Raw genomic sequence first — 72,089 nt, 5'->3', positions numbered from 1 at the left:
TTTCTGTCTTTCAGCTGTAATTCATTTTTGCCAATAGATTATTGGCAGCCTTTTGGATCAGTCACAATACTGTATTGGTTTCAGCCTTCTCCTCTTCCCTCTAAACAGTTTATTCATTCAGTATTACTTCTATGAAATGGTATTGTACCATCTAATCCACTGTGATATATACTTTAATCTGTTTCAATCTGGTGTACAAAACCGAAAGTAAAAGACCATAAGACAGATCTACCGCTTCTTATGTTGCTTATGCCTGCAATCGACCCTACACACACAAACACATGTACGCAATCAGTCACACACAGAAGCATGCACGCACGCATTTAAATTTCAGTAAAGTTTCAGTTTTATAGCAGCATCTATGCCAGGGTTGCCCAATCATTTTCCTGAAGAGCTGTCACGATCGTCTAAAGGAGTAGACCAAGGCGCAGCATGCTTAGAGTTCCACATGTTTAATAAATATGAAAACTCACCAAAACAATACAGATGAAGACGAAGCGTGACGTTCTGGGCTGCTCACAGGCAGCTACACAAACACAAGATCACACAAAGCACAGGTGGGAAAAGGCTGCCTAAGTATGATTCCTAATAAGAGACAACGATAGACAGTTGCCTCTGATTAGGAACCCTACTCGGCCCAAAACAAAGAAATACAAAAATATAGAAAAAGGAACATAGAACGCCCACCCATGTAACACCCTGGCCTAACCAAAATAAAGAACAAAAAAACCCTCTCTATGGCCAGGGCGTTACAGTACCCCCCCCCCAAAGGTGCAGACTCCGGCTGCAAAACCTGACTCTGAAGGGGAGGGTACGGGACGTGGACCCCGCTCCACCCTTGGCTTCGGCCACTTAGGTGGCGCCCCTAGCTGCGCCGGAGGACTGGTGGGCGACCCTGGCTGCGCCCGACTGGCGGGCGATTCTGGCTGCGCCCGGCTGGCGGGCGACCGGGGCGGCTCCGGGCTGGCGGGCGGCTCTGGCGGCTCCGGGCTGGCGGGCGGATCTGGCGGCTCCGGGCTGGCGGGCGGCTCTGGCGGCTCTGGCCCAGGATTCACCAGGCTGGGGAGATATGAAGGAGGCCTGGCCCTGGGCGCAGGCACAGGACTCACCAGGCTGGGGAGACATGAAGGAGGCCTGGCCCTGGGCGCAGGCACAGGACTCACCAGGCTGGCGGGCGGCTCTGGCTGCTCCGGACAGGTGGGCGACTCTGGCGGCTCCGGACAGGCGGGCGGCTCTGGCGGCTCCGGACTGGCGGGCGGCTCTGGCGGCTCCGGACAGGCGGGCGGGTCTGGCGGCTCCGGACTGGCGGGTGGCTCTGGCCCAGGATTCACCAGGCTGGGGAGACATGCAGGAGGCCTGGCTCTGGGCGCAGGCACAGGACTCACCAGGCTGGGAAGACATGCAGGAGGCCTGGTTCTGGGCGCAGGCACAGGATTCCCCCGGCTGGGGAGACATGCAGGAGGCCTGGCTCTGGGCGCAGGCACAGGACTCACCAGGCTGGGGAGACATGCAGGAGGCCTGGCTCTGGGCGTAGGCACAGGACAGACCGGGTCCTGAAGATGCACTGGAGGTCTAGAGCGCATGGCCTGCACAACCCGTCCTGGCTCGATGCCCACTCTAGCATGGCACTTGCGGGGGGCTGGGATGTAGCGCACCGGGCTATGAGCACGCACTGGAGACACCGTGCGCTCCACCGCATAACACGGCGCCTGACCAGTACCACGCCGCTTCCGGTAAGCACGGGGAGTTGGCTCAGGTCTCCAACCTGGCTCTGCCACACTCCCCGTGTGCCTCTCGGGCTTCCTTGCCAGCCGTGTTCCCTCATACCGTTGCCGTTGGTCCTTCTTTCCTGCTGCCTCCGCTCTTCTGAGTGCCTCTACCTGTTCCCACGGGGGGCGATCCCTTCCCGACCAGGATCTCTTCCCAAGTGTAGGATCCCTTGCCGTCCAGGATGTCCTCCCATGTCCAGTCCTTTCTCTCCCTGGCCCAGGATCCTTGCTCCTCCTGGGCACGCTGCTTGGTCCTTCTTTGGTGGGATCTTCTGTAACGATCGTCTAAAGGAGTAGACCAAGGCGCAGCATGCTTAGAGTTCCACATGTTTAATAAATATGAAAACTCACCAAAACAATACAGATGAAGACGAAGCGTGACGTTCTGGGCTGCTCACAGGCAGCTACACAAACACAAGATCCCACAAAGCACAGGTGGGAAAAGGCTGCCTAAGTATGATTCCTAATCAGAGACAACGATAGACAGCTGCCTCTGATTAGGAACCCTACTCGGCCCAAAACAAAGAAATACAAAAACATAGAAAAAGGAACATAGGACGCCCACCCATGTAACACCCTGGCCTAACCAAAATAAAGAACAAAAAAAAACTCTCTATGGCCAGGGCGTTACAAGAACCTTCAAACTCAACTCGAAGCCAGTTCCACTGCAATTTTTCATTGTTCCCTTCTAATCAGGGACTGATGTAGACCTGGCACACCAGGTGGGTGCAATTAATTATCAGGTAGAAAATAAAACCATCAGACTCCGGACCTCGTAAGGGTAAGAGTTGAATACCCCTGCTGTGGAGCAGGGCTCTCCAACCCTAGTCCTGTAGAGCTACCATCCTGTAGGTTCTCACTCCAACCCTGTTCCTGAAGAGCTACTGTCCTGTAGGTTCTCACTCCAACCCTGTTCCTGGAGAGCTACTGTCCTATAGGTTCTCACTCCAACCCTGTTCCTGGAGAGCTACTGTCCTGTAGGTTCTCACTCCAATCCTGTTACTGGAGAGCTACTGTCCTGTAGGTTCTCACTCCAACCCTGTTCCTGAAGAGCTACTGTCCTGTAGGTTCTCACTCCAACCCTGTTCCTGGAGAGCTACTGTCCTGTAGGTTCTCACTCCAACCCTGTTCCTGGAGAGCTACTGTCCTGTAGGTTCTCACTCCAACCCTGTTCCTGGAGAGCTACTGTCATGTAGGTTCTTACTCCAACCTTGTTCCTGGAGAGCTACTGTCCTGTAGGTAATCACTCCAACCCTGTTCCTGGAGAGCTACTGTCCTGTAGGTTCTCACTCCAACCCTGTTCCTGGAGAGCTTACTGTCCTGTAGGTTCTTTCTCCAACCCTGTTCCTGAAGAGCTACTGTCCTGTAGGTTCTCACTCCAACCCTGTTCCTGGAGAGCTACTGTCTTGTAGGTTTTAGCTCCAATCCTAATAATGTAGAGCACCTGACTCCAATAATTAGCTGTTGAAAAGCTGAATCAGCTCAATTAAAACTGAGGTTGGAGCGGAGACCTGGTTGCGCTCCTAAAGGGGGTATCTCTCCAGGAATAGGGTTGGAGTTAAAACCTACAGAAGGGTAGGTCTCCAGGAACATGGTTGGTGTTAAAACTTACTGGAGGGTAGGTCTCCAGGAACATGGTTGGCGTTAAAACTTACTGGAGGGTATCTCTCCAGGAACTTTTTGTACATTTATTTACAAAATGTAGTTGTATGTTTTTTAACATTGAAAAAATTACTTAAAGAAATATACTTTGATTAAAAAGATGTATTTTTTAACATGTGAACTCAGTGAATTACCATTTAGGCTTTCAAACTTGTTGATCTGGTACTAAGCATACAGAAGGTAGGTCTAGTCACAGACACAATTACAGTACTTTACCCCCACATGGTCTGACTCATATCATCACTGTCACGTCCTGATCAGTAAAAGGGGTTGTTTGTTATTGTAGTTTGGTCAGAGCGTGGCAGGGGGTGTTTGTTTAGTGTGTTTTGGGGTTTTGTGGTTTATGTTCTATGTTAGTCTATTTCTATGTTCGCTCTAGGTTTTCTATTTCTATGTTTAGTTGATTGGGTTGACCTTCAATTGGAGGCAGCTGTTCCTTGTTGCCTCTAATTGAAGGTCCTATTTAGTAGGGGTGTTTTCCTTGGGTTTTCGTGGGTAGTTGTTCCGTGTTTAGCGTTGAGCCTGACAGGACTGTCTTCGTCGTCATTATTTGTTATTTTGTTTTGTGTTCACGTTCCTTCAATAAAAGAAGATGAGTTTACACATTCCCGCTGCGTTTTGGTCCACTTTGTATGACGAACGTTACAATCAATCTTAGCCTACCTTTACCAAGAGGTATATATAGTCACATCCAACTTTTGCTAAAATACTTTGAAAAAAATAAAACATCTAAATAAATAAAAATTGCAAGAAGATAAAAGGGTCAAAATGATTGTTTCCTCTGTTTAAAAATACTCCTGCACCCTCCCTCTGCGAGTATAACAACACTGAGACTAGTCTGTTTAAAAATACTCCAGCACCCTCCCTCTGTGAGGATAACAACACTGAGACTAGTCTATTTAAAAATACTCCAGCACTCTCCCTCTGCGAGGATAACAACACTGAGACTAGTCTATTTGCAATGTATAAGTACCCATTAGTTGTAAGTTAGTTCCACTCAAGATACACTTCATTTTACTTATCTAAATCCTGTGTTACACCTAGTAATTACATTGTACTTATGCAGATACTACATGTACTCTTGGTGTACTAGTGGGTTTATCATCCCACTTGGTTGTCACAATGGGTAACGTACACATTAGTTATAAACTACCGTAATTTCCGGACTATAAGCCGCAACTTTTTTCCCACGCTTTGAACCTCGCGGCTTAAACAATGACGCGGCTTAAACAATGACGCGGCTAATATATGGATTTTTCCCGCTTTCAATTTTTTCTTTGACATCTGTCTACAGCTGTATTTTGATTTAAATTGTTATGATTTATAAGTGCACATTTTGAGTATTCCTTATTTGTTAAGTAAATAACGGAGCCAAGAAAAGTGGAACCAACAACTTTCCTGAAAGTTGCATATCACGGGGGCTATTCGATGCTAATGCAGTATGCCACAGAATGTTTTTGTGCTGATCAAGGGCAGTCAAGTCTGGAGTGAACCAAGGACTATATATGTTCGTAGTTCTACATTTTTTGAATGGGGCATGCTTATTTAAGATGGTGAGGAAAGCACTTTTGAAGAACAACCAGGAGTCCTGGGCCATTCTTCCTCCCCTCTCTGTCTTTTCTCTCTTTCTGTCTCTCCTCCTCTCTCCCCCTCTCTCCCCCTCTCCTCCTTTCAGGGCGACTTGCATTCATCTTAATGATCTAACCCTTTTTTTCCAATTTTCGCCTAAAATGACATACCCAAATCTAACTGCCTGTAGCTCAGGACCTGAAGCAATGATATGCATATTCTTGGTATAATTTTAAAGGAAACACTTTGAAGATTGTGGAAATGTGAAATTAATGTAGGAGAATATAACATTAGATCTGGTAAAAGATAATACAACAGACAGAGATGTAGGATTCTAGATGTCATTTAGATGTTGTCCACCAGATGTCAGCAGTGTGTGTGCAAAGTTTCAGACTGATCCAGTGAAGAATTATATCACTACAAAATATTTAGAATCAAGTCTGCCAGGAGTTTTCCAAAATGTGCCGAATCGGTTTTCAAGTACATAACTATAGAGAACATACAAAAATGCTATGGTAATACAAAATGTAAGTTTGCACACTCCCGGGAATTTTATACATGATGGATCATTAGCTTCCCTACAGAAAAGACACTAACCTTCACACGTCTAGATGGCCGGGCAGGGTGGGTGTGGAGCCAGAGGTCAAACTGTAGAACCCAGTTCCTACATTTGAAAATAATATTTTTATATATCTTGTTTAAAGAAAACTGCACTACATTTTATCTCTGGGATCCTCAGGATGACAAATCAGAGCAAGATTAATGACTGTAAGTGCATGATTTACCTTCAGACATGAATGTACCAAACCAGTTGCTGTGATTAAAGTGTTTTGTTGATGTGTACTATCCTCAAACAATATTTGTTATCTGTAATAGCTACTGTAAATTGGACACTGCTGTTAGATTAACCCCTGTGCGGCCTCCGTCCCGTATGCGGGATGGACATCCAGCGAAAAATCCTATCGCCATTAGCATAACAAAATGTAATACTTTTTTTTTTCAATATTTTTTTCAAATTATATCGTTTTATAGATACACCTCTCCTGAATCGAACCACGTTGTCCGATTTCAAAAAGGCTTTACAGCAAAAGCAAAACATTAGATTATGTTAGAGGAGTATATCGTAAAAGTAGCCACATAGCCATTTTCCGACCAACCATATGCATCACAAATAACCAAAAAACAGCTAAATGCAGCACTAACCTTTGACAATCTTTATCAGATGACACACCTAGGACATCATGTTACACAATACATGCATTCTTTTGTTCGATAAAGTTCATATTTATATATAAAAACAGCATTTTACATCGGTGCATAACGTTGACTAACTATTTTCCCTCAAATGCATCCGATGAAACAGCGCTACAATTTACTAAATTACTATTCGAAAACATTTTAAAAATGTAATATTGTCATTCTAAGATTTATAGATGAATATCTCTTGAAAGCACCTGTAATGCCAGATTTAAAAATAACTTTACTGGGTAATCACACTTTGCGATAAAAGGGGATGCGATACTGTCATAGTCTGTGTATGTAGGTGGCAGGGAAGTCAGAGGCAGGAGAAAACAGAGTGGTTTAAAAATTGAATATTTATTTCCAAAACCAACGTAGAAAAGAATCCGGGTAAAACAATAACCCGTCGCACACCGATATAGAAACAACACGTACATAACAAACAAACAATCACCGACAGAGAAATGAGGGGAATCAGAGGGTTAAATACACAACATATAATTACTGGGATATGAAACAGGTGTGTAAAGAGACCAGACAAAACCAATGGAAAATGAAAAACTGATCAATGGTGGCTAGAAGGCCGGTGACGTCGACCGCGAACACCACCCGAACAAGGAGGGGCATCAACTTCAGTAGAAGTCGTGACAGATACTCAGAACAATAGGCTAGCAATACAGGTCAGCGCCATCTTGGAACAATCGCATATCAAATCTAGTCTTGTATACTATTGTCAATAATCCCTTACCTTTGATTATCTTCATCCTTAGGCACTTCCAGGAATCCCAGGTCCACAACAAATGTATTTTCGTTCGAAAAAGTTCATCCTTTATGTTCCATTAGCTTGTTGTTAGCGCGTTCTGAAGGCTGCACCAAAAGCTCCGACGTGCGCGGGGCTACTCTTTCAACAAAATGCATTTTTTTCTTATTTAGGTTCGTTCGAACATGTCAAACGTTGTATAACATAAATCTTTAGGGCCTTTTTCAACCAGAGCTCCAATAAGATTCAAGGGGGACGATTGCATTGTCTTTATAAACGTTTCGAAAGGGGAGGGTAGCCAGGGGCGCCGGCGTCATAATGGTGATGGCCCTCTCCGTGTGACCACGTTCCACAGCGTGTCATTCTGTCAGTTTTCACAGTAGGAGACTCCAATCACTTTGTAAAGACTGCGGACATCTAGTGGAAGCAATAGGAAGTGCTCAATGAACCATAGCTCACGGTGTGATTAATAGGCAACGTGATGAAGTTGAGTCCACAATTCAGAATTCCACTTCCTGTTTCGATCTGTCTCGGGGTTTTGACTGCCATATGAGTTCTGTTATACTCACAGACACTATTCAAACAGTTTTAGAAACTTTAGGGTGTTTTCTATCCACAAGTATTAATTATATGCATATCCTAGCTTCTGATTTTGAGTAGTAGGCCATTTAAAATGGGCACGAATTTTTTTCAAAATGCGCTGTGGCGCCCCCTATCCTAGGCGACCGTCAAGAGGTTAACAAGAAATTCAGCTTTCTGCCCATATAAGACATGTCTATGTCCCGGAAAGTTGGCTGTGTTAACAACACCATTCTAGTCACATATCGCATGTTGAGCAGCAACCGTCCCGTATAAGGGACACCAATCCCGAGAGCAGGGCTGCCCAACCCTCTTCCTGGAGATCTACTGTCCTGAAGGTTTTCAGTCCAACCCTAATTTAGCATTTCTGATTCAGCTAGTTAAGGTCTTGTTGAGCAGCTAATTAGTAGAATCAGGTGTGTTAAATTAAGGTTGGACTGAAAACCCACAGGATGGTAGATCTCCAGGAAGAGGGTTGGGCAGCCCTGACCTAAAGGTTAAGATAGCTAGGTGAGACAGCCACATATCACAGTCTATTATACAGGATAGAAACATTGCATTCACAAAACATCAAGAACACCTTCCTAGTATTGAGTTGCACAACCACAACTTTTTTTATTTTTCAGTTATCTTGGTAGCAATAAGTGAAAAGAGCAAATGGGAATCAAGCATTTCAAATACAGGTACAGCCTGTTCCTTTTGGGTCAAACTGAATTACGTACCATGTATTTGTTTGTTTGCCAACAAGGTTTTTGAAATGCAGTAATTGCCTCCAAGCAGCGTACAGGTCATGTTTTCTCTAAATAAGGAACAGGTCTATCCTTTACACACACAGTGACACACACACAGTGGCACACACACACACACACACACACACAGTGACACACACACAGTGGCACACACACACACACAGTGGTGCACACACACACACAGTCGCATACACACACATTGACACTCACACACAAACACACACACAGTGACACACACACACACACACACACACACACACACACACAGTGGCACACACACACACACAGTGACACACACACACACACACAGAGTGAGACACAGTGTGACACACACACACAGTGACACACACACACACACACAGTGACACACAGAGTGACACACAGAGTGACACACACACACACACAGTGACACACACAGTGACACACACACACACACACAGTGACACACACAGTGACACACAGAGTGACACATACACAGTGACACACAGAGTGACACATCCACACACACACACACACACACACACACACACACACACACACACACACACACACACACACACACACAGTGACACATACACACACATACACAGTGACACACACACACACAGTGACACACACACACAAACACAGTGACACACACAAACACAGTGACACACACACACACACACGTACACACACATACAAACACAGTGACACACACAAACACAGTGACACACACAAACACAGTGACACACACCCAGTGACACACACACACCAACACAGTGACACACACACACACACAGTGACACACACACACACACACACACACAGTGACACACACACACACACAGTGACACACAGTGACACAAAGTGACACACACAGACAGTGACACACACACAGCGACACACAGTGACACGCACACACACACACACACACAGTGACACACACAGACACAGTGACACACATACACAGACACAGTGACACACACTCACAGTGACACACACAGTGACACACACACACCAACACAGTGACACACACACACACACACACACAGTGACACACACACACAGTGACACACACACACACAGTGACACACAGTGACACAAAGTGACACACAGTGACACAAAGTGACACACACACACAGTGACACACACACACACAGTGACACAAAGTGACACACACACAGTGACACACATTGACACGAGCACACACACACACACACACACACACACACACACACACAGTGACACACACACAGTGACACACAGAAACACACACACACAGAAACACACACACACAGTGACACACACACAGTGACACACACACACACACACAATGACACACACACACACACACACACACACAGTGACACACACACACACACAGTGACACACACATACAGACACAGTGACACACACATACACAGTGACACACACACACACACAAACAGTGACACACACAGTGACACACACACAGACACAGTGACACACACACAGACACAGTAACACACACACAGTGGCACACACACACACACTGTGACACACACACACGGTGACACACACACGCACACACACGGTGACACACACACAGTGACACACACACACACGGTGACACACACACGGTGACACACACTTCCTCATTCTACCTCCATCATTTAATTATCTCTAATACACTTCTTCTCTCACTCTTACCCTTTCTATCAGTCCATCTATTCTGTCATTCTCTAAACCTTACCCTTTCTATCAGTCCATCTATTCTGTCATTCTCTAAACCTTACCCTTTCTATCAGTCCATCTGTTCTGTCATTCTCTAACCCTTACCCTTTCTATCAGTCCATCTATTCTGTCATTCTCTTAACCTTACCCTTTATATCAGTCCATCTATTCTGTCATTCTCTAACCCTTACCCTTTATATCAGTCCATCTATTCTGTCATTCTCTAAACCTTACCCTTTCTATCAGTCCATCTATTCTGTCATTCTCTAACCCTTACCCTTTCTATCAGTCCATCTATTCTGTCATTCTCTAACCCTTACCCTTTATATCAGTCCATCTATTCTGTCATTCTCTAAACCTTACCCTTTCTATCAGTCCATCTATTCTGTCATTCTCTAAACCTTACCCTTTATATCAGTCCATCTATTCTGTCATTCTCTAAACCTTACCCTTTATATCAGTCCATCTATTCTGTCATTCTCTAAACCTTACCCTTTCTATCAGTCCATCTATTCTGTCATTCTCTAAACCTTACCCTTTCTATCAGTCCATCTATTCTGTCATTCTCTAACCCTTACCCTTTCTATCAGTCCATCTATTCTGTCATTCTCTAAACCTTACCCTTTCTATCAGTCCATCTATTCTGTCATTCTCTAAACCTTACCCTTTCTATCAGTCCATCTATTCTGTCATTCTCTAACCCTTACCCTTTCTATCAGTCCATCTATTCTGTCATTCTCTAAACCTTACCCTTTCTATCAGTCCATCTATTCTGTCATTCTCTAACCCTTACCCTTTCTATCAGTCCATCTATTCTGTCATTCTCTAACCCTTACCCTTTCTATCAGTCCATCTATTCTGTCATTCTCTAACCCTTACCCTTTCTATCAGTCCATCTATTCTGTCATTCTCTAAACCTTACCCTTTCTATCAGTCCATCTATTCTGTCATTCTCTAAACCTTACCCTTTATATCAGTCCATCTATTCTGTCATTCTCTAAACCTTACCCTTTCTATCAGTCCATCTATTCTGTCATTCTCTAACCCTTACCCTTTATATCAGTCCATCTATTCTGTCATTCTCTAAACCTTACCCTTTATATCAGTCCATCTATTCTGTCATTCTCTAACCCTTACCCTTTCTATCAGTCCATCTATTCTGTCATTCTCTAAACCTTACCCTTTCTATCAGTCCATCTATTCTGTCATTCTCTAAACCTTACCCTTTCTATCAGTCCATCTATTCTGTCATTGTCTAAACCTTACCCTTTCTATCAGTCCATCTGTTCTGTCATTCTCTAACCCTTACCTTTTCTATCAGTCCATCTATTCTGTCATTCTCTAAACCTTACCCTTTCTATCAGTCCATCTATTCTGTCATTCTCTAAACCTTACCCTTTCTATCAGTCCATCTGTTCTGTCATTCTCTAACCCTTACCCTTTATATCAGTCCATCTATTCTGTCATTCTCTAAACCTTACCCTTTCTATCAGTCCATCTATTCTGTCATTCTCTAACCCTTACCCTTTCTATCAGTCCATCTATTCTGTCATTCTCTAACCCTTACCCTTTCTATCAGTCCATCTATTCTGTCATTCTCTAACCCTTACCCTTTCTATCAGTCCATCTATTCTGTCATTCTCTAACCCTTACCCTTTCTATCAGTCCAAGATTTTTGTTGAATGACTAAATGTATGACCATAAGCACATGGTTTGGAGGGCTCTATGATATCGGTCTTAATATAGTATATTTAAATACGAGGGACATGGAATCACCTCAACAGAAGAGAAGACCACTGTTGCAGCTTCAACAATACTAATGTATATTTTCCTAATGAGTTAGACATAAGTTAAATACAGTAACACAGTATAAAGGTATTATATGTGTGCAGTAACTGAGTATTACAATATTAACATTGTTGTTACGTAGGACTTGCATTGAGTTATTACATTAGTGAAATAAGGAACGGTCACTATTCCTTGTGTACAGTACTTACAAAAACTCAGCTCATTGCTATGCATTGAAAATGCAAGTATAAAAGTATTATGTAACATGCTAATAAAATGTTGCTCCAAAAGTAACTATGATTTCATTACACAGGCATAAGAACAGCTTAATGTTAAGTGTTACTGAGAATGCTAACAGTAACTAAATATCCCAAAACTGCTTTCTTGAATCAACTACAGCCAAGGTATGTGGAAAATCATGTTGTTGTTTTTTCTGAGTAAACTATCCCTTTAAAGAGGGTATAGTGTTTGAAACAAGAACACTTACCCTCAGATGGAAGGAGGTTCAAAGTTATTTTTGCCAAGCATCCAACTTGCTGTTTGCAATGTTTGCAAATGGCTTTGAATTACTCTGCAGTCTTTCCAGTGTATCATAAAATTAATTGCAGCTTTCAACTTTTTCAGTGACCTGTTGACAGAGTCATACAGTAGTTGAGCGTTCAACTTATTAATACTTATCTGTACAAAATATCATTGGTACATTTTTTTTTACTTCATTATGTTCACCTTGGGCAATGGACATTCAGGAGAATGGACATACACAGAATGTTCACATAGAAATGTATTGTGTAGCTCCAATATGACTGTCAGATAGATTGGAATAGTATAGGAGATTGTGTGTCCTCTATTCATTCTATTTCTATATTCAACATGTAGATACGGTCCAGCCATTAGTGGAAGGCAGCCAATAGTTTCAGAAAGGTAGTCACGTCCTGAGATCTGTGTGTAACATGAGGGATTTACACATAAATATACGTATAATTCCTGTAGACAAACTACACCACCTGTTTAGTACTTGAGGTGAGGTCCTCAGGGCTATTCTAAACATATCAGGTTCTTTACATCAAGGACTGGAGCGTGGGAATCAGACAACAGTATCGGGATGCAACCACAATCGCAATTTTCAGTGTCACAAGGCAGACACAGAATCTCCATAGGCCTACATCATTCCTATGCATCAGCTCTATAAGCTCTGTACAACTGTCCTAAAAGACAGACTTCAATATCGGAACTTAAATAAATTTCACAAGGTTTATCCTCCTGAGACTCAGCAATACATGTGTGTCCTCTCTAGTGGACATCAGTTCTTGGTCCGTGTCTCTGAGGCCGTACAAGCCACTGTATTAACTGGAATTGATGTCCTCACCCCCGCTGAAATCTAATTATCATAATCATTTTTTTAATCCTCAAAAAATGTGTCAGTTTAAACTCGAGTGAACAGATTTTTTTGCATTGGATGCGTCTCAATCCAACACATCCGCCGATGTTGCACTTCCGCATCTGCGGTGAAAGGTGAAAGAAAATGTATTTTTATTTATTTATTTCACCTTTATTTAACCAGGTAGACTAGTTGAGAACAAGTTCTCATTTCCAACTGCGACCTGGCCAAGATAAAGCATAGCAATTCGACACATACAACAACACAGAATTACACATGGAATAAACAAAACATACAGTCAATAATACAGTAGAACAAAAGAAAACAAAAAGTCTAGATACAGTGAGTGCAAATGAGGTAAGTTAAGGGAGTTAAGGCAATAAATAGGCCATGGTGGCGATGTAATTACAATATAGTAATTAAACACTGGAATGGTAGATGTGCAGAAGATGAATGTGCAAGTAGAGATACTGGGGTGCAAAGGAGCAAGATAAATAAATAAATAAATAAATACAGTATGGGGATGAGGTAAGTAGATAGATGGGCTGTTTACAGATGGGCTATGTACAGGTGCAGTGATCTGTGAGCTGCTCTGACAGCTGGTGCTTAAAGCTAGTGAGGGAGATATGAGTCTCCAGCTTCAGAGATTTTTGCAGTTGGTTCCAGTCATTGGCAGCAGAGACCTGGAAGGAGAGGCGGCCAAAAGAGGAATTGGCTTTGGGGGTGACCAGTGAGATATACCTGCTGGAGCGCATGCTACGAGTGGGTGCTGCTATGGTGACCAGTGAGCAAAGATAAGGCGGGGCTTTACCTAGCAGAGACTTGTAGATAACCTGTAGCCAGTGGGTTTGGCGATGAGTATGAAGCGAGGGCCAACCAACGAGAGCGTACAGGTCGCAATGGTGGGTAGTGTATGGGGCTTTGGTGACAAAACGGATGGCACTGTGATAGACTGCATCCAGTTTGTTGAGTAGAGTGTTGGAGGCTATTTTATAGATGACATCACCGAAGTCGAGGATCGGTAGGATGGTCAGTGTTACGAGGGTGTGTTTGGCAGCATGAATGAAGGATGCTTTGTTATTATTATATAGGTATAGATATAGGGATATTATATTATATAGGTATAGATATAGTTATTATTATATAGGTATAGATATAGGGATATTATATAGGTATAGATATAGTTATTATTATATAGGTATAGATATAGGGATATTATATTATATAGGTATAGATATAGTTATTATTATATATGTATAGATATAGGGATACTCTCCCCATGGACACCCCCCTTCCCGCGCTACTCTCCCATGGACACACCCCCTCCCTGCGCTATTCTTCCCATGGACACACCCTCCCCGCGCTATTCTCCCCCATGGACACCTCACCTCCCGTGCTACTCTCCCATGGACACACCCTCTCCGCGCTATTCTCCACATGGACATACCCCCTCCCGCGTTACTTCCCCCATTTTTGTGAGCATGATATTCATATTGTTTCTAGTAAGTGAATATCAGGAATAGTTAAATAAGTTGTCAGGATTTTTTCACGACCTGTTCAGTAAATTTGTTCATATTTCTGTTCCTAATAACCACTACAGAGGACAATTACAATATAAGATGGACATATAAAAAAACCTTGGCTGAATATAGAAGGAAAAAATATATATATATATAAAATGGGGGGTCTTAGGAAGTTTCATTCACATACTCAAAAGACAATGTGTCTTCAATTTGTTTTTTTATTGTATACAGGAGCTTGCTAACAACTTCAAAGTCTAAACGATTTCTTTGTCCTTTAGAAACAAATTGAAGGTGAACTTTGCTAGTAAAAACAAGACAGGAACACCCAGATTCTAATCTAATCTATTTAATTTAAACGATAGGAGCGCAACCATGTTTCACTTTGAACTATCCGCCGTCTGAAAAACAAGTAACTAGTAATAATAATCCATAGCATTTACAGCACAATAAAACATATCATTTAATTCACACAGTAATATTGATTTAGTCAATAAATGTTTATCAGTCTTCATACTTCCAACGATGTCAGTGCTCCCAGGGTACTGTAGGAACGTCCTGCCCCGGAGAAAGCTACAGATCAGCTGTGTTTGACCCCTGTGATAGTCCACAGATGGTCAGCCATCCAAACAATGTATTGAGTCATCACGCTGGGCCTCAGTGCCTACAAGTTGCAACCTTATCTCCTTCCACTACAGCTTTGAATTACTCTGCAGTATTTTCAGGCATCATAAAATTAATTGCCGCTTTTAACTTTTTTCAGTGGCATGTTGACAGGGTCATACAGTAGTTGACCATTCAACTTATTAATACTTATCTGTACAAAATATCATTGGTTAAATATCATTTAACTTAATTATGTACACTTGGGGCAAAGGACATTCAGGAGAATGGACAGACAGAATGTTGAAATAGAAATATATTGTGTAGATCCAACATTACTGTCAGATAGATTGGAATAGTATAGGAGGTTGTGTGTGATCTATTCATTCTATTTCTATCTTACACAACGTTCCAGATACAGCCCTGGCATTAGTTGAAGGCAGCCAATGAAATATATTTTTAAGTATTTGCTTTCTAAGATCTGTATTGAAAAGTTTTAAAAGTAATCACTTTGAAATCTGTATGTAACGTGAGGGATTTACACAAATATACACCGAGTGTACAAAATGTTATGAACACCTTCCTAATATTGAGTTGCACCCACTTTTGCCCTCAAAACAGCGTCAATTCGTCAGGGCATGAAATCTACAAGGTGGAAAAGGCATTCCACAGGAATGCTGGCCCATGTTGACTCCAACGCTTCCAACAGTTGTGTCATGTTGGCTGGATGTCCTTTGGGGGGGTGGACCATTCTTGATACACACGGGAAACTGTTGAGCATGAAAAACCCAGCAGCATTGCAGTTCTTGACACACTCAAACCAGTGTGCCTGGCACCTACTACCATACCCCGTTCAAAGGCACTTCAATCTTTTGTCTTGCCCGTTCACCCTCTGAATGGCACACATACACAATCCATGTCTCAATTGTCTCCAGGCTTAAAAATCCTTCTTTAACCTGTCTCCTCCCATTCATCTACACTGATCAATACAGGATCATACCTTTCACCTGGATTCACCTGGTCAGTCTGTTATGGAAAGAGCAGGTTTTTCCTAGTGTTTTGTATAATCAGTGTATAATTCCTATAGCCATACAACTTTTTAATACATGAGGTGAGGTCCTCAGGACTAATCTAAACATAACAGGTTCTTTACATCAAGGACTGGAGCATGGGATGCAGACAATATCAGGATGCAACAATAATTTATTTTAATTTTCAGTATTACAAGACAGACATCTCCATAGGCCTACATGGAACTCCGTACAACTGTCCTACAAGACAGCCTTCAACAGATGGCAATATAAGATTTCTCACAGACAAATATTACTAGGTTTCATTCACATACTCAGACAATGATGATCTGTTGTAACACACACGGAGAGCGTGCCCAGGGAGGAGAGCTAGGTGGAATATGGACGCCAATGCCTAAAAACACCACATTCACAATCATTCCTATTTCTCATACTTACTTCATTAAACCACCATCACCGCTCCCGTCCACCCAAGGCACGCCGACCAGCACATCGTAAGGGGATCCCCTGAATGACACAAACAGGAAGGCTTTTATACACAAACCCAAGCCCTTAATTAACAATCATATACACCTGGCACAGGCAGACCAACACGGATGTGTTCAAAATAGGTTGATGGTCCTCCCCGTTACAAGTATTCAAATAGTACTCATAAGTAGTACTTTTTGGGGATCTGTATTCAAATAGTTGCAGTCACTTCCAAAATAACCATTTCTTCCCACAGAAAAATAGATACTTTCCACAAAGCATAGTTCAAACTAGCTTTATCCCAGGGCTGGTTGACTGTAAAGTATTTTTCTCTGTAATAAATTTTTTGTTATGTGTCGGACCCCAGTAAGACTAGCTGTTGCTGTTGGCGTTGGCTACTGTGGCGATTTTAACATGTAAATCTTGGTGGGGTAAACTTTTTTTGATGCATGCCATCAAAGCCACTACACAACACAAAAAAATACATTAATTGCACAATAACATTGGCAAATGGTGCCCACAAACTGTTAGGGCTTACATAAAGCTGTCCCAACAGCTGAGTCCCAACACCTTACCACCGCTGCACCTGGCTATCAGCGAAGCCTTGTCTGGCAGCGAAAGAGCCTAATTTACTAACTAATTCCTAATTTACTGCCTTTTTAATAAAAGCCTGCTGATATGGCAGACTTTTTCAAACAAATGTGGTTTTCACTGACAATTGAGATGTTTTTTAGAAAACCCTTTACTCAGTACTTTGTTGAAGCACCTTTGGCAGCGATTACAGCCTCAAGTATTCTTGCGTATGACGCTACAAGCTGGGCACACCTGTATTGGGGAGTTTCTCCTATTCTTCTCTGTAGATCCTCTCAAGCTCTCTCAGGTTGGATGGGGAGCGTCGCTGCACAGCTATTTTCAGGTCTCTCCAGAGATGTTCGATCGGGTTCATGTCCAGGCTCTGGCTGGGCCACTCAAGGACATTCAGAGACTTGTCCCAAAGCCACTCCTGTGTTGTCTTGGCTGTGTGCTTAAGGTCGTTGTCCTGTTGAAAGGTGAACTTTCGCCCCAGTCGGAGATCCGGAGAAGGTTTTCATCAAGGATCTCCCTGTACTTTGCTCCGTTCATCTATCCCCTCGATCCTGACTATTCTCCCAGTCTGCCACTGAAAAACATCCCCACAACATGATGCTGCCACAACCATGCTTCACCTTGAGGATGGTGCCAGGTTTCCTCCAGACGTGAAGCTTGGCATCAGGCCAAAGAGTTCAATCTTGGTTTAATCAGACCAGGCAATCTTGTTTCTCATGGTCTGAGAGTCTTTAGGTGCCTTTTGGCAAACTCCAAGTGCCTTTTACTGAGGAGTGGCTTCCGTCTGGCCACTCTACCATAAAGGCCTGATTGGTGGAGTGTTGCAAAGACTGTTGTTCTTCTGGAAGGTTCTCCCATCTCCACAGAGGAACTGTCAGTGTGACCATCGGGTTCTTAGTCACCTCCCTGACCAAGGCCCTTCTCCCCTTGATTGCTCAGTTTGGCCGGCAGCCAGCTCTAGGTAGAGTCTTGGTGGTTCCAAACTCCTTCCATTTAAGAATGATGGAGGCCACTGTGTTCTTGAGGATCTTCAATGCTGCAGAAATGTTTTGGTACCCTTCCCCAGATCTTTGCCTCGACACAATCATATCTCAGAGCTCTGGGGTCTGAATACTTATGTAAATAAGATTTATTTTATATATATATAAATTAGCAAAATGTTCTAAACCTGTTCTAACTGTTTCATTATGGAGTATTGTGTGTAGATACAACTTTATTCTAAAATGTAAAAAAAGTAAGGTAACAAACTGTGGAAAAGTCTATCGGTCTGAATACTTTCCAAATGCACTGTAAATACATGATGGACATAGAATCACCTCAACGTAAGATTAGACCACTTTTGCAGCTTCAAGTTGACTGACATATTTTCATGAATGAGACAATTAACAGTAACACGACATAAAGTTATTATACATGTGTAGTAACTGAGTATTACAATAGGACTTTGGAAATGACTTTAGAATTGCATAAGTGAAATAAGGAACAGTCACTAGTCCTTGTGTACAGTACTTACAAAAACTCAGCTCATTGCTATGCATTTAAAATGCAAGTATCAAAATATTATGTAACATACTAATAAAATGTTGCGCCAAAACAATTTTTATTACACAGGCACAATAACCATTTAATGTTAAGTGTAACTGAGAATGCTAACAGTAACTAAACATCCCGAAATTGCTTTCTGGAATCAACTACAGCCATGGTAGATGGAAAATCATGTTAGTTTGTATTCTGAGTAAGCTAGATGGTATAGTGCATGTTTGAAACACTTACCCTCAGATGGACAGAGGTTCAAAGTCGTTTTTGCTAAGCATCCAACTTGCTGTTTGCAAATGGCTTTGAATTACACTGTCTTTCCAGGTATCATGAAATTAATTGCAGCTTTCAACTTTTTCAGGGTCACTTTTTCAGGGACATTCAGTAGTTGAGCATTCAACTTATTAATACTTATCTGTACAAAATATCATTGGTTAAATATCATTTGATTTAATTATGTACACCTGGGGCAATGGACATTCAGGAGATTGTAAATATACCGAATGTTCACATAGAAATGTATTGTGTAGCTCCAATGTGACTGTCAGATTGGAATAGTATAGGAGGTTGTGTGTGCTCTATTCATTCTATTTCTATCTTCAACATGTAGTTCCAGATACAGCCCTGCCGTTAGTTGAAACCAGCCAATCCAATAGTTTCAGAAAAGTAGTCACTTCCTGAGATCTGTATGTAACGTGAAGGATTTACACACATATCATTTCAGTAGCAGTACTACACCAACTTTACAATACGCGAGGTTACATCCTCAGGACTAATCTAAACATAAGATTATTTACACAAAGGACTGGAACATTGGAATCCGACAACAGTATCAGGATGCAACAATTTATTTTCATTTTCAGCATCACAAGACAGACATCTCCATAGGCCTACATCATTCCTATACATCTGTTCCAGAAGCTCTGTACAACTGTCCTACAAGACAGACTTCAACAGATGGCAATATCAGATTTCGCACAAACAAATATCACAAAGTTTATTCACGTTTCATTCACATACTCAGACAATAACAATGTGTTGTAACACTCATAGAGCGTGCCCAGGGAGAAGAAGAGCAGGTCAAGATGGAATATGGACGCCAACGCCTAAAAACACTACATTCACAATCATTCCTATTTCTCATACTTACTTCATTAAACCACCATCACCGCTCCCAAGGCACGCTGACCAGCACATCGTAAGGTGATCCCCCGAATGAAACAAACAGAAAGGCTTTAATACACAAGGCCACGTCAGGCCATCCTGATTAAATAAAAATCAATATGACCTTTTGTCTATATTCCCGGTTCTATGAAAAGGACAAAAAAAATGTGTTCCAATAAACATGGATCTGATCTGTTATTGGTCCTTATTTATTCATTCATGCAACAGTGGATCACCTCACTAAGGGAACATAGACATGCTCCCACAACCACAAACAGACAGAGGTTTACTAAACAGCCACCCACGGCCTTCCACTCTGTCTACCAAAAACACAACCTCTCTTTTTGCGTTTCAAGGGTACGCACTTCAAGAATCAATAGGTACATATGAAAATGGAAGTAGCAACCGCAGATTTTCCCTTCATCAGCTTTTCATGACATCACTCTGTATTCAGCTTCAAAGGAGAAGGTTTTGGTTCTATTCAACCAGTAAGTGACAAATACTGCAGAGAGAAAACCATGTTCTCTGTTTATTCATTGTCCTCATCCTTTACTGGTTGGGTTATTGTTAACATCTTTGTTTTTAGTGAGAGTTCTGTTAACTTATGAATACCTTTATTTCTTTATTTTATTTCACCTTTATTTTATCATGGAGTCAAACTGAGACCAATGTTTCTTTTACAGATGAGTCCTAAATGACAGAAACCAAAATATAAATACAAAATGCAAGCAGAAAGAAAAACACAGTCATAAAAAACAACCACATTCATCAGTATTCAGGTCCTCAATCAGCTTTCTGAATTGCCCTAGAGGCACCAACACATTAGAATTAAGAACATTTTGTAGACTGTTCGGATTGCTACTAAAAGATCTACATGTGGTAGGTGCTATAATGACCCATAGTTGGATCACTGGTTGTGTTATTTTAAACCCATTTGTTTATTGTGAGTACTGTCAACTTCCAACTACCTACACATGGTATTGTAGGTACTATAGTGGCAAATGGTTGGGTCACTGGTTGTGTTATTTTGAACCCATTTGTTTATTGTGAGTACCGTCAACTTCCGACAGGGATGCATCTTTATGGGGGTTCATGGTCAAAATGACCTAGCTGTACAGGTGAAGATTGGCACAGATCCAACTCCTTCTCCCCAACCCCTCCCATCCTCAGTCCCTTCTCCACACATCTGATTCATTCCTCCTGTGCACCTCCCCTTGGCTAGGTAAAGCATATAAATATTCAAAGCTCAGTTAGCTACCCAGGGAGCTCTTGGTTGCCTCGAGACGTGGAGAAAGAGGGAGAGAGACAGGTGTAGACGTGCAACAGGTGGAGTTTCTCAGGATAAGGAGGAAATAAATGATCTTCACAAAACCACTGGGATTGAGACAGCGGTGCAAGGATGGGGCTTGTAGTAAGTCTGCATTGGACTTTTGATTATCAGGATTTGAATTGACTTATTTTGTTTTGTTTTCATCTTAAAAAATATGTTATTTTACAGTTTATACTTAAATATTTAGCTCTATATTTCATGTTAATTCCTGCTTCTTAAGGGGATTTTATACATTTCTAAATTGAATTTCTATACCTGAATTGCAAAGAGGCACATTGATAGTTTACAGTTTCTCATCACTAACGTGTATTTTGACATACAGAAGGGGAAAGATGATTATAAACTGGCGGCGACCTCCGAGGACGATGGAAAGAAGAAGAGTGAAAAGCAGGTGAAGAAAGCGAAGGAAAAGACGGATATGGATGACCTGAAAAAGGAAGTTGACCTGGTGAGGAAAACTGATTATTTATTAATTTATTCATCTAATTTAGATGACATGGACAGTGCACATGAATCCATATGCAATTTGTTTAAAATATATACAATGACATAGCTTAAAAAATGTCTGTGTTTTCTATAAGAAAAGACAAAGGTACAGTACACTGTAACGAAAAAACGTTTTTTTCCCACATGAAAAAAGACAAGTTGACTATAGAATACTACAGTTCTAACTATAGAATTCTACAGTAAACTGTAGAATACTATACTATACACTGTAGTATCCCTCGATCACGTGTATTACTTACTGTAGAATGTTGTAATATACTGTAGAATGCTATAGTAAATATGACAGTATTATTGGGGGGTTTTAAACACTGTAGAAAATACTACAGTAATGTTCACAAAAACACAACAGTGTGCAAAAACACTACACTTATTTAACTTTATTAACTACAACAGTATTTTATTTGCATATACCCTGCCAATTCCATTCCCCCATATTGCATTGTGTGCCACCCATAAGTGAGAAATTATCCGTTCAGACTTCAATTCTACAAGTTAGGAAAATGCTTTCTTTTAGTATTTTTTTCAGTAGGTTTCCTGAAGGAGAAAACCTCCCCTTCTGTGTCAAAGATAATGAAACCAAAAAACTATAGTAAATAATATAGTAATGCAGTAATGTTATACGGTAATTTGGGCTGGGAAAGAATTGCTGTATTTCAAATGGTACTGTAATTCCATCGCACAGAATTCAGTACCATAGCATTTTTTTGGAGCTCCTAAAACCTTTTGACCACTAGTGGGTGCATGGTATTGTTGTTTCTGGCTCATTACCATATTTTGAGGCTTGCCTTGTGTAGTAACTTGACAAGGAATGCCCACACGCATTTCAATATTACTTTCCTTTACTTTCAACCCAATAACTAAAAGGTGTACAGCCAGGTACAAACGGTACAAAAATAGCAGAACTGTATAGCCCACTCAACCGCTGGTAGAATCACATTGCACAGATCTGACTCTTAGTGATGACATCATCAAAGGGGAAAGGTCACAGTCAATGCCAATAATAACCATGTAATTATTTATATAGTGTCCACACTATAACACCTTGTAAGAGGCTGTATTTGTTGCACCCGTTAGCGAGAATGTTGTACCAATTTAACTGGTGTGTGGTAGTACGGACGGAAGCCACTCCCCAACAATTTCAAATGTATAGTCTTAAACCTTTCATGGTTGACCATTTTGCGATGTCATTTTGGTCTGTTTTTCCCTGTAGTTGCTGACAGTTTGGAAGCCTTTGTTAAGGCCTCTAGAAGTGCAAATGATATGAAACACAAAATATTCATTGATATGCTGTAATGTGTAAGCACTACCTAACAGCTAACCTACTTGTACCAATCCCATGTCATGTAAAACACTGTGAAATACAAACCCCTTCTCCCCTCAATTAATTTCATTCATTCCAATTACAGTCAGTAGTGTTCACTTTTTTTAACACATTTCCAACTTTAACTGTATATATAACTGTAAAACAACACATTTCACTGAACCTGTCCAGTGTGTGACAATAAAATATTTTGTATTTTATTTTTAACAGTATAATAGAGTAAATTCTATGATATTTTACTGTCATTACACAGTACTTGCTTTGATACTTTATTCATATTACAGTAGGCAATATTAAATACAGTAACTTACCACTAGCTGCCTGTAAGTTACTGTAAAATCCACGGCAACCCCTTTACAGTGTAAACCTATTAATCTCTGTGGGCCGGAAAAGGTGCAGCACATAACCTATCAAGCCTGTATAAAGCTCTTTGGTTTCTAGATTTGCATTTGGGCACTCATTTGCATTTCCATTTACTTACTATTACTCTACAGTGAGTCTTGGGGGCAGTTCTAAAACCCCAATGTTTAAACTTGAGAGAAACAGTAACCTATCGTTGGAAACTGCTTTCTTACATGTAGCGAAATAGGAAACCGATATGTGCACTGTGCAGTACTTTTTCAGGGCAGAATGTAAAATTCCGTAATGGATTCAGTCATGAATCAGAGCGATTCCATCCATCATACAGAAACGAATGACTCTTCTATGGTTTAGATTCAAATCTATGCTGCATGACCTTGTCAAACATAGAATCAGTTCAAACTATTGGAGAAATGTGTTTCATCACTATATGTTCTGTTTAATTCTGCCAATGTGGAAAGATTAAAGAACAACCTAGTTCAACAAGCTCTCTCTCTCTGATTTAGGACGACCACAAGTTGACCTTGGATGAACTTAACAGGAAATACGGCACAGACTTAGCCAGGGTGAGTGAATATCTATGTGTGTTCATGTTTGTTCATGTGTGTTCATGTGTGCCTCTGTTTGTAACATTGACAACCAGTTGGATCAGTAGCTCCTAAGGATGAAAGCTGACTGTAATTTGGAAGAGCATTGAAGTCGTTGACGTTACGACACAATGTCGTAGCGTTGGTAGAACTTCCTCTGCCTTCTAAGTCACGATGACATCACTATCTAACACCGAATCGTAACATATGAAACATATCTATATCTTCCTAAAGTTTACACAGAGTTTGGAGTGAAATATATATTTTCAGATTGTGTGACATCCCTTTGCTTACTTTGTGCCTTGCTCTTTCCTCCTTCCCTCCCTCCTTTCCCTTCACTTTCCATTTTCCCTCTCTCCTTCTTCCCCCACCTAGGGTCTATCCTCAGTTCGGGCTAAGGAGATCCTTCTTCGCGATGGCCCAAACACCCTGACTCCTCCCCGCACTACCCCTGAGTGGGTGAAGTTCTGCAAGCAGCTCTTTGGCGGGTTCTGCATGCTGCTGTGGATCGGAGCTGTGCTCTGCTTCACAGCCCACATTATCCAGGTCACCTCAGAGGAAGAGCCGACCAATGCTAATGTGAGAATCATACAATCATAGAATTCAGAGATAATTTGAGAGGAAGCCTCCAGTGCCTGAAAGGCATTTCCTACTTAATGATAACGCAATATTCTCATAATCATTCTGCCTCTTCTTAACAGTTGTACCTGGGTCTTGTGCTCGCTGTTGTCGTCATTATCACCGGTTGTTTCTCCTACTACCAAGAGGCCAAGAGCTCAAAGATCATGGACTCCTTCAAAAACCTGGTCCCGCAGGTTAGACTTCTGCCTTTTCAAACACCTCTGAGAAGAACTCTATCATATAGTTACGTGTACGGATGTTAATCGTGTCATCTTCCTTGTAGCAAGCCCTGGTTGTCCGTGACGGTGAGAAGAAGAACATCAACACTGAAGAAGTGGTGGTTGGCGACATAGTGGAGGTGAAGGGAGGAGATAGGATACCAGCTGATTTGCGTATCATCTCTGCCAGCGGCTGCAAGGTGGATTCTTAAAAATACATTAAGTCATGTGTCACACTCGTAAATGTAATTCATTCGTTGTTGTATTGACACAATTCTCTTTCCCTACTCAGGTGGACAACTCCTCCCTCACTGGTGAATCTGAGCCCCAAACTCGTAGTCCCGATTTTAGCAATGACAACCCCCTGGAAACCAGGAACATCGCCTTCTTCTCTACCAACTGTGTTGAAGGTAAATACCTTCTGTAACTATCTGCAATTATTGAATAGTTCAAATTACTTGTATAAATGCGTTATTTTAGGAGGGGATTCAGACCGGAGTTAAAAGCGCGCATATTGAACTTTATTCATTTTTTATTCAGTGTTTATTTGTTTCTATTCTGTTTGTATTCTGCCATTGAACTTAAGCATGGGGGAAACGCCAGAAATGGAGGTGTGTCGGAGGTGTGTCTGACCTTGATTTAATACCCAAATAATTTCATCACCATTAATATGGTCGAGCAAACATGCCGGTTATAAATGGAAAAGCATCTATTTTATTTTTCCCCCGATAGAAGTAACAGCATTCTCCATGCACTGTAATTTATAAATTGATAAGAGCTAATTGATAAGAGCTAGGTAAATGAGTAATCCCCACAGTGAAGTATGAAATATGTGCCGTTATGCAGATTTTTTATTGTATGGCCTTATAACTTGCAGGGATTAAATTTGGAGACACACGCCAAATGGGATGACAAGGTAAAGAGTTGCGCCAAATGTAACCTTTGTGCCCTTTAGAATGCTCCAACGTTTCTTGTTTCTTTATTAGCCACTATCGTTTGGTGACTGTACATAATAACCACATATATTTAGTGTTCGTTCCCTTCACTACATTCGTATCATTCCATCACATCGTTTGATTTAGCCTATCTTTCTCTCGTTCATCTGTAAACGCTGTCACGTCTTTGTGTCTGTGGCTGAGGGTCAACTAATAGTTTATACTATTTCATGAAGGCCAAATACAAATTGTAGTAAAAATAAATCGGGGCCATATTGGCTTGTTAAATCATTATGGAGCTCAAACCGATACATTGATCTTGACGCACAGCGCAACACTTTGCACAGTTCCATGATCAGTGCGGGCAATTAGGGTATGTTTATGATATCATACTATTTTATACTATTCTCCATGTTATAATTATAAAACTATTATTGGCTAGACTACTTTCAATGTTACCATTGATTAACTGAATGTGGCAACATTCAAAATGAATCAAAACACCTTTATTTGTGCATAAAGGCTTTATTTCCCCATGAAGTAGGATTCATGATTATTCCCTAAACATAAATAAGGTGCAAAATCAGTGTTTTAAAATTTACCCATGGGTTCTTAAACAGCCTTGAAAACGCATATTGGTCTCTATCGTTCTATATTCTCAACACATTCTCTACAATCAAGTCTTGTTGCGATCAAATTTAAATTTAAGGTACACAGTATTTAAAGAGATTACTTTAGATAAATTAACAGAAAAACGAATTAAACAAAAACTTCTTGATTGAATTGGTAGGCCACCAAGTGGTGTGTTTTCTGAGGTTTAATTACATGTATTCAGTGCTCGCAAGGAAACCTTGTTAAGCACCTCCATAAAGTCTGAATACCAACTACTGAGAAGTGGGTAGGAAAGGGTGGCATAGGAAAAGTGTTAAATTGTCTGAATTGCCTCTTTGTGATTCTAAACAAGGAATCATCAAATCATCAATTTTTTTTCTTGAGCAGATGGTCAGGGGGCCGGAACATAATTGGCTGCAAGAAGCCCAAACAGATATCATATTTGACTAAAACATCGTAATTTCAAACCTTGCTTACATTTGTATATGATCACGTGTCCCTCTATTTTGTGTGGAAATACTTGTGAACATATTTCCCAAATTAAAATCACCTGGAGCTGATTTCCTGGAGTTTAAATTTTAGTTTTAAATCCAACAATGAAAATGCGCCCCCCCCCCCCAAAAAAAAATATTATTATAATGTATTTTTCTATATTATTTTAATAATTTTGTTACATATATTTTGTTTCTGCTCAGAAATCATGGGGAGACAAAATAAAACCACCCGCGTTCCAAATTCGGCGCACGGGCCGCTAGTTGGAGAACCCTGTTCTAAACCATATTCTCAATTTTTGCCCCTTCCAGGAACTGCCAGAGGTATCGTCATCAACACTGGGGACCACACTATCATGGGTCGTATCGCCGCCTTGGCTATGAGTCTGGAAAGTGGGCAGACGCCTCTCGGAATTGAAATTGACCACTTCATCGAAATCATCACCGGTGTGTCCGTCTTCTTCGGTGTGACTTTCTTAATCCTCTCCGTCATTCTGGGCTATGGTTGGCTGCCATCCATCATCTTCCTCATTGGAATCATTGTCGCTAATGTGCCAGAGGGTCTTCTGGCTACTGTAACTGTGAGTGCTGATGAAAAGTCATGTTTAACAAAAACGTTATAAAAAAATATATAAACAATTTGACAAAATATGTTTTTTGTTCTAACAACAAAACATATTTTGTCTAATTTTCAATTTTTTAACCCTCTGCTATGGATTTCCATCTAAGGTGTGTCTAACTCTGACTGCCAAGCGTATGGCCAAGAAGAACTGCCTGGTGAAGAATCTGGAAGCTGTGGAGACCCTGGGGTCCACCTCCACAATCTGCTCCGACAAGACTGGCACCCTGACCCAGAACAGAATGACTGTGGCTCACATGTGGTTCGACAACCAGATCCATGACGCTGACACCACAGAGAACCAGAGTGGTACCTCTTTCGACAAAAGCTCTGCCACCTGGGCTGCCCTGGCTAGAGTCGCTGGCCTGTGCAACCGAGCTGTCTTCCTGGCAGAACAGAACAACGTACCTATCCTCAAGAGAGATGTGAGTGGTGATGCCTCAGAGACTGCCCTGCTAAAGTGTATCGAGCTGTGCTGTGGGTCTGTCAAAGACATGAGAGAAAAGTACAGCAAAGTCGTTGAGATCCCCTTCAACTCCACCAACAAATACCAGGTAACCACGTGGGCTCTTTATACATAGTATCTGGTCAATCAAATCGAGCTTTATTTACACAGCAAATTTCAGACATGAAATGCAACACAATGTGCTTCACAGGAAAAAAACTATGGAAAAAAAACTATGGAAGTAAAAACTGAAATATTTACTACACAAATCCAACATAAGTGGATTAAAAAAAACATAATAACATCCAAAACTGAAAAACTGAACAAGTAAAATCCGTGGGTTGACAATGGGTTAAACTGAAATCTAAATGATGGTGTGATGGACTTAAAATCATGGATGGCTTTTCTCAATCAGCTTGTAACTGCCACTGGGTATCTACATCCAGTCAGCTTGTAACTCCTACTGGGTATCTACATCCAGTCAGCTTGTAACTCCTACTGGGTATCTACATCCAGTCAGCTTGTAACTCCTACTGGGTATCTACATCCAGTCAGCTTGTAACTCCTACTGGGTATCTACATCCAGTCAGCTTGTAACTCCTACTGGGTATCTACATCCAGTCAGCTTGTAACTCCTACTGGGTATCTACATCCAGTCAGTTTGTAACTCCTACTGGGTATCTACATCCAGTCAGCGTGTAACTGCCACTGGGTATCTACATCCAGTCAGCTTGTAACTGCCACTGGGTATCTACATCCAGTCAGTTTGTAACTGCTACTGGGTATCTACATCCAGTCAGTTTGTAACTGCCACTGGGTATCTACATCCAGTCAGCTTGTAACTGCCACTGGGTACCTACATCCAATAAGTAGCTGTAACTTTACTTTACCATGCTCACTGGTAACCTGCTAAGTTATTTAAAATAAAGTAAACCCTCTTCATTGTGTCATCTCATCTTCCACTAGCTCTCCATTCATGAGAACAACACGGCCGGCGAGTCCAATCATCTGCTGGTGATGAAGGGAGCCCCTGAGAGGATCCTGGACAGCTGCTCCACCATCTTGCTCCAAGGCAAAGAACATCCTCTGGATGACGAGATAAAGGAATCATTTCAGAAAGCCTACGAAGCGCTAGGAGGACTGGGAGAGAGAGTGCTGGGTAAGAGGGCACACCAACATGGAAACATATTCATTCAAAGGTTTGGGAGCTAATGTACAATCTTGAACATGCAGAATTTGTTCTAGGTTGTTTCTGCCTCTGCGTCCTTTCCAGGTTTCTGCCATTTCCAGCTCCCTGATGACCAGTTTCCAGAAGGCTTTGACTTTGACTGTGAAGATGTGAACTTTCCCACTGAGAATCTGTGCTTCGTTGGCCTCATGTCCATGATTGACCCTCCCCGTGCTGCTGTGCCTGATGCTGTGAGCAAGTGCAGGTGTGCTGGAATCAAGGTATGGCAATATCATAGTAAACTCAAGACTCTTCGGCCATCACACATAGCAGCCACTGTGAACAGGCCACTCAACTTCCCGTCCTACCCTTAGGTTATCATGGTCACTGGAGATCATCCCATCACTGCAAAGGCCATTGCCAAGGGTGTGGGCATCATCTCTGAGGGAAACGAGACTGTTGAGGAAATTGCTGCTCGTCTGAAAATCCCAGTTTCTGAGGTCAACCCAAGGTATGTTGAAGTTTGTTTGGGAACATTTCAGTGTATGTCATCACACTGTCTACACTTAAAGAGGAGTGACAGAAACCTATATTTTGCCGTTTTGTGAAAAATACAATCCAGTTATATTTAGCATATATTTTTACTTTCCGTCTTTGTGCCATGCAGAGATGCCAAGGCCCGTGTTGTCCACGGTGGAGAGCTGAAGGACATGACCGCCGAAGAGTTGGATGACATCCTGAAGTATCACACTGAGATTGTGTTTGCCAGAACTTCTCCTCAGCAGAAGCTGATTATTGTGGAGGGTTGCCAGCGTCAGGTACTATTTAGTTAATGAATCCATGCTTATGAGTCAGTCAGGATCATTGCATCCTTCGTTGCTAAGATCTTTAAGGAGAGTGCACAGTTATGAACTTGAAAGTTATTAATAAACCATTATTAGGTACATTTGGGCAGTCTTATACAACATTTTTAACAGAAATGCAATGGTTCATTGGATCAGTCTAAAATGTTACACATACACTGCTGCCATCTAGGCGCCAAAATCTAAATTGTGCCTGTGCTGGAATAATACATTATGGCCTTTCTCTTCCATTTAAAAGATGATGGTACAAAAAAATACAAAAGAACGCATGTTTTTTTTCTTTGTATTATCTTTTACCAGATCTAATGTGTTGTTTTCTCCTACATTCATTTCACATTTCCACATACTTCAAAGTGTTTCCTTTCAAATGGTATCAAGAATATGCATATCCTTGCTTCCGGTCCTGAGCTACAGGCAGTTAGATTGGGGTATGTCATTTGAGGTGAACATTTTAAAAAGGGTCTGATCCTACTAAACACCTCTCTTACTTATCCACAGGGGGCCATTGTGGCTGTGACAGGTGACGGTGTGAACGATTCCCCTGCTCTGAGGAAGGCTGACATCGGTGTTGCTATGGGTATCGCTGGATCTGACGTCTCCAAGCAGGCTGCAGACATGATCCTCCTGGATGACAACTTTGCCTCCATCGTGACTGGTGTTGAAGAGGGTATGAGGAGCTCTGCCGATGATTATCAATCTGCTGTGTCTTTCCATCCTTCTGTCATCACCCTGACTATCCCTTCCATCCTCTATTTCCCCCCAGGCCGTCTGATCTTTGACAACTTGAAAAAGTCCATCACCTACACCTTGTCAAGTAAAATTCCAGAGATGACCCCCTTCCTCTTCTTGCTCCTCGCCAACATTCCACTGGCCCTAGGGACCGTCACCATCCTCTGCATCGACCTGGGAACTGACATGGTGGGTCTTTCAGATGGGGATATTCCTCCTTAGTGAACAATCTGATCATGTGTTCTGGTGCATCACCACGAACAATGTCCGTGATCATTTCAGAGGTTTTTCAGAAGATATTTTTACAAACATCGAAGTGACCAACGATATGTTTCTAATTCGGGTGATCTTTTCCCATCGTTACCTTCAAGATCCCCGCTATCTCCCTGGCCTATGAACAAGCTGAGAACGACATCATGAAGAGACAGCCACGGAACCCCAAAACAGACCGACTGGTGAACGAGAGACTCATTAGTGTGGCCTATGGTCAATTTGGTAAGGCTTCTGTTTTGCCTTCCCTCATAGCAGGTCTTTTTGAGTTGTATGTTGACCAGTCTGTTTCATAGCACATTTACAATCTGATCAATGTCTCTTCACTGACAAAATACTTGGTCACACTTTATTAGGATAGTCCATCTGTATTATCAACAAAACATCATACTATCAACAGACTATCAGTTGATTAGCAACTGCTTGCCATGGTTAGGATAAGGTAAAGTTATGGTTAGGACTAGGGTTAGTAGATAGTTAGTTGAAATGTTACTGATGTTAGTCTGTAGATAGTCCATCTGTGGATGCTCTACAGACTATCCAAATAAAGTGTTATCAAATGCTCTCCTCCTTTTTCCTCTTCACAGGAGTGATGCTGGCCGCAGCCGGCTTCTTCACATACTTTGTAATCATGGCTGAGAACGGGTTCTATCCCATGGATCTGCTAGGAATCCGTTTGGACTGGGAAAACCAGTATATCAACGACTTGGAGGACAGCTACGGCCAGCAGTGGGTGAGTACACAAACGCTGCTCTGCCTTTTTGCTGTCACTTTACTAACGGATTCATAGAAATAGAATGAATAGAAAGGGCATCTCCATTCAAGTCAATGATGGCATAACGGATGGGCTGGCATGAGTTTACCAGTCAAATTGCCAGGTTTATAGCTCCTAGCCTGTTCTATTCATTATATTTCTATGAAGGGATTAGCATTGGCCTTGTTTTGAGTACCTTCTTGTGTGATGAGTTCTCCATTTTAACTTTTTCAGTCTCTCTCCCATTTTTTTTATTTTGTTCATTCCAGTAAGTTTATTCCATCAGGAAATTCAAGAAAACTAAATAAATCAATAAACGTGATATAGTATAACAAAAAGTTTGGAAGTCATGGCTGGGATTATGGATCAGGGTTGTTGCACAGTTTGCATTTCGGATAGTCAGTGGACGAATAGTCACTGCCAGAGAGACAGGTCTGTAGCCTCGGCACTGCACCTCACAACCCCCAACGTCCTCTCCGTGCTTTGGGCTTCGCAGACAGCTGGCTACTATTCCTCCATCTGTGCACTTGTGGATGCCACTGCTGTCGCTGGCTCACATTCTCACCACACATTTAGTAACATTGTAATTAACATGTTCCCCCTTCTCCCCTCTGTTTCCCTATCTACCCACATCTCTTCCCCTCTCTCTCGCTCTCTTGCTCTCTCTCTCTTGCTCGGTCTCTCTCTCTCTCTCCCTCTCTCTCTCTCTCTCTCTCACCTCTCTCTTTCTCCCCATCTCTCTCTCTCTCCCCTTATCCTTCAGACATATGAGAGCAGAAAGATTATTGAGTTCACCTGCCACACAGCGTACTTCGCCGCTGTCGTGATTGCTCAGTGGGCCGTTTTGATCGTCTGTAAGACCAGGAAGAACTCCTTCTTTCAGCAGGGACTAATGAAGTAAGTACACACATCGATCTCCGTGGTCTGGGTCCTAAGACACACACACGCACACGGTCATACAGCCCTGCGACTCACTTCAAAAATCAATATCCACCCTGTTGGTTTTAAATCCATGAAAATAAATTTTTCCTCCCACCTCAGGAACCGTGTTCTCATCTTCGGACTTTGTTCGGAATCCGCCCTGGCTCTCTTCCTGTCCTACTGTCCTGGAATGGACATTGCCATCAGAATGTATCCACTCAAGTGAGCAATAGACCCTTCAGATTATCTTATGCTCTTCTGTATACCAACTTGGAACAAAGGTCACCCTCTTTTTAAAAAGATGAGTGGTAAAATGGGTGGATATTATAAAGGGCGGAAACTACTGCGGTCTCACAGGATCAGTTAGGGCTCACTAGCTAGCTGAAGTGTAATGGGCTTTGCTGCCCAACCAAGAGAGAAAACACAGCACCAGTGTAATGGGGTTTACTGCCCAACCAAGAGAGAAAACACAGCTCCAGTGTAATGGGGTTTACTGCCCAACCAAGAGAGAAAACGCAGCTCCAGTGTAATGGGCTTTGCTGCCCAACCAAGAGAGAAAACACAGCTCCAGTGTAATGATGTTTACTACCTAACCAAGAGAGAAAACGCAGCTCCAGTGTAATGGGGTTTACTACCCAACCAAGAGAGAAAACGCAGCTCCAGTGTAATGGGGTTTACTACCCAACCAAGAGAGAAAATGCAGCTCCAGTGTAATGGGGTTTACTGCCCAACCAAGAGAGAAAACGCAGCTCCAGTGTAATGGGGTTTACTACCCAACCAAGAGAGAAAATGCAGCTCCAGTGTAATGGGGTTTACTACCCAACCAAGAGAGAAAACACAGCTCCAGTGTTTATTTTACTAGGCAAGTCAGTTAAGAACAAATTCTTATTTACAATGACAGCCTAGGAACAGTGGGTTGTTCAGGGGCAGAATGACAGATATTTACCTTATCAGCTCAGGGATTCGATTTAGCAACCTTTCGGTTACTGACCCAACGCTCTAACCACTAGGCTACCTGCCGCCCCAATGGGGTTTACTGCCCAATCAAGAGAGAAAATGCAGTTCCCAGATTTACGCTCAATTTATTCTTTTTTTTATTCTCCTTCCCTCTTTCCACTTGTCTTTCATTCACTTTTACCTCAAATCTTTTATTTTCTATTTCCTTGTCTTTTTCCTCAGGCCTTTCTGGTGGGTATGTGCATTTCCCTACACCCTGCTCATCTTCATCTATGATGAGGTTAGAAAATACATCATGCGACGGAGCCCAGGAGGTAAGTGCTCAGGGACTAGCCGACAACAAGTTTTTAAGTTAACGCCGACAATTGGCCGTCACTGTCAATTATTGTACAATAACATGACAATGACATGTAGGATTGGGAGTGCGGGATTATATAATTTGTCTCATGGAGATTTGCAGTGTGGCAAGATGAAATCGAACTAATTTGTTTCTTCTCTCGGGAATTGTCTCTTCTTTCAGGTTGGGTGTACCAAGAGACATACTATTGAGACAAAGAGGCTGTCCCAGAATCACTCAATGTCACTCTGCTGCAGTATTGCCTTATAATGTAATCGTTCATTTTTACAATGATATTAAACCCATTTGCCTTTGATAGACAATTCTCAGACCTTTCTTGATAGTTCATTCCTGTAGCTCTTTAAGAGTCTCGGTTGCACTTTACTATTCATCTTTATGGAGTCAGATTGCATAGTCTTATTACGGGGTATCATCAAACATGAAAGAGCAGCATCACACATCCAATACCCGATCACCCTAAAAAACTTTGGAGATCTCATTCCAGATCCAACATGGATCGATCTGAAATGAGCAGCAAAAACAACAGGTCACAATGTCAACAGTAGCCTATACCTGGGAAATGTGTTTAGGCCTACCTTTACTTGTAAATGAAGTCCATTCGTCTGTCCTTACATTAGAAAACGTTTCAATCAAATCATTCTGTATTTTGTTTGATGTAGGCCTATCCGAAGACACGGTGGAAGTGTCTGGGTTCATCATTACTCCTAAATGCTTACTCTTTTTTTCCTAAGCATGTCTTTCTTCAAAATGTCACTGATTTCCTTTAGGCTACCTAAACATGAGAATAACTGTTAATTAGCCTATACGAACTTGTAAAATGTAGTCAGTGTGTGTGAAACAAACGGTGAAAAAGAGTGTCACCATGTGGTGGTCTCTGATAAAGGTGCTGGTTTAGATTGTAGGTGCAACTGTCCCAGCGTCCCGGTTAGAGGACGGAAATGACCAGTAGTTTCACGTTTTTAATGTCACATGCACAAGTACATTAAAATGCCTTTCTTTCAAGCTCTAACCCCAGCAATGCAGTAATCAATAACAATGTAATACTAAAAATAACAAGGTAGAACAAAAACACACAAGATATAAAAAGAAGAAGAAAGAACACAAAGTAAGTAAGCATACTATATACAGGGTCAGTTCCAGTACCATATGCGTAGGGATACTGGATCAATAGAGACAGATACACAGTTCACACGTTTATTACTACACTAAAGACACACACACACACATCAGCCAGGAAGTGGACTAGTGAAAGTCTAAGTGATAGTTGTTTCAAGAACAGAGAGAGAAATACACAAATCAAATAAAAAAAAAAAATTTTATTTGTCACATGCTTTGTAAACAACAGGTGTAGACTAACAGTGAAACGCTTACTTAGGGGCCCTTCCAAACAATGCAGAGAGAAAAATAGAGAAATAATAGAAAAACAATACTACCAGAATAAATACACAATGAGTTGGGGGATATGAGGTAATTGAGGTAGATATGTACATATAGGTAGGGATAAAGTGACTAGGCAACAGGATAGATCATAAACAGTAACAGCAGCATATGTGATAAGTCAAAAGAGTTCAAAAGGCTCAATACAGAGAGTAGGACAGGATAGGGTATTACAATGTGTTATATAGCAGTAAGGCTATAGCAACACAGTGCTATGGTAGCAAATAGCAGGAATGTAGAAAATGGAAGGTAATGGCGTAAACATGTAGCACTAAGTAATTAGCAAAGGCCTAACAGGCTAAGCATAGTACAGTTTGTAAACACACTATGTACAGGGGGCTAGGCTAACCTAACACACAATAGGAACCAGGCAGACTAGCATAGGCATCAGCTGTTAGAATACTAGGCTAATATGTCAAAGGCTATGGGTTACTGTACACAGTACAGCTAATAGCATTGGTTAGTAGGGATAGCATAACATACAGCACAGTAGTGTAAACAATAGTATCTAGAAGTAGCATGCTAAGCTACCGATGCTAAGCTAGCATGTAAACAACAGTACGGCCATGGGGGCAGCCATCTTGGGTTGCATAACACAAACACGGCGGCCATCTTAAGGCCTTAGCAAACAATGGACCAAGGCTGTACTCCCTGGCTGAAGCACACAGGACTGGATAAATGGACTATGCAACATGATATACTACACCAGGACTTGACAAAAAGACATAAACATCGAAGGTGGATATAGAAATGTAGTTACATAGTTATACACACTGGGCATAAGTTCTAGCAGAAGATCCCTGACTCGGCAAAGTCCACAGTAAGGTTGAGCAAGGTTCATGAGGGAGAGGTCCACCGGTGACACCCTCTCTGTTGGTGCAGCCAGGAGGTTTGTCAACTTGCTTGCCCTCTCAGAAGGTGCCATCAGGCGTCCACCCTCTTAGCAACCGCCCCTAGTAACCAAACAGAGTGGTCAGGGGTGGTGGCGTGAACAGACAGTTTATAACCTGGGGTAACCTCTGATGGGGCTGGAGAGTCTCAAAGTGTGTGCCTCTATCTCCCAAGGTCAGAGAAAGCGTTTGCGAGAGAGTTTTGTACAATCTGTGCCCACATATCGTCTCCTGGCCTGTCCAAAAACTGGAAGAATTATAGTCTAAACAGAGGTGCTGTCCGTGTAGCACAACAGAGTTAAACTGCCCAGAGGCGCTGTCCATTCAGCAGTGCTGAATCCTGGCCTCGGCCTAAGCTACAGAATATATGGAGACTGTTTAGTACCAAAAATTAAATATATATAAATAATAATAATTATGTTTCCTGATCTTTCTTATCTCTCAGATATATAGCCCTACAATGGAGGTGTCATAATAACCCATTAAACCTAGCGGTCAAACAGGGAAATGGTTCCAAACTTTTTTTCCAAAAAGATTTGGCATGGATCCTCAGATCCTCAAAAGGTTCTACAGCTGCAACATCGAGAGCATCCTAACTGGTTGCATCACTGCCTGGTACGGCAATTGCTCAGCCTCCGACCGCAAGGCACTTCAGAGCGTAGTGCGTACGGCCCAGTACATCACTGGGGCAAAGCTGCCTGCCATCCAGGACCTCTACACCAGGCGGTGTCAGAGGAAGGCCCTAAAAATGGTCAAAGACCCCAGCCACCCTAGTCATAGACTGTTCTCTCTACTACCGCATGGCAAGCGGTACCAGAGTGCCAAGTCTAGGACAAAAGGCTTCGCAACAGTTTTTACCCCCAAGCCATAAGACTCTTGAACAGGTAATCAAATGGCTACCTGGTCTATTTGCATTGTGTGCCCCCCCCCCCCCCCCCCCCAAACCCTCTTTTTACGCTGCTGCTACTCTGTTTTTCATATATGCATAGTCACTTTAACTATACATTCATGTACATACTACCTCAATTGGCCCGACCAACCAGTGCCTCCGCACATTGGCTGACCGGGCTATCCGCATTGTGTCCCACCACCTACCACATGCCAACCCCTCTTTTACGCTACTGCTACTCTCTGTTCATCATATATGCATAGTCACTTTAACCATATCTACATTTACATACTACCTCAATCAGCCCGTCTAACCGGTGCCTGTATGTAGCCTCGCTACTGTTATAGCCTCGCTACTCTATATAGCATCGCTACTGTTATTTTTCACTTTCTGTTAACTGTTGTTTTTATTTCTTTACTTACCTATTGTTCACCTAATACTTTTTTTGTACTCTTAGTTAGAGCCTGTAAGTAAGCATTTCACTGTAAGGTCTACACCTGTTGTATTCGGCGCACGTGGCAAATAAACTTTGATTTGATTTGATGTGTCTGTATATTGTTTATTTTATGCCACTTATCGGTTGTAACTGTTGATCGCTAGGGTCATTGTCCTGCTGGAAGGTGAACCTCCATCCCAGTCTCAAATCTCTAGAAGACTGAAACAGGTATCGCTCAAGAATTTCCATGTATTTAGCGCCATCCATCATTCCTTCAAATTCTGACCAGTTTCCCAGTCCCTGCTAATGAAAAACATGATGGTGTTCTCTGGGTGATGAGAGGTGTTGGGTTTGCGCCAGACATAGCGTTTTCCTAAAAAAGCCAATCAGAGAAGGGGGTTCAGGTACCGTCCAGTAGCATTGCACTCCCTCCCTCCTGGCTAGCTCGCCAAATGTTGGTTCCATTTTTCTGTGTTCCTTATTTGTTAAGTAAATTAAACAGAGCAGAGAAAAACGGAATCAAAACTCATCAAGAATATATGAATTGAACCATATTGCAGTATTATATTGTGATTCACAGTAGCACCATTATGTATTGTGATTTACTGATATGTATGCATTGAATTATTCTACACTTTCTCTGTCCTTGTGTGGTAACTGCACATGACAGCTTGGTTGTAACCAGCAGTGCAACCTTGTAGCCTTGTCCATCTTCTTAAAGCAGGAAAAGAGAGAGCCGTAAAAGGACATCTTCTGCAACATCAACTGTATCAACCTACCATATTATTTCACACTAGGCTTTATTACTAAAAGCTACAGATTTAAAAGGATTAAAAAGATACCTGTTTAATATGGATTAAAGGAGAGCAATGAGACCTGAGATGTCTACACGGTGAGGGTATGACCTTTGACCCTCTGAAACATTATCACTCAGCATTAGTTCATTATCCGGATTATCCGTAATCATGGTAGCACCCACATGAATGTAGAAGTATTTAGAAACATATTTTATTCTTGTTTGCAATAAAAGTGACTCCAAAATGACACAATACGTTATTTACCATTAATTTCTAATGGGCACAGTCTAGTCTAAAACACAACCTAAACTAACTGAAAATGCATCCAACAAGTTCGTAGAGTCACAAGCTTGATGTAGTCATTGCATGCTAAGAATATGGTACCAAATACTATAAAGTAGTCAAAAATACTTTGGACTACTTTATTGATTAGAATCTTTAGGGGTGTCAATAATTTTGACCCTTACTTTTTTGAGAAAAAGAAACATTACTTGTTAAACAAAATATATATATATTTTGTTCACCTTTATCTAACCAGGTAGGCCAGTTGAGAACAAGTTCTCATTTACAACTGTGACCTGGCCAAGATAAAGCAAAGCAGTGTGACACAAACAACAACACAGAGTTACACATGGAATAAACAAACATACAGTTAATAACACAATAGAAAAGTATATATACAGTGTGTGCAAATGAAGTAAGGAGGTAAGGCAGTAAATAGGCCATAGTAGCGAAGTAATTACAATTTAGCAAATTAACACTGGAGTGATAGATGTGCAGATGATGATGTGCAAGTAGAAATACTGGTGTGCAAAAGAGCAAAAAAGTCAATAAAAACAATATGGGGATGAGGTAGGTAGTTGGATGGGCTATTTACAGATATCTTTCTCTGAGCAATTGTATTAGTATGAAATGATATAATTTTGCAATTTTCTGAGCATACATACAATATATTGCTCATCTTTATCAAGGCTGTCAGTATTTTTGGACCCCCACCGTAGTAACAGACAGAAGAGATGGTAGACCTGTCGACTATTTTGAAGGAGGTTTGTGCAGAAATAAGGCTCTAACAGTTCAAGTTGAGAAGATTGGCAGTGATGTCACTCAAGTATATTCTTCTTACTTGCTACAGATATTTGCATGCTTCGATTTAGTGCTTCTCAACAGTACCGAACCATCATTACATACAGTACACTGGATCAGGAGTTTACTGTATCACCAATCAAGTTACTTTATTATCTTTGACAGTCAGTCTTTGTTGTCGAGTTACATACAGTATGAACACAATATCAAATGCTTATATTTGGTTATTGATCTCCTATATGGGTCCCAAAAGATGATCCAAGATCTTTTCAGTGGTTCAACCAGCTGTCACTCAAAAACTCCTCGACCAATCAGATTCATTAAGAGAGACGAGAGCCCTGGTGGTGTCTGTCACCATTGCATCCTCACTGGTTAAGCCGACCCAACTCTCGATATCCACTTGGAGCAAGCGTGAAGTGTAAAATCTATTGTATGGACATTATAATGACCCATGTTTGTAGTCCTGGAGCTCCTGAACATGTTGATGTACAGAGTAAACAAATCTGCAGGAAGCTGAAAGGAAAGGGGGAGTGCAACAGGGTGAAGATAGCCCTGTGTTGCTATTGCATTGAATAAGCTCCTGGATAGATTCCCTTTATCTGGTTACTTTCAGGTTAAGGAAGTGATTAAGCAGACTGTCACGACTCCTGCCGAGGGTGACTCCTCTCCCGGTTCGGGTGGCGCTCGGCGGTCGTCGTCACCGGCCTACTAGCTGCCACCGATCCCTTTTTCCCTTTTCTGTTGGTTTTGTCTTTATTGGTTTCACCTGTGTTCCATTAGTGATTAGTTGGGTATTTAAGCCCGTTTCCCCACCTGTTCTGTGTGCGGGCTTATTTCTGTCTTTCACTGTGTTTTGTGTAAGTGGAACGTGTTTTTGGGTCCTTGAATTTTTGATTACACCCTGTTGTTATTTTTGGGTGTATACTCTCTTTGACAGCGCATTTATTAAAGCACGATAGCAAACGCTCTTGTTTCCTGCGCCTGACTCCACACCCACTACATCAAGCGTTACACAGACTTGTTCCACCTTTCTATTAAAGAAGAGCACATGGTGTGCTCTGGACACAAGCCGGATCAGGAAGAGGCTGCTGCTGGACTCCAAGCTGCCAACTGGAACGGTTGAGTTTTTAGTGAATTGTTGATAAGCATTTTGATAAACTAAGAGTAAAGTAAAGACTATTGTTGTTTGTTTCCTTGGTGTGACAGCTTGGAGGCCAACAAAGTAGAATGCACAAGCGGTTATTGAATTGTTTAGATGTATTATAATCTGTCTGTGCATTTGAAGGCGAAGGCTAATATTTGACCATTGAGCTTTACTTTCTGTAGTTATATTGTATTTGCCTGTGGGCCTGGTTCACTGTTTGCTGTGTTCAACTAAACTAACTGATGTGTGATATCTATCCACTGAATCTATCCATTGTGTACCTAACCTAAATAAAAACCTGCAACTAGGTGCATTAAAGGGATAGTTCACTCAAATTGCAAAATAACATATTGGTTTCCTTACCCTTTAAGCAGTCTATGGATAAGGTATGACAGCCATCCATGCTTTGGATCATTATCCCTGGCACTGTTTCCAAATGCTAATGTTTGACCATGACTTGAATGGGATTTGTGCCACAAATGCAAAAACGTTAGCAACTGGTTAGCAATTGGAAACCAAAGCATAGATTGCTGTCATACCTTGTCATAGACTGCTCACAGGGTAAGGAAACCAATGTGTAGTTTAGTCATTTGGGTGAAGAATCCCTTTAATTAAGCTCCTGAATTTAGGAGTTTGTATACAGCCTTTCATGCTTATCCACATGTGAGTCGATGCAACTTGTAATAACTATTTTATAGTCTTGTAATAAACGTGTAATATGTTTAACTCCGTGTCTGATCTGTTTCCACGACCATGTATCCATTTGACGTCTTCATTGACTGTCCTATCCAACAAGAATCTGTTTGTTAAAGGAGTTCTGGAAACGCCCTGAATTTGCTTGCGGCTGTTACGTATGATATTAATGTCAACAGCTAGCCTTTGTTTTCCATTTTCCCTCTATGGATCTTCCTGGTATGATAGTTCCCTGTCCATCGTCACAAACGGCTTACAGAGACAGTGGTAACCATGGAGATGTCTGGGGACATTGTTTATACCAATGAAGATGTTTTCGGGGAACCGTTTGGAGTTGACAACCATAACTATGTCTTTGAAGAGTCAATGTATGAAACTCCAGATATGTCTACTTACTACCAGACTGGGAATGAAGTGAACCCAAGAAGGACACCACAACCTGGTTACTCAGGTAAGGGGCGCGCGTACACACACACACACACACACACACGTACGTTCCATCCTTTTATCCCTTATGCTATATTCAGACAGTTCATATTACTGTAGTTAATAGAAAGTTCTCTGGTCAGGTTCTGATAGCTCATGGAAGAGACCCTTCCTTGTTGCTGCAGTGTCTCTGGGGCTGCTGTGTGTTCTCCTACTGGCTGGGATCATTGGCTTGTCAGTCTCCTGTAAGTTTGACAAGTACAATTATGCTTATCAATAATATTTCTAGGTAACAAGTATGAAATGGTTTAGAAAGCAACCATTGCTTTATCTGTTTTTAGACCACGTTCACATTTCCAACCTATAGACAGACAAAGACAATCTTAAGAATTTGCTTTTTGGTCAATGAGTTGATATTTATTTCTTTGTAGAATATTGATTAAATTCATTGTAATTTCACCGTGTAAATAATGTGTGTTTTTCTGTTCACCTTTTTGGCCTCTGGGTATGCTGCTAATATTCTCAACAACAGATCTGTTTGCTTTTTTTAAACAAAAAATGTCATATTGCCTTATGTAATAAACACCAATAAATAATATGGAGTGACTGCAGTTCTGTATTTTCTGGAACCCAACTTGATGTTGCTTAAAAAAAATGGAGATTTCTGCGCATGCGGGATCCACTAGTCTACCTGTGTGTGTTCAATTGCTGCTCGGTGACTCCACTGCCGCTTGTACACAACAGTTTGAACAAACGTAGGTCTTTGTCTGTTGGAACAGTAGGCCATTGCAAACATAAGTATGACACAAACAGTTTGTCTAGCAATTTCATTTTTTCAGGAGGGGAATAATATGAAGCTATTTAGGCAAGCTATGTGTAGTTTACCGAGCATATCAAACATGCAAGAAACAGACAGGCAGTCAATAGCGATTTTAATATTATTTTTTCATCATCATCATTGCAAGCATTGGCTAAACAGAAGGCAGACTGCTGGCCAACCAACCTGCGCTTGTCTTCTATGCCATTGTGTTGTTATTGTTAACGCTATTGTCCATTGTACGTATGTTTATTTCTTTTACTGATTTCCATTTCAAATACAGCCCCATCCCCCCACCGTTGGTTATTTTTGCTACTGATTGTCATTGATGTTAATATTGATAATGAATCATTCCATTTCCAATGTATGCTTTGACAGTATGTACATTGTTTTGTCATGCCAATAAAGCAATTAAAAATGTTGTAAGAGATGGAGAGAGAGAGAGAGAGCAACAGACAGTGATACAGAGAGAGAGAAAGCGGGAGGGAAGGTGTGAGAGATGCATATGATCAATCTTCATTAAATGCTATTATTTTATGTTTTACATACACTACCGTTCAAAGGTTTGGGGTCACTTAGAAATGTCCTTGTTTTTTTTTGTCCATTAAAATATCAAATTGATCAGAAATACAGTATAGACATTGTTAATTGGAAATTACTATTGTAGCTGGAAACTGACAATTTTTTATGGAATATCTACATAGGCGTACAAAGGCCCATTATCAGCAACCATCACTCCTGTGTTCCAATGGCACGTTGTGTTAGCTAATCCAAGTTTATCATTTTAAAATGCTAAATGATCATTAGAAACCCCTTTTGCAATTATGTCAGCACAGCTGAAAACTGGTCCTGATTAAAGAAGCAATAAAACTGGCCTTCTTTAGAATAGTTGAGTATCTGGAGCATCAGCATTTGTGGGTTCAATTACAGGCTCAAAATGGTCAGAAACAAAGAACTTTCTTCTGAAACTCGTCAGTCTATTCTTGTTCTGAGAAATTAACGCTATTCCATGTGAGAAATTGGTAAGATACTGAAGATCTCGTACAACGATGTGTACTACTCCCTTCACAGAACAGCGCAAACTGTCTCTAACCAGAATAGAAAGAGGAGTGGGAGGCCCCGGTGCACAACTGAGCAAGAGGACAAGCACAGTGGCTTGCGAAAGTATTCACCCCCTTGGCATTTTTCCTATTTTGTTGCCTTACAACCTGGAATTAAAATTGATTTTTGGGGGGTTTGTATCATTTAATTTACATGACATGCCTACCACTTTCAAGATGCAAAATATTTTTTATTGTGAAACAAACAAGAAATAAGACATAAAAACAGAAAACTTGGGCATGCATAACCATTCAACAACATTTTTCAGCTGTGCTAACATAATTGCAAAATGGTTTTCTAATGATCAGTTAGCCTTTTAAAATTATTAACTTGGATTAGCTAGCCCAACGTGCCATTGGGACACAGGAGTGATGGTTGCTGATAATGGGCCTCTGTATGCCTATGTAGATATTCCATAAACAATCTGCCGTTTCCTGGTACGATAGTCATTTACAACATTAACAATGTCTACACTGTATTTCTGATCAATTTGATGTTATTTTAATGGACAAAAAATGTGCTTTTCTTTCAAAAACAAGGACATTTCTAAGTGACCCCAAACTTTTGAACAGTAGTGTATATATTTTATATTTGAGATTCTTGCCAACAGTGTGCAAAGCTGTCATCAAGGCAAAGGGTGGCTACTTTTTAACACTTTTTTTGGTTAGTACATGATTCCATGTGTTATTTCATAGTTTTGATGTATTCACTATTATTCTATAATGTAGAAAATAGTAAACGTAAAGAATAAACCCTTGAATGAGTACGTGCCCAAACTTTTGACTGGTGTTATATATCTTTCTCAACAAAGGTATTTCTCACTAGATTTGATCGATGGATCTGGATCGGTCTGACAGAGAGACACAGGGAACCTGGAAATGGGTGGACGGCACACCACTGACCAAAGCGTAATATATATAACTACTCTTATAAAAATGCTCTGAACAATTAAAGTTGAAAACATCAATATTTTTCAGGATTATGTTTTTACCACAGAGTCTAACTGTATGACTGGTGTTTACCCTGTAGGTTCTGGTGGTGGTCAGAACCTGATTCTGCCGCTGGAGAGAAGGACTGTGCTATGATGTATGGAGGTGTACAAAATATTCCTCTACACGCATGGAATTACTTTAGGTGTGACTTGAAATTGGAATGGATTTGTGAGGTGTTTTTTTCTTAACAATACCATAACAACATTGTGTACTCTCAAACATACACACACACACACACACACACACACACCTTAAACTTGTCACGCCATATTATGCTTGTGATACAGTCACAATAAAGTTTTATCAGATTTATAGCAGCTTCTAGCGGTCAATATGAGTAATGGTTATTCTCCTGTATTTATCTATGCCAGGGCTGGCCAACCCTGTTCCTGGAGAGCTATTCCTTCCTGTAAGTTTTTGTTTCAACCCCAGTTGTAACTACACTGATTCAGTTTATCAACCAGCTAATTAATAGAATCACGTGTACTACATTAGGGTTGGAGTGAAAACCTACAGGACAGCTAGCCAGCCAGTTTTAGAGGAATGATTCCATACATTTTTCAAATGAACTGCCAAAATACCAACATTCCATTCAAACAATACAGTCAATCCACAGCAAGACGCTGGCTGAAATCAGTTGATGATAGGACTTAGACAAGTTGTAAATGCAACAAGTACTGATATTGTATCATATAACAACACTCACAGCTTTCCAAGAAAACTAAATCTTATACATTTATGGTCTGTTTACATATATTTGGGAGGCTATAAATTCAGAAAATTGGTATTAAACCTGTATTAAATGTATTTATAATTATATTGCAATATTTTAGATTGACTATAATTCCATTACACAACTTCTGATATGCCTTACTTTTATTTTCTTGCTAAAGTAAAAGCAGAAAAAGCATCACCTACTCTATGCCTCCACTGCCATTAATTTCAATTCGACTGGTTTTGGATTTCTCCCTGACCAAGATGGCTGCCATTTGGCCCCAGTATGGAACTTTGCAGTATAATGACAGATCCCATCTAGTAATTTCATAGGATATCTATATATACAGTCAAGTAGAAATCTTAGGTCCCGTTTCACAGCTAAGGCGAGGCGACACAACAACCAATGGTTGCGTGCCACGTCATCGAATGTGTCGTCGACTGACAAATTGCTGTAACATACCGTATGATGTGGTTAGTTGATACTTCAAATACCTTTCCAGGCGTTTTAAGATCTGTCAATCATCAGCAGCATCTAAACTCTTGAACACGTACATTATTTTTCCAAGAGATATACATTACACTGTACATTTCTCATCACAACTAAAAACGTATTAACAATGTTATATTTACCAGTAGTAATAAAAGAGATTACCTTTAACGTAATACTGTGGACACAAACCACACAATCAGCATTGTCCAGGAGAGGTCTGTTTGCAGGACCAGAGGTAGTAGTCTCTTTAAATGCCTGTTTATAAAGTTTTTATGAGTCCAAAATGGTGCCCTATCTATCACCTATATAGTGCACTACTTTTGACCAGAGCCCTATGGGCCCTGGTCAGTGAAATAGCACCCTATCCCCTACTTTTGACCAGAAAAGTAGAATACCAGTATACCACTACACCACTATACCAGGGAAGAATATATTCCCGACACAGTACTGAATCAAATAAATGACAGAAATCAGACACAAAATAACACGCTTGACTGCTTTAATTTGGATTTCAAACCACAAACAAATCCTAAGCCTATATCTAGTTTAGTCAAAAACTATTTCTTCCGTCACCCCATTTACTTATAAAATAAAACTATCGTATCCATCCCTTGTATGTTATAGTTCCAATGCGAACAGTGCACAGCTATGATTTTGATTTCACAATACAACCATGCTGTATGTTCTCATACAAATCTTTGTTCATAAAGATGTATTTTGTTTTTAATCCACTTAGTTCAATCTACTGTGCCGCGCCCAAACAGCATACAAAAACAATCTCCATTCACAAGCAATATTGACCTTATTCACTCAGCAGCCATTGTTCATTGACCAAGGTAAAATGTTTTATGTTACATTTTATAGGGTATACATATTCGATTACATGTTGTATAGGCCTACATTTGATTTGGGACACTCACAAGAACATGGATAGAGCATTGTCATGTGCTCAGATTTTAAAAGACAAGCGTTTATTAGCTACCACACTATCCATCTATGGTAGAACATTCATCTGAGAACTAGGTCTAGAGAAACTTCAATTCACTTATAGAAATGTAAATGACTATACATTATTATAAAAACTGTAGACAACACCATGGGGGAACACACAGCTTATCTATCCTACATCATGTCTAACTTCATACCAACAGTATTGATATAAAGGAATAACAAACTATATACTATTTATGCAATAAAATGGGTCAAATTAACAACCAACACCCCTGGCACACACTCCTCCCCACACCCACTCCTCCCCACCCATACACTCCGCCCCACACCCACATTCCTTCCCACACACACACTCCTTCGCCCCACACCCACATTCCTTCCCACACCCACACACTCCTCCCCGCCCACACCCACATTCCTTCCCACACCCACACACTCCTCCCCGCCCACACCCACATTCCTTCCCACACCCACACACTCCTCCCCGCCCACACCCACATTCCTTCCCACACCCACACACTCCTCCCCGCCCACATCATATATCGTTCTCCATGTGAATCCTCTGGTGCCTCTTAAGGTTGCACTTCTGTGTGAAGCGTTTGCCGCAGTCCGAGCAGCTGTAAGGTCTCTCCCCAGTGTGAACGCGCCGGTGGGCCTTCAGGTTGCTTAACTTAGTGAAGCTCCGGCCACACAGGGCGCAGATGAACGGCCTCTCCCCCGTGTGGGTCTGCTGGTGGGCCTTAAGGCTACTGGGATGGGGGAAGACCTTACCACACACTGGGCAGCGGAGGGCCAGCCTCCCAGGGTGGTGATGCTGGTGGTTCCCTTGTTGTTGGGTTGGGGTTTGGGAGGAGGTGAGCCCTCCCTGGGCAGTCCCCCTGTTGTACATCGGGTAGCCGCCCCGCTTGGCAGCATCCCTGTATACTCTCATGCGCGGCAGGGTTTGAGCGCTGGGCTTATATTTGGAAGGAATCCTGTAGTTTAGAGAGCTGAAGACATGACAGCCTGATGATGAGGAGGAGACAGAGGCCCCCGCTGTGCTGGGATTGGTTGGGGGAGCGAAATCTCTAGCTAGCTGCTTCGCCTCTGCCGATTCAGAGGACAACAGAGGCTCTCTTACCAGTCGTAGGTTCGACTGAGCTTGTCTGTGAACGTCAGTATCCGTGTCTAATATTCTACGGCCTATCCACACCGGTGAGGCTGTACTCCTCGTTCTGTCACCGTCATTGCTGGGTCCTCTGCTCTGGTTCTGAGATGGCCCTGCTAGTCTGGGTGTCTGGGTGACCTGTTGGGCCTCTGGGGCCACAGAGGGAAACCCAATAGAGTCTCCTGTACTCTGAACGAGTGAGTGTGAGTCCCGCTGCTCCTCTGTGTAGGTGTGAGCTGCAGACGGCTGTATGGCCACCTTGATTCTCCATGGTTCTATGTCCTCCTCCCCTTCCTCCTCCTTAACACTGCCTACCAGCGAAGGACTGGGAGCTGGAGGAGTGGGAGGAGTTGGATTAGCTGGTACCTGTGATGACTCCACTGTTTCCTGTCCACAGCTTCTCCACCTGACCTCTGGCTCCTCCTCCAGCTTCAGGTCACACCCGCTCAGTAGAAGCACACCTGGGGAGACAGGTGAGACAGGTGCAAAACGTTTTGCTACGGTGTGCAACTCATGAAAGCACTACTAATGAGACAACAACATACACCCCCTGAACTCAAAGTATGTCTCAAAAGGTATAGGCTAATCGGTTATATTGTGGTTGTGGGAGCCAACCTTAGGCTGGGAAAGAACAGTGGTAGATGAGCATAGCTATTTATAAACTGTCATAGGGAGAAGCAACCAATTTTGGAAACAGCTGCAATACCTACACATTCACCATTTAACCCTTGGTTATACCTAAAAGTATTTTGTGACTCAAAGGAAGCCCCCACTTACTGTCCTGTATTCCTGGAGGTCTGTCGTTTGTTTCCTCGTTGTAGACATCTGTCCTGCCACAGTCTCCACACCTGGTCCTCTGACTGACATCCTTCAGCTGACTCTCTGCCCGCTGCAGCAAGGTCCGCAGAGACTCCACTTCCTGGTGGCTCCGTGTCACTTCCTGTTGACCACGTCTTACTTCCTCCAGGAAGCCATCCTCCACCAGTCTGGTGATCTCATACATGGCTGACTTTAGGACCGTCTCCATGACTCCCGAAAGCTGGGTCTGAAAGGTGAGGACTAGGTTCTCTGACATACTGCTTGTGTGTGTGTGTCTTTTTCACAGATCAATTCACAGTGGGATCTGTCCCAAACATCTGTACTTGTGGGAGCAAGTCAGGACTGTGTGTGTGTGATCCTAAAGTGAATCTCTTCAGATAGCCCTATTATTCATAATAAGTGGGTAGAAATATGCCATGTCTATCACGTATGTTTCTCTAACCAATAAGAGTGACAGCTCCTCCAGCTAGCTAGCAACCAAGTGGCGAAGACCGTCCAGCGCAGAAGAGTGCAACATAGGTTCAATAAAACGGTCACATCGTAAAATTCGACTTGGTAACAAACAAGGTATCAGACAAAAATGGGGTCGTATCAGGCTTGGTAAAAAAAGAAAAGCTAGCTAGCTAACATGACACTGGTACTAGCCTTGTTACAAGTCAATAATGGGATATTTTGCAACATACAGTACTATTGATTAAAAACGTTATTCCAAAAGGCTGACATCACTTCATGAACATGGGGTAGTTGTCTCCAGATCTTTGTTTTAATTGAAGAAATCGAAAAAAACATGCTAATCGACGATGGATTCCGGAAATTCGATTGTTTTCAATCGCACGTCACCCTTCTGCTGTACGGTGGCCCTGCGTGATCAACGTGCTCATGGTAAGGAAACGTTTTAAGAAACGCGTTAATAGAACAAGTGAAACCTTTTGTTTGCGCCAAATTATACATATGTGTGGGGTAGAGAATTACTTCTCTAATTACTTTACTTCGTCTATCTATGGTGAAAATATAGTTCACTATATTTGTAAGCTATAAACTATACAAATAGTTAAACATATTTACCAATAGAATTAAAGGGATTATCTGGTACTTTTGTACACTTTAGCAAGAAGTTCTGAAAGTTGCCCTCACGAGCCAAAAGTGGTTCCGATAATTGCGTACTACATCACATATGTGCAGATATGTCACCATGTCATTGATCTCTCGCTTTGCTGTGTGTGCATCTTGCTAGCTGTCACTCAAATGACAGGGGGACTGAAGCTCATTGGCTAAACTGTAATTACTATGTGGCTAATGCATGTGTGGAGAATGTTAGGGAAAATGGCCCAGCACAGCTTCCAGAAAAACAGTCACTTTCAAACTAAGGATTCCGTGGCTAATTGAGGTTAGACAGTAATTCCGATCATAGATTTTGCATGTATGAACTACAGATTGACACATCCAGCCCAAAGCGGGAGGTTTAAAAAATACTTAGTAGTCGCCAAAGGTCAGAAGCATGTCTTTAAGGAATGATATATTCACCGACTACATGGGGAGCAAAATATTTAATGTACATACAAGACAATTACGGCAATTCAGGTTCAATTCATTCAGTTAACAAAGTATTATGTACAGGAAGAAAATGCATGGTTACAGTATGGTTAGTGACTGGGGTAGAAAACAAGCTTGATGAACAGAAAATATGAGGCATATGCTGCATTCGTGACATGTCGGAACTAAGAAACTCAGAAATGTACAACTTGAAACTCGTTGTAGGAAGATGATACCCAAGTTTCCCACTTGGAAAGTATCCAAATCAACAAATAGGAAGCTCTATGCAAATAACTTAATTTTAACTCAGTTTCCGACTTGCAGTGGTGGAAAAAGTACTCAAAAGTCATACTGTAGCAAAAGTAAAGATACCTTAATAGAAAATGACTCAAGTAAAACTGAAAGTCACCCAGTAAAATACTACTTGAGTAAAAGTATTTGGTTTTAAATATACTTATGTTTTTACAAGTAAATGGAATTAAGTATCAAAAGTATAAGTATTAATAATTTTAAATTCCTTGTATTTGCAAACCAGACAGCACAATTTTTTTCTTTTTTTTTAACAGATAGCCAGGGGCACACTACAACACTCTGCCATTAATTTACAAACAAAGCATTTGTGTTTAGTGAGTCTGTCAGATCAGAGGCAGTAGGGATGACCAGGGATGTTCTCTTGATAAGTGTGTGAATTGGACCATTTTTCTGTCAAAATGTAACAAGTACTTTTGGGTGTCAGGGAAAATGTATGGAGTAAAAAGTACATTATTTTCTTTAAGAATGTAGTGAAGTAAAAGTAAAAGTTGTAAAAAACATAAATAGTAAAGCACAGATACACCAAAAAACTACTTAAGTAGTACTTTAAAGTATTTTTCCTTAAGTACTTTACACCACTGCACACTTTGTCATGAAAGCAGTATTATTCTAATGTTTGGTAGGTTGGCATGGTCATTATGACAGACAATCTATCATTTAAGGCATACATTCTTATTCAACACATGGTTAGATTTCCAACAGCTCATATTTTCAATGTCCATATTAATAAACAAATGATCTCAATGTCAAATAAAATAATAACGAACCAACCTATCCTAAGATGAATGCATTAAAGTAAGTCGCTTTGGATAAAAGCATATGCTAAAGAACAAAAATCAAAGTTTTTTGTTTTCAGTTCAGGAGTTCCGGCCTGTGTTTGCGCTGGTGCAACTTCAGATGGTCCAGTCGTTTGAAGCGGAGTCCACACACAGCGCAGCAGTACGGTCTCTCCCCGGTGTGGATGCGCAGGTGCACTTTCAAAATGTCTGCGCGTGTGAAGCTCTTGTCGCACATAGTGCAGCGGTGGGGTTTCTCCTGTGTGTGTATGCGCTGATGCAGCTTGAGGTTCCAGAGCCGACTGAATTTGTTCCCACAGATGGAGCAGCAGTAGGGCTTGTCTGTCGTCTGGCTGCACTTGTGCCTCTTCAGGTCGGAGAAGGAGGTGAAGCCCTTGCCGCAGTGGCTGCAGAGGTGGAGTCCCTCTGCCTGGTGGACCCGCTGGTGGACCTTGAGGTTGCAGGCCTGGGTGAAGGTCTTACCGCACTGGGTGCAGGAGTATGGAGGCCCAGATCCTGACTCTCTACCAATTTTGTGTGTCTGCTTGTGGGCCTTGAGGGAACCAAAGTCTGGGAAGGTCATGGTACATTGATTGCAGGCATGACGCCTCCCCCCTCCTCCTGTTACCTGCTCTTGTGAACGATCTCTGAGGTTTAGAGAGTGTCCAAAGTCGTCAGCGGCATCATACAGGCTCTCTGTGTTGTTGTTGTGGGCTGAGCTTCCAGAGTGGATGGAGGTTAGCCCCCTGTGGCCGGCTCTGCTACCTGACTCTGGGACACCGTGTTCAGGGTACAAGACACTGGAGTCCTGTAGGTACCCCTCCTCGTTTATCAACAGGCAGTTCCGGTCTCCCACCTCCGGGTGGGGGGATGGCGTTGGCGACCCCACCTGCTCTCTCCGGCTCTGATGGGGGCGAGGCATGTGGGAGCGATGGTGATGGTCTCCCCCCTCAGACCCCCCCAGGTTCACCTGGTAGTGACCCACAGCTCCATAGCTCAGCGCCCCCAGACGAGACGGAGAACCAGGAAGCCTATCCAGCCCTTCCATGTCTAGAAGATGGTCGCTACCACCATCACCGCTGTAACCAGACTTCTCAAAGGCGCCCCCAAGGTCCTCCATGCTGTAACGAGGGCGGTAGAGAGGGTCGGTGGGGTCCTCTTGCTCTCCCTCGGGGCCCAGTGGTTCAGGCCCCTGGTTTAGACCGGACCCCCAGTCATCCTGGCACCGCTGTAGATCCTGCTGAATAAAACTCTTACTGGGCCCCGAGACGTCTGAACCATCAGCCTCTGAAGAACACAGGGTACATGAGGCATTAGAAGCATTAATATTTAAGACATTAGAGATAGTAGAAATGGTAGTAGAGTAACTGTAATGTTAAATGTCTACTTACAGTTTCAAGTTGACTTTCCATGTATAATAATGAATACATTTGAAATGACACAGCATACTATAAAAGTTACTCTTGTTATCATTCTCATCATCATAAAAGGTAGACAATTGTCTGTGTTATATTTGTGGTAAACTCCTGACTCACCATCCAGGCAGAACTCCCATCTCTCCTGTAGCTCAGTGTTGTGGAGAGGCTCCTCTTTCAGCAGACTGTCCAGCTTCTGACCTCCAACCTCTGTGGACTGGAAGAGCAAATGATTCTGACTAAATGATGGATAAACTGACAGTGACTGAATAGAGCTGACATGATGGTTTTCTATTCAGAACTCTCCTCTGGGACCCCCAGACATCTCACAACTTTGTCGTAGCCCTGAACTAGCATACTTGATTCAAGTAGTGAAGGGCTTGAGGATTCGTTGACAAGTTGAATCAAGTATTTAAGTTCTGGAACAGTTCAAATATGAGGAGAGGTTTGAAAAAGGCTGCCCAATTCTTCCTCACAATTCTAATATGTTCTTTAAAATATATTTCTAACTGAGCATTTTGTAACACTGCACCCTCCACTCTTCCAAGGTGTTTAGTCCCCTAGATACAAGAGGTTCTCCTAGGGCTGGTGGCCTCAGCCTCCATGTGTTTAGTCAGTCCCCTACCTACCTCAGAGGTTCTCCTAGGGGTGGTGGCCTCAGCCTCCTCCAGATCATTGAAGGTTGTTTCCCCAGCCACGCCCCCACAACTGCTCCACTCCTCCCCTGGTACCTTCTCCTGCTTCAAGCCACGCCCCCTCTCCACACCTGGCCACAGGTAAACAAAGAGAAATACATCAGAACACAATAATGTTGAAGTAAAGACCCCTGTCACAAGTAATAAACACATATTTCGTTTTGGAGAAATGATTTGGCTTCTGTAAGTTTAAGAAACTTTGCCTTGTAATTCCGTAACCAAAACCCAACATATGTTTAAGATATTTTCTCATTTCTCTCCCTCATGAGGGAGGATAATGAAAGTTTACAGAAGTTACAAGTAATGGTATACCTACCAATTAGTTAGTGTTTTTACTGATATCAATTTGTTTCTGAATTATTAAGTGATTAAAACTCGTTATTCTGTTACCAAATCAGTATCAGAATGACTGATACTCCAACTGAATTGGCTACATTGGGAAATCATAGTCTGTCCTCCCTTCTACTGGCATACTTATGTTCAGCTCATAACGGTTTTCTTTCTTTCTGTCGTCTGGTGGTCAAAGCAAGAGTGTGTAAACAGTCTGGCCAACCCCTCCCTCTCAGTCACTGCCTCTTCTCTCTCCAGTTTCTGTTACCTCTCTTGCTCTTACTGACACCTACCCATGAGCCCCCTCTCTTTCCATTTACTGTAACCAACATCCTCACCCACTGAACACCGATCGACACCGGACGTCCATGGATTTTGAAAAGTAGTTGAAATTTGGTCAGTCCACCCTGGCCTTGATTTTAACGTCCACACACGTCGTTTTGGGTGCTGGTCCGGCCATGATTTCAACATCTACAGCCTTGATTTGGCCCAAACATAGACGCCCATGATTGGTGGCTATTATTCTAATGACGAAATCTACAACCAATCATAGACGTTTATGTTTCACAAGTTTGGACAGTACAGTAAAGAGCATAGTTCAGTACAGTACATTTCACTACAGTAGAGCAGACTAGAGTAGTATAATGTACTATACTGTACAATTAAAAAGTAACAATCGCTAGCTAACAACCTCCTTTTCCACATGGAAAAGACGGAGAGAGACTTGCTAGCTACGTTAGCTAGCTAGCTGGGATTTTCTACAAGGAATCTGCCTCCCGAAAAAAGCTTCTCCCAAGTGGGTGTGACACTTACTCTCATTGCCCGCTGTGCTGCTGCTTGGATTCCACCTGGCGATCTGTTCACCGTCTGCCCTGCCCTGTCTCCCAGTCTGGTATAGGTACCCCCGCCACACTCCCCCCTCTCTCCAGAGCTTTCGCTCGCCTCCAGCACACATGCACTGTGAGGCGAGTGACTCTGAACTTACAATAGCTAGCCCCAAGTTGTTATATTTATCACCTGTGCTTTGTGCTATTTGCCTCATGACTCCTGCGTGCTTTGTTGACTATGAACTTGCTTGTTTACCCAACCGTGGGACAGTGTGTTTGTTCCCACACTCGGGACTCTGACTCTCTATTGGTTACACGGACTCTTGGCCTCCCATCCTATTCTAACTTACTGTACTAAATTTACTGTACTATTCTAACCACCTCTCGCCAGCTTTGTATTCATGTTACCTGATGAAATTGCTGTACAATATGATCTTGTTGCTATCTAATGCACATTCAAATGTTATGAAATCAACACTGAAGAGCTCTCCCTGTCCTCTGCCGTGCCCTGATTGTATTATTGCTGATTATATCTGGAAATGTGCACGTACTGTACATCCTGACCCATCTACTGTTGCTAGCCCCAATTCTGATATCTGCCTCATCGATTTCTGCTCTCGTAAAAGCCTGGGTTTTCTGCACGTTAACACTAGAAGCTTATTACCTAAAATTGATCAATTGAAAGTGTGGGTTCACAGCTCCAATCCAGATGTGTTGGTCATTACTGAGACGTGGTTAAGAAAGAATGTTTTGAACACTGATGTTAACCTTTCTGGTTATAACCTTTTTCAGCAAGACAGATCTTCCAAAGGTGGTGGAGTGGCAATCTTTACCAAGGATCACCTTCAGTGCTCAGTTGTCTCCACCAAGTCTGTCCACAAACAATTTGATTTGCTGGTTTTACGCATTAAAAACATTCAAATAGCTCTTTGTTGACTGTTGCTGGGTGTTATCGTCCACCATCAGCACCGGCCTGTGCCCTAAATGCCCTAAGCTCTCTCCTTGCCCCTTACACTAAGTCTGAATTTGTCCTGCTAGGTGACCTAAACTGGGACATGCTTAAACCACCTGACCAAGTCCTAAAGCAATGGGACTCCCTAAATATTTCTCAGATTATTACCAATCCCACAAGTTATGACTCCAAACACCCAGAAAACATACTCTCCTTGATGTTATCCTTACAAATAATCCTGATCTGTTTTTTTTCTGTAATGACCTTAGTGGTCACTGTTTTACAGCCTGTGTTCGTAATGGCTGCTCAGTGAAGCGACCTGTCCTGACTTGTCATAGACGCTTGCTAAAAAACTTTAATGAGCAAGCCTTCCTTCATGATCTGGCCTCTAATTTGGTGTAGAATCAGCATGATCCCCTCTGTCGAAGACGTTTGGACCTTCTTTTTTGATATTTTCCAGTGGTACCGTTAACAAATACGTGCCCATAAAGAATATAAGAATTAAAAACAGGTTCAGTCCCTGGTCTGACCGTGATCTGGCAGAGTTACTCCACCTCAAGAATTCCATTTGGTAAATCGCTCAGCACATGCATACTCAGGCTGACTGGCTCCCGTTCAGGCAAATTAGAAATAAGTGCACTCAGGCTATCAGGAAGGAAGCAGTTCTCTCTCTGTGGGTCTAACCCCAATAAATTCTGGCAAATTAAGACCTGGATAATAAACCCCCCTCCTCACAGCTGCCCATGTCCCTTAATGTTGATGATGTGGTTGTTACTGACAAGGAACACATGGCTGAGCTCTTTAATCCCCACTTCATTAAGTCAGGATTCCTATTTGACTCTGCCATGCCTCCTTGCCCGTCCAACATTTCCTCATCTCCCACCCCTTCTAATGTGACTATCCCTGATGCTCCTCCATGATTTTCCCCTGCCCCGCTACAAAGTTTCTCCCTGCAGGCTGACCGCGGTGCTAAAGGATCTCCTTAAACTTGACCCCAGAAAAACTGAATCTGGTTCAGATGGTTTAGACCCTTTCTTCTTTAAGGTCGATGCCCCTATCATCGCCAAGAATATCTCTGACCTTTTTAACCTCACTCTCCTCTCTGGGTAGGTTCCCATTGCTTGGATGGCAGCCACAGTGCGTACTTTAAAGGGGGAGATCTAGCTGATCCTAACTGTTATAGGCCAATTTCTATTTTGCCCTGTTTATCAAAAATGTTGGGGAAAACTTGTCAATAATCAACTGACTGGCTTCCTTGATGTCTATAGTATTCTATATGCTCAGGTTATGGATGTGTCACTGCAACCTTAAAGGTTGTAAATGATGTCACCAGTGCCCTTGATTCTAAGCAATGTTGTGCTGCCATTTTTATTGACTTGGCCAAAGCTTTTAATACAGTAGACCATTCCATTACTTTGGGCTGGCTATGGAGTATTGGTGTCTCGGAGGGGTCTTTGTCCTGGTGCGCCAACTACCCCTCTCAAACAGTGCAGTGTATAAAGTCAGAACATTTGCGGTCTCAGCCACTGTCACCAAGGGAGTACCCCAAAGCCCAACACTCTTCTCAATTTACATCAACAACATAGCTCAAGCAGTAGGAAGCTCTCTCATCCATTTATATGCAGATGGTACAGTCTTATACTTAGCTGGCCCCTCCCTGGATTTTGTGTTAAATGCTCTACAACAAGCTTTCTTAGTGTCCAACAAGCTTTCTCTGCCCTTAACCTTGTTCGGAACACTTCCAAAACAAAGGTCATGTGGTTTGGCAAGAAGAATGCCCCTCTTCCCACAGGTGTTACTACTACCTCTGAGGGTTTAGAGCTTGAGGTAGTCACCTCATACAAGTACTTGGGAGTATGGCTAGACAGTACACTGTCCTTCTCTCAGCACATATCAAACCTGCAGGCAAAGGTTAAATCTAGACTTGGATTCCTCTATCATAACCGCTCCTCTTTCATCACAGCTGCCAAACTAACCCTGATTCAGATGACCACCCTACCCATGGTAGATTACGGAGACGTAATTTATAGATCGGCAGGTAAGGGTTCTCTCGAGTGGCTAGATGTTCTTTACAATTCGGCCATCAGATTTGCCACCAATGCTCCTTATAGGACACATCACTGCGCCTATCTATTCCATTAAAAAAATCAGCCGTTTCCAGCTACAGTAGTCATTTACAACATTACCAATGTCCATACTGTATTTCTGATCAATTTGATGTTATTTTAATGGACTAAAAACTTGCTTTTCTTTCAAAAACAAGGACATTTCTAAGTGACCCCGAACATTTGAACGGTAGTGTACATGCAATGGATGATATTACATATTTCTACCTTTGTGTACCTATTCAGGATACATCACCATGAAGAGAATGACATTCAAATCCATAATTATGCATTTCTGTGTAGTACACATCAGTGACCGATTATGTATTTCCATTACCGTAAATCTGTTATCGGGTGTAAATCCATTTAACTTACTGTATTTCAATAACCAATATATTACTGTATACAGTGCCTTCAGAAAGTATTCACACCCCTTGACTTTTTCCACATTTTGTTGTGTTGCAGCATACATTTAAAATTGATTAAATATAGATTTTCTTTTGTCAATAACCCATCATGTCAAAATGAAATTGTTTTTCTAAATGTTTACAAATTAATACAAAATGTAAAGCTGAAATGTCTTGAGTCAATAAGCATTCAACCCCTTTGTTATGGCAAGCCTAAATAAGTTCTGGAGTAAAAATGTGCTTAAGTCACATAATAAGTTGCATGGACTCACTCTGTGTGCAATAACAGTGTTAACAGTCTTTTTTTAATGGCTACCTCCTCTCTGTACCCAACACATAAAATAATCTGTTTGGTCCCTCAGTCGAACAGTGAATTTCAAACACAAATTGAACCCCAAAGACCAGGGAGGTTTTCCAATGCCTCGCAAAGAAAAGCACCTATTGATAGATGGGTAAAATAAACAAAGCAGACATTGAATATCCCTTTCAGCATGGTGAAGTAATTAATTAAACTTTGGATGGTGTAACAATACACCTGTAGTGGAATTTTACTGTTTCTTTCTGCTTACAGTCTCTCACACTTATTATACATGTTTTACCTGCTGCATACTTAGAAATGCGCCCGCCATCGACAGACAGGGTATTTGAAGTTTGCTCTTATAAGAATATTTTGAAGATAAATACACAATGCAGGGAATGAGAGGACGAGAGGACTAGACTTAATTGTCAATAGGGAATTGTCAATGGAAATAGTTGGTTTTCAGTTCAACAGCTGTTTAGAATCTGTTGAATATCTGTCCTGAACTCAGAGCTACGTGTGCCATGTTTTCATTGGTCTGTACATTGAGTCTGGAGCAGGATACTTGTTATTTGGCCATTGGCCCAGTTGTACTGCAAGGACTTCTGATTGGTCAACCCCAGGCTAGGGTGGAGGGTTATAAGTGGCGTCCTGATTCTTTGTTCTGTGGAGAAAAGTTGAGGACAGGGGAGACTGAACATCTACCTCCCAGCATAACATCTATGATTTGTCCTTCTCAAAAAAATCTATTTTTCTCCCCGATTTGCTTTGAAGTTAGTGTTACTGAAGAATAACATCAATTGCTAACACTCTCACAAGGTCAGCTCAGCGGGAGTGGAATTATTGGCTGAATACCCAGACTCTGTGGTTGCTAGGTGTTTTCTTCCTGAGCAGCCGGTCTCTGGGAGAAAACACTTTGCTGAGAAACGATGTACTTGGCTATCTTTGTGTAACAAGTAGTGATAGTATAAATATGCTGAGGGGGAAATACCTCATCAGAGCTTCTGACTAACTTCCACACAAAGTGCTGTTTGTCTGTAATCTCTCCGCTGACGTGAATAAACATAAATTCATTTAAGTTTGACTTTGGGGTCCTTAGTGGTAATTTCCACAACACACCCAAAGATACAGGCGTCCTTCCTAACTCATTTGCCTGAGAGGAAGGAAACCGCTCAGGGAATTCACCATGAGGCCAATGGTGACTTTAAAACAGTTACAGAGTTCAATGGCTGTGATAGGAGAAAACTGAGGATGGACCAAGAACATTGGAGTTACTCCACAATACTAACCTCATTGACAGAGTGAAAAGGAAGCAAACCTGTACAGAATAAAAATATTCCACAACATGCATCCTGTTTGCAACAAGGCACTGTACAGAACAAAAATATTCCAAAACATGCATCCTGTTTGCAACAAGGCACTAAAGTAATACTTCCAAAAAATTGGCAAAGCAATTCACTTTTTGTCCTGAATACAAAGGGTTATGTTTTGGGCAAATCCAACACAACACATTACTGAGTACCACTCTCCATATTTTCAAGGATAGTGGCATCATGCTATGGGTATACTTGTAATTGTTCAGGACTGGGGAGTTTTTCAGGATAAAAACTAAATGGAGCTAAGCACAGGCATAATCCTAGAGGAAAACGTGGTTCAGTCTGCTTTCCACCAGACACTGGAAGATGAATTCACTTTTTATTAGGACAATAACCTAAAACACGGCCAAATCAACAATGGAGTTGTTTATCAAGACAGTGAATGTCTCTGTGGACAAGTTACAGTTTTGACTTAAATCTACTTGAAAATCTATGGCAACACCTGAAAATGGTTGTCTAGCAATGATCAACAACCAATTTGACAGAGCTTGAAGAACTTTTTAAAATAATAATGGGCAAATGTTGCACAATCCAGGTGTGGAAAGCTCTTAGAAGTGTACCCACAAAGACTCACAGCTGTAAATGCTGCCAAAGGTGCTTCTACAAAGCACCGTGACTGCGTACGTAAATTGGATATTTCTGTATTTGCAACCATTTTTTAAAAACATGTTTTCACTTTGTCATGATGGAGTATTGTGTGTAGATGGGTGAGAAAAATATGAACGTAATCCATTAATTCAGGATGTAACACAGCAAAATGTGGAATAAATCAAGGGGTATGAATATTTTCTGAAAGGACTGTATACTGTCTTCAGATTTCTCTCGCTCTTCACCTGTCTGTGAGGTTCCAGAGCTTCTCTCCTCGGCTTCTTCGTCAGCTCTCCCACAGTCCGCACACTTTCCCGTACGGCCTACCTCTCTGTCCCTATCCCTGCGTCTGTTCTCCGACCACTGCAGCCGCTTCTTCAGTGACTCGACCTGCTCCCGGGTCCGGGACACCTCCTTCAGGAAGCTATCCTCCACCAGCCTGGTGATCTCGTACATGGCAGCCTTGAAAACCGTCTCCATGACTCCGGAGAGCTGAGACTGGAAGGTTACGATGGCTTCAGACATCATGGAAAACTGTCTATGAGTAGCTAGCTACAGTTAACAGTTGGTAACGTTTACTTTTGTTCAGGTGAGTCAGTGTTACGATCCAGTCTAGCAAAAGGCTAGGAATCTATCTAGCTTACGTTAGCATGCTAGCAAAGCTAGCTACTGTTGGAAGTTGTCTCTCTCCATGACGGTCCTAATAACATGTTTTATCACTCCGCGATTTAAGTTGTTGCATTTACTGTATATGAAGCTATTCGAATACATATAAATGCCAGAGGTATTGAGAGAAAACAAGGTTATGGTAGTTAGCTAACTAGCTAGAGTCAACACAAAAAGCATCCACAAAACAACAGCACTTCCGGAAACAAACCTACGAATCGGGTAGTGGGACAATCTACATTGGAACGCTCCTTACTGGAGAGAGAAGACGACATTTATTTTAAGAAAAACTGTGTTTGTTCTTACGTTTACTGTAAATAATGTTCAAAATATAATATTGCTATTATTATAAAATTCGGATACTGATTAGTAGGCTATTTATCGTGGAAATTATTTACAGGAAATCTACACGGAAGCGATTCATCCCGCCCACCAGACCGTATATTATCTGGAAAAAACAACCAACCCCATGCTCAGCAAGTGATTTCAGCCTTTTGGTAATAACGATTTGAATCAACAATACCTTATGGTGCAAAATATCCCTTTATTGACTAGCAACACGGCTAGTAGTAGCATGTTAGCTAGCTAGCTATTTTTCTTTAGCAACCTGGATACGACCCCAGACAACTGTTACATTGTGAACCTTGCAATTTGACCGTCTTGTTGAACATTTGTTGCACTCTTTTAAGCTGGACTGTCTTCGCCACTTGGTTGTTAGCGAGCTGGGAGGAGCTGTCACTCTTGTTGGACAGAGAAACAGATACGCGATGTCTCAGTGATGGACATGGCATATTTCTACCCACTTATTCTGAATAATAGGGCTCTCTGAAGAGATTCACTTTAGGATCACACACACGCAGTCCTAACTAGCTCCTACAAGCACAGATGCTTGGTGCAGATCCCACTGTGAATTGATCTGTGAAAAAGACACACACACAAGCAGTATGTCGGAGAACCTTGTCCTCACATTCCAGACCCAGCTCTCGGGAGTCATGGAGACGGTCCTAAAGTCAGCCATATATGAGATCACCAGGCTGGTGGAGGACGGCTTCCTGGAGGAGGTGTCCCGGAGCCGTGAGCAGGTCGAGTCGCTGAAGAAGAGGCTACAGCGGTCGGAGAACAGAGGAAGGGAGAGGGACAGAGAGGGAGGCCAGAGGGGGAAGTGTGCAGGCTGTGGGAGAGCTGATGAGGAAGGTGGAAGCTCTGGAAACTCACCGACAGGTGAGGAGAGACATCTAAAGACAATATGGAGGAATCACTCTGAAGTGTGACTGATGTAATCTGTACCTTTAATACTTTGGTGACGAGGCAGTATTGGTTTAAGAAAGGAGTTAGTGGTATCTCAATAAGAGGCCTCCTTTCCTTCATCTGCACTGATGCAAAAAACACTTCACAGCATCCACAATGTTGCTTTCGCCTTACCTTTTAGTAAATAAAATCCTCTCTTTGTTTACCTGTGGCAAGGTGCGGAGAGGGGGCGTGGCCTGAAGCAGGAGAAGGTACTAGGGGAGGAGTGGAGCAGCTGTGGGGGCGTGGCCGGGGAAACAACCTTCAATGATCTGGAGGCAGAGGCCACCAGCCCTAGGAGAACCTCTGAGGTAGGTAGGGGACTGACTAAACACATGTGAAGGGTGGAGGGTGCAGTGTTACAGGACATTCAGGTAGAAATATATTTCAGAAAACATATTAGAACAGATAGTCTGTCAGGAATAATAGGGCAGCCTTTGTCCAACCTCTCCTCATATTTGAACTGTTCCAGAATTAGCCCACTTGATTCAAATTGTCAACGAATCATCAAGGCTTTCACTACTCTAATCAGGTATGCTAGTTCAGGGCTAAGACAAAGTTGTGAGATGTCTGGGGGTCCCAGAGGAGAGTTCTGAATAGAGAACCATCATGTCAGCTCTATTCAGTCACTGTCAGTTTATCCATCATTTAGTTAGAATCAACTCATTAATTTGCTCTTCCAGTCCACAGAGGTCACAGGTCAGAAGCTGGACAGCCTGCTGAAAGAGGAGCCTCTCCACAACACTGAGCTACGGGAGAGATGGGACGTCTGCCTGGACGGTGAGTTGTTTACAACAAACATAACATAGACAATTGCCTACCTTTAGGTTTAAGAGAATGATAAGAAGAGTAACTTATATTATGCTGTGTCATTCCAAATGTATTTATTATTACACATGTAAAGTCAACTTGAAGCTGTAAGTATAGATTTAACATTACAGTTACTCTACTACTGTTTCTACTAGTTCTAATGTCTTAAATAGTAATGCTTATAATACCTCATGTCCCCTGTGTTTTCAGGGGCCGATGGTTCAGACATCTCAGGGCCCAGTAAGACTTTCAGTGAGCAGGAGCTGCAGCAGTGCCAGGCTGACTGGGGATCTGGTCTAGACCAGGGGCCTGAACCACCAGGCCCAGAGGGAAACCCAGCGGACCCCAGCCAACCTCTCTTCCAACCCCGTTACAGCATGGAGGAACTGGGGGGTGGCTTTGAGAAGTCTGGTTACGGCGGTGCTGGAAGAGGCCATCGTCTAGACGTGGAAGGGCTGGATAGGCTTCCTGGTTCTCCGTCTCATCTGGGGGGGCTGAGCTACGGAGCTGTGGGTCACTACCAGGTGGACCTGGGGGGGTCTGAGGGGGGAGACCATCACCATCGCTCCCACATGCCTGTTCCCCATCGGAGCCGGAGGGAGCAGGTGGGGTCGCAAACGCCATCCCCCCACCCAGAGGTGGGTGTCCGGAACTGCCTGTTGATCAACGAGGAGGGGTACCTGCAGGACTCTAGTGTCTTATACCCTGAACACGGTGTCCCAGAGTCAGGTAGCAGAGCTGGCCACAGGAGGCTAACCTCCATCCACTCTAGAAGCTCAGCCCACAACAACAACACAGAGAGCCTGTATGGTGCCCCTGACAACTTTGGACACTCTCTAAACCTCAGAGATCGTTCACAAGGGCAGGTAACAGCAGGAGGAGTAATGGGAGGAGGGGGGAAGCGTCACGCCTGCAATCAATGCACCATGACATTCTCAGACTCTGGCTCCCTTGAGGCCCACAAGCAGACACACAAAACGGGTATAGTCTCAGAGTCAGGATCTGGGCCTCCATACTCCTGCACTCAGTGTGGTAAGACCTTCACCCAGGCTTGCAACCTCAAGGTCCACCAGCGGGTCCACCAGGCAGAGGGACTCCACCTCTGCAGCCACTGCTCCAAGGGCTTCACCTCCTTCCCTGACCTGAAGAGGCACAAGTGCAGCCAGATGACAGACAAGCCCTACTGCTGCTCCATCTGTGGGAACAAATTCAGTCGGCTCTGGAACCTCAAGCTGCACCGGCGTATTCACACGCAGGAGAAACCCCACCGCTGCACTATGTGTGACAAGAGCTTCGCTCGGGCAGACAATTTGAAGGTGCACCAGCGCACTCACACTGGGGAGAGACCGTACTGCTGCGCTGTGTGTGGACTCAGCTTCAAACAACTGAACCATCTGAAGTGGCACCAGCGCAAACACAGGCTGGATCTCCTGGCCTGAGCAGTGGTCTAGAAAACAATTTTTTGGAGAAATTGTTTATTAATAAGGACATTGAAAATTGTTGGAACTGTTGGAAATCTAACCATGTGTTGAATAAGAATTAATGTCTTACATTATAGACTGTCTATAAATTGTCTGTCATAATGATCATGCGTAACCTATGAAACATTTGAATGATGGGGCATTCATGTGCTCGTGGGAAGTCGTAAGTCTGACATGATTGTGTTCAAGTGCATTTGAAGTCAGACCAATTCTTTAACCAATAAGATTTTTGCTAGCTTGTTTGCTAGCTAACGTTGCTCATAATAAAGTTATCTAGTTTGCTTAACATTGACAGTATGGTAAAACTAGCTACATTATCCAAATTGATACGTTTGTAATTGTCAAAATTGGATTTGTTGTCATGTTTTGGTTGAAAAGGTATGTGGTTTCCCACTTGTAATTACGACTTAGAGGGTTGTTCAAGTGAAACTTTCCAGTCCAGCCCAGATTTTTACATACAAATAAAACAAAATAAAACACATTTTAAAACAACTAGTTTCAACCCGCAGAACATAAAAACCATGGCGTGAGACATGAACACAGTACACCTATATTTAAACTTGTTTTTAGGCTTCTAACTTTCCTAATAAATAGAGTTAAAAACAAATTAGGACAAATAACCAGAATATGTTTTAAATACAATTATTCAAGTCTCAATTCAAATTCCCTGTGCTCAAGAATGCCAAGGTAACCTGTCTAAATGACTATCATCCTGTAGCACTCACATCTGTAGCCAAAAATGCTTTGAAAGCCTGTTCATGGCTCACATCAACACCATCATCCCAGACAACCTGTACCCACAACAATTTGCATACAGCCCCAACAGATCCACAGATGACACAACCTCTAGTGCACTCTAATGCATTTTCTACTTGGACAAAAGGAACAGCAACAGTACATGAGGATGCTGTTCATTGGCTACAGCTCAGCGTTCAACACCATAGTGCCCTCCAAGCTCATCACTAAGCTAATGACCCTGGGACTAAACCATGGACTTAAGACCTAACTCTGCAACTACATCCTGGACTTCGTGACGGGACGCCCCCAGGTATTGAGGGTAGGCAACAACACACCCGCCATACTAACCATCAACACGGGGGCCCTCAGGAATGCGTGCTTAGTCCCCTCCTATACTCTCTGTTCACCTACGATGCCTGGCCACGCACGACTCCAACATAATCATTTAGTTTGCCGACAACACAATGGTGGTAGGCCTGATCACCGACGACGATGAGACAGCCTTTAGGGAGGAGATCAGAGACCTGGCAGTGTGGTGCCAGGACAAAAACCTCTCACTCAACGTGGGCAAGACAAAGGAGCTGATTCTGGACTACAGGAAACGGAGGGCCGAGCACACACCCATTCACATTGGTGGGGCTGTAGTGGGTTGAGAGCTTCAAGTTCCTCAGTGTCCACATCACTAAGGATCTATTGGTGGCAGGTAGCCTAGTGATTATAGCATTGTAACCGAAAGGTTGCTGGATCGAATCCCTGAGCTGAAAAGGTAAAAATCTGTAGTTCTGCCCCTGAACAAGGCAGTTAACCCACTGTTCCCCGGTAGGCTGTCATTGTAAATAAGAATATGTTCTTAACTGACTTGCATAGTTAAATAAAGGTTAAATAAAAAATCTATCATGGTCCAAACACACCAACACAGTCGTGAATTACTTTTATTATTATGTTTTACTTTTCTATTATTTCGGTATTTTCTTTCTCTCTGCATTGTTGGCAAGGGCTCGTAAGTAATCATTTCACTGTTAGTCCACACCTGTTGTTTACGAAGCATGTGACAAATAAAATTTGATTATGAATTCAAAATTGTTCTTTTCTTTTGTGCACTTTGCTATGTCATTCTCTCGAAGCATAATTATTCCAAACAACAAAAGCACCACAAATGTTTACACAACAAAAGCTTACATTTTAGTCATTTAGCAGATGCGCTTATCCAAAGTGACTTACAGTGGCTTGCAAAAGTATTCACCCCCTTGGCATTTTTCCTATTTTGTTGCCTTACAACTTGGAATTAAAATAGATTTTTTGGGGGGGGGGGTTGTATCATTTGATTTACACAACATGCCTACCACTCTGAAGATGCAAAATATTTTTTATTGTGAAACAAACAAGAAATAAGACAAAATAAACAGAACACTTGAGCATGCATAAGTATTCAAGGCAAAACTGCTCCAGCTCCTTCAAGTTGGATGGGTTTAAGTCATACCATAGATTCTCAATTGGATTGAGGTCGGGACTTTGACTAGGCTATTCCAAGACATTTAAATGTTTCCCCTTAAACCACTCAAATGTTGCTTTAGCAGTATGCTTTGGGTCATTGTCCTGCTGGAAGGTGAACCTCCGTCCCAGTCTCAAATCTCTGGAAGACTGAAACAGGTTTCCCCTCAAAAAAATTCCCTGTATTTAGCGCCATCCATCATTCCTTCAATTCTGACCAGTTTCCCAGTCCCTGCCGTTGAAAGACATCCCCAAATCATGATGCTGCCACCACCATGCTTCACTGTGGGGATGGTGTTCTCGGGGTGATGAGAGGTGTTGGATTTGCGCTAGACATAGCGTTTTCCTTGATGGCCAAAAAGCTCCCACATGCCTTTTGGCGAACACCAAATGTGTTTGCTTATTTCTTTCTTTAAGCAATGACTTTTTTATGGCCACTCTTCCGTAAAGCCCAACTGTGTAATGTATGGCTTAAAGTGGTCCTATGGACAGATACTCCAATCTCTGCTGTGGAGCTTTGCAGCTCCTTCAGGGTTATCTTTGGTCTCTGTGTTGCCTCTCTGAACCTCTTTGGGCTAGGCGTGCCGCTAGCACCCCACCTCGACAACATCCGGTGAAATTGCAAAGCGCGAAATTCAAAATACAAAATTCATAATATTAATGCCCTACCGTGAGTTTTGTAATATTAGCCTGATCCGTGAGTTTTGGTGGGCGGCCCTCCATTGGCAGGTTTGTTGTGGTGCCATATTCTTTTCGTTTTTTTAACAATGGATTTAATGGTGCTCCATAGGTTTTTCAAAGTTTTGGTTATTTTTTTATAACCCAACCCTGATCTGTACTTCTCCACAACTTTGTCCCTGACCTGTTTGGAGAGCTCCTTGGTCTTCATGGTGCCACTTGCTTGGTGGTGCCCCTTGCTTAAGGGTGTTGCAGACTCTGGGGCCATTCGGAACAGGTGTTTATATACTGAGATCATGTGACACTTAGATTGCACACAGGTGGACTTTATTTAACTAATTATGTGACTTCTGAAGGTAATTGGTTGCACCAGATCTTATTTAGGAGCTTCATAGCAAGTTGCAGTTTCAGGCCTTGAAGTTGGGGAAGTCCTTGTCGCAGGCAGAGCAGGAGGGAGGAGTGGCTCTCTAAAGCGGCGGTGCTGCTCAGGACACGACCGCAGTCTGCACACTGGTTCTTATCTGCGGAAACTGGGGAGACTTGGAGCTGAAGCGGCAACTACATCAGTTGTGGTTGGCGGTACTGCCACGCCTCCTGGAATGTCAGCGGGCACTGGGAGGACATGAAGCCGGAGCAAGGGCTGGCGGTGACAATGAAAGGGGTAGGTCGAGGGCTGGAGGGAGACCATTTAAAATGTAAAGCCGCCACGGCCACTGAACGAAGTCTCAAATCAAATCAATGTTTTTTTGTCACATACACATGGTTAGCAGATGTTAATGCGTGTGTAGCGAAATGCTTGTGCTTCTAGTTCTGACCATGCAGTAATATCTAACAAGTAATCTAACCTAACAATTTCACAACAACTACCTTATACACACAAGTGTGAAGGAATGAATAAGAATATGTACATAAAAAATAAATGAATGCGCGATGGCCGAACGGTATAGGCAAGATGCAGTAGATGGTATAGAGTACAGTATATGCATATGAGATGAGTAATGTAGGGTATGTAAACAATATATAAAGTGGCATTGATTAAAGTGGCTAGTGATACATTTATTCCATACATTTTTCATAATTAAAGTGGCTAGAGATGAGTCAGTATGTTGGCAGCAGCCACTTAATGTTAGTGATGGCTGTTTAACAGTCTGATGGCCTTGGGATATAAACTGTTTTTCAGTCTCTCGGTCCCCGCTTTGATGCACCTGTACTGACCTCGCCTTCTGGATGATAGCGGGGTGAACAGGCAGTGGCTCGGGTGGTTATTGTCCTTGATGATATTTTTGGCCATCCTGTGACATCGAGTGGTGTAGGTGTCCTGGAGGGCAGGTAGTTTGCCCCCGGTGATGCGTTGTGCAGACCTCACTACCCTCTGGAGAGCCTTACAGTTGTGGGCGGAGCAGTTTCCGTACCAGGCGGTGATGCAACCCGACAGGATGCTCTCGATTGTGCATCTGTAAAAGTTTGTGAGTGTTTTTGGTGACAAGCCGAATTTCTTCAGCCTCCTGAAGTTGAAGAGGCGCTGCTGTGCCTTCTTCACCACGCTGTCTGTGTGGGTGGACCATTTCAGTTTGTCTGTGATGTGTATGCCGAGGAACTTAAAACTTTCCACCTTCTCCACTACTGTCCCGTCGATGTGGATAGGGGGATGCTCCCTCTGCTGTTTCCTGAAGTCCACGATCATCTCCTTTGTTTTGTTGACATTGAGTGTGAGGTTATTTTCCTGACACCACATTCCGAGGGCCCTCACATCCTCCCTGTAGGCCGTCTCGTCGTTGTTGGTAATCAAGCCTACCACTGTAGTGTCATCTGCAAACTGCAGTCATGGGTGAACAGGGAGTACAGGAGAGGGCTGAGAATGCACCCTTGTGGGTCCCCAGTGTTGAGGATCAGCGGGGTGAAGATGTTGTTACCTACCCTCACCACTTGGGGGCGACCCGTCAGGATGTCCAGGACCCAGTTGCACAGGGCGGGGTCGAGACCCAGGGTCTCAAGCTTAATGATGAGTTTGGAGGGTACTATGGTGTTAAATGTTGAGCTGTAGTCGATGAACAGCATTCTTACATAGGTATTCCTCTTGTCCAGATGGGTTAGGGCAGTGTGCAGTGTGATTGCGTCGTCTGCGGACCAATTGGGGCGGTAAGCAAATTGGAGAGGGTCTAGGGTGTCAGGTAGGGTGGAGGTGATATGGTCCTTGACTCGTCTCTCAAAGCACTTCATGATGACGGAAGTGAGTGCTACAGGGCGATAGTCTCCCAGGACAAGGGGTGGTGGAATTGACCTTGAACTGGTGAGGCTGTGGGTGAGGAGGGGTGGCAGGAGAAGGGTTCACGTTTACCCCTATAGCCTGGTGAGGGCTGGTGCAGCGTCGGCTGCAGTGGCATGGGCTGCGGCTTGAAGTGGAAGCAGCTTGAAGGCTGGGGCTGTATGACCAGAGGCGCAGTGGGGTGGAAGGCAGAAACGGTGCAAGCACTGCAAGAAAGCCCCTGGAGTGACACAGTGCCTGCTGTGATTGGTAGAGATTTGACAACGAAGCAGACCTTTCACATCCCTTGACCCCACCCCTAAAGCACCAGTTAGATGTTAATGTCATCACTCAGGCAGAATCTGCAGCAAGGCACAGAGGAAATATGGATATTCAGAACTTCTTCTGAAAAAGCAAGCTGAGACCGAGAAGAGAAAATTTTTCTGACTGAAGCACGTATCTTCTGACAGTGACACAGTGCCCCCATGTGGACAGAAGCTGAACTTTACTGAAACATAATTCACCGTTTAAAATTAGCAATGTTGAGGTGGCAGAACTGACAAAATTAAATGAATTATAGTCTTATAACCTATTCCATTCTTAAAGCAAACATGTTTGGCTCATGTCTTATTTCCATACATTCCATTCGTAACTATTTGTAAAAAAAAATATACAGTGGGGGGAAAAAGTATTTGATTCACTGCTGATTTTGTACATTTCCCCTCTGACAAAGAAAGGATCAGTCTATAATTTTAATGGTAGGTTTATTTGAACAGTGAGAGACAGAATAACAACAAAAATATCCTGAAAAACGCATGTCAGAAATGTTATAAATTGATTTGCATTTTAATGAGGGAAATAAGTATTTGACCCCCTCTCAATCAGAAAGATTTCTGGCTCCCAGGTGTCTTTTATACAGGTAACGAGCTGAGATTAGGAGCACACTCTTAAAAAAGTAAAAAAGACACCTGTCCACAGAAGCAATCAATCAATCAGATTCCAAAAACTCTCCACCATGGCCAAGACCAAAGAGCTCTAAAAGGATGTCAGGGACAAGATTGTAGACCTACACAAGGCTGGAATGGGCTACAAGACCATCGCCAAGCAGCTTGGTGAGAAGGTGACAACATTTGGTGCGATTATTCGCAAATGGAAGAAACACAAAAGAACTGTCAATATCCCTCGGCCTGGGGCTCCATGCAAGATCTCACCTCGTGGAGTTGCAATGATCATGAGAACGGTGAGGAATCAGCCCAGAACGACACGGGATGATCTTGTCAATGATCTCAAGGCAGCTGGGACCATAGTCACCAAGAAAACAATTGGTAACACACTACGCCATGAAGGACTGAAATCCTGCAGCGCCCGCAAGGTCCCCCTGCTCAAGAAAGCACATATACATGCCCGTCTGAAGTTTGCCAATGAACATCTGAATGACTCAGAGGACAACTGGTGAAAGTGTTGTGGTCAGATGAGACCAAAATGGAGCTCTTTGACATCAACTCAACTTGCCGTGTTTGGAGGAGGAGGAATGCTGCCTATGACCCCAAGAACACCATCCCCACCGTCAAACATGGAGGTGGAAACATTATGCTTTGGGGGTGTTTTTCTGCTAAGGGGACAGGACAACTTCACCGCATCAAAGGGACGATGGACGGGGCCATGTACCGTCAAATCTTGGGTGAGTACCTCCTTTCCTCAGCCAGGGCATTGAAAATGGGTCGTGGATGGGTATTCCAGCATGACAATGACCCAAAACACACGGCCAAGGAAACAAAGGAGTGGCTCAAGAAGAAGCACATTAAGGTCCTGGAGTGGCCTAGCCAGTCTCCAGACCTTAATCCCATAGAAAATCTGTGGAGTGAGCTGAAGGTTCGAGTTGCCAAACGTCAGCCTTGAAACCTTAATGACTTGGAGAAGATCTGCAAAGAGGAGTGGGACAAAATCCCTCCTGAGATGTGTGCAAACCTGGTGACCAACTACAAGAAACGTCTGACCTCTGTGATTGCCAACAAGGGTTTTGCCACCAAGTACTAAGTCATGTTTTGCAGAGGGGTCAAATACTTATTTCCCTCATTAAAATGCAAAT

The 72,089-nt window shown here is 42.4% G+C and overlaps 5 protein-coding genes and 1 long non-coding RNA gene across 6 annotated transcripts in view; 4 read left to right on the top strand and 2 right to left on the bottom strand.

Annotated features, from left to right (window-relative positions):
• Window positions 1-222, top strand: part of LOC106602245 (uncharacterized) — an 8,674-nt gene extending 8,452 nt beyond the window's left edge. Inside the window, exon 6 of the mRNA XM_045716395.2 lies at window positions 1-222. This exon is cut by the window's left edge and continues 292 nt beyond it. The gene's annotated coding sequence lies outside the window, so the exon portion shown is untranslated.
• A 21,122-nt stretch (window positions 223-21,344) lies between these two features.
• Window positions 21,345-34,463, top strand: LOC106602157 (sodium/potassium-transporting ATPase subunit alpha-1). The gene is made up of 21 exons (XM_014194628.3): window positions 21,345-21,506; window positions 21,748-21,873; window positions 24,120-24,179; window positions 24,576-24,779; window positions 24,902-25,015; window positions 25,105-25,239; window positions 25,332-25,449; window positions 27,390-27,658; window positions 27,807-28,250; window positions 29,108-29,300; window positions 29,415-29,590; window positions 29,684-29,820; window positions 29,977-30,127; window positions 30,671-30,839; window positions 30,936-31,090; window positions 31,273-31,396; window positions 31,759-31,904; window positions 32,689-32,822; window positions 32,967-33,068; window positions 34,026-34,117; window positions 34,324-34,463. The coding sequence occupies exons 1-21, from the start codon at window positions 21,495-21,497 to the stop codon at window positions 34,350-34,352; spliced, it is 3,090 nt and encodes a 1,029-aa protein (XP_014050103.1). The 5' UTR covers window positions 21,345-21,494; the 3' UTR covers window positions 34,353-34,463.
• Window positions 34,464-41,744: 7,281 nt separating this feature from the next.
• On the top strand, window positions 41,745-45,178 carry LOC106602159 (uncharacterized). The gene is made up of 4 exons (XR_006769723.2): window positions 41,745-41,981; window positions 42,100-42,201; window positions 44,700-44,782; window positions 44,904-45,178. It is a non-coding gene; the product is annotated as an uncharacterized LOC106602159 (long non-coding RNA).
• Window positions 45,179-46,555: 1,377 nt separating this feature from the next.
• On the bottom strand, window positions 46,556-49,848 carry LOC106602249 (uncharacterized). Its single transcript, XM_014194768.3, has 2 exons — window positions 48,949-49,848; window positions 46,556-48,632 (listed from the first exon to the last, which is right to left on the bottom strand). Exons 1-2 carry the CDS (start codon window positions 49,244-49,246, stop codon window positions 47,560-47,562), a joined length of 1,371 nt encoding a protein of 456 aa, XP_014050243.1. The 5' UTR covers window positions 49,247-49,848; the 3' UTR covers window positions 46,556-47,559.
• Window positions 49,849-50,522: 674 nt separating this feature from the next.
• On the bottom strand, window positions 50,523-61,132 carry LOC106602251 (uncharacterized). The gene is made up of 4 exons (XM_014194770.2): window positions 60,850-61,132; window positions 53,656-53,792; window positions 53,147-53,243; window positions 50,523-52,898 (listed from the first exon to the last, which is right to left on the bottom strand). Exons 1-4 carry the CDS (start codon window positions 61,130-61,132, stop codon window positions 51,688-51,690), a joined length of 1,728 nt encoding a protein of 575 aa, XP_014050245.1. The 3' UTR covers window positions 50,523-51,687.
• A 669-nt stretch (window positions 61,133-61,801) lies between these two features.
• LOC106602250 (uncharacterized) lies at window positions 61,802-65,175 on the top strand. Its single transcript, XM_014194769.3, has 4 exons — window positions 61,802-62,491; window positions 62,735-62,868; window positions 63,241-63,337; window positions 63,578-65,175. The coding sequence occupies exons 1-4, from the start codon at window positions 62,215-62,217 to the stop codon at window positions 64,804-64,806; spliced, it is 1,737 nt and encodes a 578-aa protein (XP_014050244.3). The 5' UTR covers window positions 61,802-62,214; the 3' UTR covers window positions 64,807-65,175.
• The last annotated feature ends 6,914 nt before the right edge of the window (window positions 65,176-72,089 follow it).

Source organism: Salmo salar, chromosome 04, assembly GCF_965601325.2.
Source record: "Salmo salar chromosome 04, fSalSal1, whole genome shotgun sequence".
NCBI lineage: Eukaryota > Metazoa > Chordata > Actinopteri > Salmoniformes > Salmonidae > Salmo > Salmo salar.
The sequence above is the reverse complement of the archived record's forward strand: the minus strand, read 5'-3'. Positions and strand labels throughout refer to the sequence as shown.

Coding starts and splice junctions, on each gene's coding strand:
- LOC106602157 (XM_014194628.3), top strand. Junction 28,251..29,107: donor ACTCCACCAACAAATACCAG/GTAACCACGTGG, acceptor ATCTTCCACTAG/CTCTCCATTCATGAGAACAA. Junction 29,591..29,683: donor GCAGGTGTGCTGGAATCAAG/GTATGGCAATAT, acceptor TCCTACCCTTAG/GTTATCATGGTCACTGGAGA.
- LOC106602249 (XM_014194768.3), bottom strand. CDS start 49,246: ATGTCAGAGAACCTAGTCCTCACCTTTCAGACCCAGCTTTCGGGAGTC. Junction 48,633..48,948: donor ACCTCCAGGAATACAGGACA/GTAAGTGGGGGC, acceptor CTGTCTCCCCAG/GTGTGCTTCTACTGAGCGGG.
- LOC106602251 (XM_014194770.2), bottom strand. CDS start 61,132: ATGATGTCTGAAGCCATCGTAACCTTCCAGTCTCAGCTCTCCGGAGTC. Junction 53,793..60,849: donor CTCTGGAACCTCACAGACAG/GTGAAGAGCGAG, acceptor ACCTGTGGCCAG/GTGTGGAGAGGGGGCGTGGC. Junction 53,244..53,655: donor CCCCTAGGAGAACCTCTGAG/GTAGGTAGGGGA, acceptor TTGCTCTTCCAG/TCCACAGAGGTTGGAGGTCA.
- LOC106602250 (XM_014194769.3), top strand. CDS start 62,215: ATGTCGGAGAACCTTGTCCTCACATTCCAGACCCAGCTCTCGGGAGTC. Junction 62,869..63,240: donor GCCCTAGGAGAACCTCTGAG/GTAGGTAGGGGA, acceptor TTGCTCTTCCAG/TCCACAGAGGTCACAGGTCA. Junction 63,338..63,577: donor ATGGGACGTCTGCCTGGACG/GTGAGTTGTTTA, acceptor CTGTGTTTTCAG/GGGCCGATGGTTCAGACATC.